Source organism: Canis lupus, chromosome 25, assembly GCF_048164855.1.
Source record: "Canis lupus baileyi chromosome 25, mCanLup2.hap1, whole genome shotgun sequence".
NCBI classification, from domain to species: Eukaryota; Metazoa; Chordata; class Mammalia; order Carnivora; family Canidae; genus Canis; species Canis lupus.
This window is the reverse complement of record NC_132862.1, coordinates 7,566,618-7,638,706: the sequence shown is the minus strand read 5'-3', so window position 1 is coordinate 7,638,706 and position 72,089 is coordinate 7,566,618. Positions and strand designations below refer to the sequence as shown.

Here is a 72,089-nt window from a genome sequence, read left to right as displayed (position 1 = left end):
AATAACCAAAAGGAAATTGTAGGGCTACCATTTGTTGTTCTCCCTATATTCACCCCTAACCCCTCTCTACTTTTCCCATCCAATGGCACCACAGCATGCTCAGGGGGTGGCTGAGAGCTCTTCCCCTCCAAGAGAGTAGGCTCCTACCCCAATGCCACAGATGAATCATTGCTAGTCTAAATCTGTTTTAGTAATCTCATTCTTCTCTGTCTGGAAGTGACCAATGTGACAGATTTTGGTCAATGAGATGGAAATGGAAATTTTTGAATGGAGCACCAGGGAAATCTTTTGTCTTCCTGATTAACTCCAATAACCTTGACGAACATAGCCGTTCACCTTCCCCATTCTTCTGCCCTGGATGCAGATATGATGCCTGGAAGCACAGCAGATGTGTGTGACCATGAGATGACTAGCATGAGAACAAAAATCCATTTTATAAGGGGATTAGAGCAGAAATATAGCAAGACCCTTGGTCTCTGACAGCATCATTAAACAGTCATATCATCCCAGGGCTGCTGTAGACTTTTTGTTACACCAGAGAAATTTTATTTTTTTAAGTTACCATTTATTGGGCTTTCTGTTACCTGCAGCCTATGTATTTGGTTGAGGCATATGCAATTTCGTTTTTGTAGTTTAAAAATTGTTGAAGATCAAATGTTTCATAAGGTTCAATCAATATTATACATTGACGTAGAATTCAAGATCATTTCACTTCAGTAGTCAGAACCTCTCCTTTTCTTCTCTCCTACCAGCTGAAAGTACATCTTTTTTTCAAGATCTCTGGCATTTAACCTGTGGTTTTCTGGCGAACTAGTTTGCTGAGGGATGGAGGGAGAAAAGCCCGGATGTGTAGCATTTACTGATTTCTGTGATGTAAACGCTCCCTCCACAGTCTTACCAACTTGAGATCCATGAACGAGGAAAGAGATACACACAATCATCTCCCGGGAGCTGGACCCCAGTCAGTGCCAGCACCACCTCCCCTCCACCCTGGCTCCAGATCTCCACTATAGTGTGCAAAGGACTATGCTAATGTTGTTAGGAAGAGATTGATCATTCCTATTGTCGTTTTTCTTTGTAGGATTGAGACAAAAGTATGAGGAAGAGGATATAATTACGACTTGGGAAAATTGGACAGTGGAAATAAATGTCTTTACCCTTTGATTCATTTATATCTTATGAGAAAGAATAAAGAAAATATGTAGCCAAAGAAGACAGGAGCCACCAGGAAAACATCAAATAATGCTTAATTAACTCATTTTTTTTTCTTACCAAGTACTGTTTCTATTGCCTAAGTCTATTAGTTGTGTCTAAAAGAATAGGTAAGAAAGTGAAACAAGACATCTCCCATTTTGTTATTCACCTTTTTTAAACAGCAGTATTTTTGTTGCTGTGAAAGAAGATGAAGCATTTGGCTTCCATTTGGGGCAGTGACCTTTATAAAGCTACAATAAAACTCATCTGCTCTAGCTGTGAAATGCCAAATAATCATCTGGTTTTCAAACATTGACTTTTTCGTTGGTTTCAGGTAACCTATCCAAGCAATGATTAAAATTTTTCCCAGTTTAAGTCCAATTACAACCTATGGTGCTCGAACAGACCACCAGTATCAAATGGAAAGTCTCTGAATTCTTTGTTATGCGTGTCTTTGTCCTAGACTGAGAAACTATCTCCAGAACTGCATACAGAATTATTTTATTACCTTGGCTTTCTGCAAGAAGCCCACCTTTGAGGGATGAGGGAAACAGAAGCTTTGTTCCTGTGTGGGCACATGAAACAGAAAAATGATGCCACAAAGGGCCCCTCTTAGTTAACTCGCATGGCCCTTCAGATGTTGCAGGTGGAATATTCTATCTGGGCAGAAACCAAAATGCCTTCCAGTCCTGAAAGTGTTTTGTTTTGTTTTGTTTTTTAATATGTTTACTTTTATGTTAAAGCTAAACATATTCGTGCTGTAAATCAAATGACTTGTTTTCTTTAGAAAAACATCTGATACCAATTGATATGATCAGACATACTTATAAAAGAAGAAAGGTAATAAATTAGAGGATAGCAGAATGAACACGGTTTGTGGCTGAGAAGTCTGTAGAGAAGGGATCTGACCAAGGCCCTGAAGTATGGAGAGAGACTTATTTATTTATTATTTAAAGATTTTATTCATTTATTCATGAGAGACACAGGCAGAGGGAGAAGCAGGCTCCATACTGGGAACCCGATGCGGGACTCGATTCCAGGTCTCCAGGATCACGCCCTGAGCCAAAGGCAGATGCTCAACAACTGAGCCACCCAGGGATCCCAGATGGGGAGAGATTTAAAGACTGAAGAAGCAAAGGGGTGTAAGGAAAGGAGAAGGGGAGGTAACAGAGAATCCATGGTGTCTCCCCATGGATTTCCGTGTCTCATGAGCATCATCAGGTTCAAGAATGTTACACCAAACAACTTCTAAAACCCATCCATCTTTCCTGTTGTTTGTAGCCATGACTTAGGATTCTAATGTCTGAAACCATTTGTTGTGCTGATGACCTTGAGAAAGAGGAGCCATTGGGTGTGGTGCCTATTACAGGAAGGCTGTGGATCCATGGGCCTGTCAGGTGTCTTTCTCCAAATTGCCTTTCACATATTAAGTGTCTCTTTTTCTTCTGCTTAAATGCTGTTTATAAACAGGAACAACCTTTGATTTTCTGTCTTTTGACATAATGTGTAATTCAAAGTATAATCATGTACATTCTCTTTCAAAAAGTTAGCAAGGGATGCCTGGGTGGCTCAGTGGTTGAACACCTGCCTTTGGCTCAGGGAGTGATCCCAGAGTCCCAGGATCGAGTCCCACATCGGGTTCCCTACATGGAGCCTGCTTCTCCCTCTGCCTGTGTCTCTGCCTCTCTCTGTGTGTCTCTCATGAATAAATAATTAAAAATCGTTAACAAAAAAAAGTTAGCAAAATTCCCAACTCTTACATGATGGTAATATCAAGCCTACAAATCTTACATAGAGATTGAGATTCTGAAGTCACTATACAGACCAGTGTTTTGTTATGTCTCCTCGTGGTTCAAGGGGGGGGATACACCCATCCTTAACACTCAACACTCTTGGTCATAGAGTCTCCAGTTCTAGAAGAGTGAAAGGAGTGAAAAAGTTATGGGGCTAAGTGTGCTTCAGTATTATTTTATTAAAGCCCCACAATATTCCAGGTTGGGAAGTTACCATCCTCACTTTGCAGAGTAGCAAATTCAGAGAAGTTAAGCCACTTGCCAAAGTCCTGCCGTAGTAGCAGAACCTGGAGAATGTGAACCCTGGCAGTCAATCTTCAGTGCCTACCATCATTACTGCCACCCTCTCCAGTGTTGATAGAGTTAGAAAAGATTCTCCTGCTTATTTACCTCCCAAAGGCATTTTTTCCCTTCTTTGACATACCTACTAACTTAATGCTAGTTTATTTCATCAGCAGTTCCTGCCTAGATTCACTGTAACAACCTCCTGATTCCCCTGTCTCTGATCTTTTCCCCACTCCTTCGTGCATTCTCTATCCAGCCAGCTAAGCAACTCTTTGCTTTTGAGCATACTTTGCTTTCTGCCTGGAATGTGCTGATTCTCTTTTTTCCCTGTGGCTAATTTCTACTAGTCCTTCCCATCTCTGGTAAGAGAGCATTTCTCTATCACAGTATCCTGGGCATGGCCCCCAGGGCAGCTGTCCAAGGAGCTCCAAGTCAGTTTAGGAGGTGCTCAACTAAACCAAATAATAGGCCATTTCTGTTCTTAAATCACAACACTTAATATCCCACAATGCACAGTCTTATGGTATTCACAAAGAAAAATACCCTCCTTTGGATTGTCATGCTTTAAATGTGAACAGTACTTGACTAGTCAAGGATTCTTCACATGACACATGTCCCTAGGTGCACCTGTGTACCTCTCCTCATTTGCCAAGCAAGTCTACTGGGAGGAGAACTCTAAAGTTTTTTTCAACAGAATTAATTTTATGCCTTTATTTCCCTTGGCAATTGTGGCTTTTGGTTTATTTATCTCTTGGTGTTCTTCCTTGAATTTCCTAAAAAGGCTGAAGATACAAAAATGATTTAAAAAGGAAATCTCAAAAGACATTTTATTTTTGAAATGAATTAAGCCACTACCTATTGCTCGACTTTATAAGTTTTATTGATCTTTGGCCCTGGAGAAGAAGTAGGAAGAGGAGGTTGGCTAATGTAGAAGAGGCAAGTGCATTTCATGGGTTGGCAGTGCTGAAATAAGATTAATCAATAAATAAATGAGAAGTAAGAGATTAACCTGGAATTAATGACATTGTGTTTCTTATGATCATTATTAGTTCTCTCCTTCTCATCTTCATCATCTCTGTTGAGTTCTCCTTTTCCAGACCTCTGAATATTGAAGGCCCACTCCTTGAACTCCTGCCTGTACCTATACTCATTCCTTAAGTGATCTCATCTGGCCATACGGCTTTAAATGCCATCTTTATGATGATGGCTTTAAGTCTTCAGGTCAAACTCTTTCCAGTTTAGCACATGGTTAGTTTGTTCATTGATGGGTTGGGGAGAGAGTTGTAGGGAGGGGTAGGTAATTGACTATTACTCAGATTCTTTGAAAATCCATGATTGATTAACAAAGTCTTCTAGAAATCATCCACAAAAGGCCTTTCTGAGATTAAGAGGTTCATCACAACTAGACTCCCTACAGCCATCCACTTGTCCCAGTGTTATCTTCAAATATTCCCATCTTTGACAAGGACCATCACCTTGACCAAATTGTAATCAGGCACTTCTGATCACTCTTCTTAACTGGCCTCATCCTTGATCTACTAGGCCAGTTTGACCACAGGCCTTCCCCTACTACAGGATCCCAGAAATGCAAATATTTATGAAGACAATCCCCCAATTTGTGATATCTAATCATGTTCCTCTTCCTCCACCTTTGATGTCTAATCAAGTCTCATTAATTTGCCACCCACGAGCTCCTCTCCCAGCTCCTGGGCTATAAATCCCCAGCAATCCTTGCTGTCTCTGGAATTGAGCTTAGTATATACTCTATTCTGTCTCCTCTACTGCAGTGGCTTGAATAAATCTCTCGCCAGTTTTAACAAGTGCTGATGCAATTTCTCTTTGACACCTTTCTTTTTTTCTCTTTTAAAACCGTGGCCTACTTAAGATTAGAAAAGGCATGCTAACCTCAGAAATGGGGTTGATAGACCAGAATGAAGTCATCATGGTAGAGTTAGTGGAGAGTCCTTCCACTTCCACCACCATGGACTTGAGAGTGGACACTGGACTCTGAATTGGTGAGAGGGTGAGGATAAACCCTCAGCAACACTGGAGTCAATATTTTGTCTTCTGCTTTACTGCCCCTTTCTTAATATTGTTGACTATGCACAAAATATCAGGGTTGGGAATCCATTTGTCTGCACGGCAACCCCGTAATCCTTAACTGTGGCATCCACCTACCTGCCAATTTTCTGTTTAAGATTTTCTTTCTAGCTGACACCACAGTCAAAGTTTATCAGAACTGTGTCTGCTCCTTCAGAGAACTGTTTCCATTTAAATGTGCTGATAGAAAACAATGGTAGGGGAGGAAAAATTTTCCTCTTTTCCCTTCTAGGTTCTTTGGCTGGTCTAATAGTTAAATTGACATAAAACAGATTAACAGGAGAAAAACAAATTTCATATGTATGAGAGCCCCTTAAAAAATATGAGGTTTAAAGAAGTGACAAAGGCAGGAAGCGTTTATACCTGTTAGGCAAGGAAACAATAAATTTGTAAAGAATTGACAAGACAAAGGGGTTTGGGTTCAGGGTAGTAAATTAGTGAAGGAGGAACTTCGTTTATACAGCTTTCTTTGCCCTAAATTCCGTTTCTGGTGATAAGGATACCTTCTACGCTCTGGGTGCAGGGAGGGTAACTTCCACAGGGAAGATTGATCTCTTGCTTTCAGCGAGGCAGAGGAAGGTCAGTCTTTTTTTTTTTTTTGTCAAGTAACTTTACTTCAGACTACTCAATATTCAGCTATGTATGCATGGTGACAGATGGTAACTAGACCTATTGTGGGGATCATCCCACAATACATACAAATATCTAATCATTAGGTTCTATGCCTGAAACATACCAGTTTCATATTAGTTTCATATAACATGTCCACGCGATGACATGTTATATGTTCATGATACCTCAACAAAACCAAAACAGAATAAAAACTAGAATAATCAATATGCCAAAGTGGTGTATTTTAGCGTAGCATATTTTGCTTTCCCTCAACATCCTAAAATATAGTCATTCTAGAGTGAAACACTCTGAATTTATATATTCTTCTTCTCTGTATTTGCATGTTTAACAGGAAATATTGCCTTGACACCATAAAGACTTCTTAATTGCGGAAAGCTGCTAAAAACTGGAACCCTCTACTCTCATACTCAGCCTGGACACCAGGAATCAAAATCTACATCAGCATAACTTTGCTATTCCCCTCTCTTCATCAGCATGACTTTATTTTTCTGGGAGAGTTTTGATCAAATGACTTGATTGTTTATCACAGGAACTTCCAAGAAACCCGTCATCTCTTCAATAAAAAAAATCAACAGATTCTTTGAACCCCTTGCCTTGATGTCTCCACCAATCCTATACTGTTGTATCATGATCTATACCCAGTTCTGAGCCCCATTTTGAAAGACTTGCCTTAAATTGCACTTCCAAGTCTTAATAAATTCTGTCCTAGCCTTCCCCCACTCCAAAACATCAGTTTTGCAAGGTGGTGTTCATCCTAACTAGAGTAAGTGATAAACTCAAAAGGGGCTTATCACCAGTGTGTGCTGGTGATATTTGGGAATCCAGCTTTTCACAACTCAGGAATTTTGCAGAGAGGAGTCAGTAGCAACACTATGAAATCATCAACACCATTTAAATGTGAGGATGGCCCGAGGCTGATTTCTTTCCAAATGGGTATTATAGAAAAGCATAGAGGTTGGTGCCAGCAAATTATTTTAGTTGTCAAGATAGATTAAAACCCAGTAACCGGTCCTCAGGAGGCCACAATTTTGTCATTCCTCGAAAATCCAAGAACTCACATGGGTCATCACCGTGTCCAGATTATTTGAATGAGCCAATTAAAAAGGTAAGATAGGTCTTACAAAATGCTGTTGCCCTAGTGAAACATGCTAATTCTAAATATAAACACGTTAAAAAAATAAAAATAAATAAATATAGACCTGTTAAATCTTGACACTGTAACTCTTAAACGAGGGATGAATTTCATATGTAGCTATCACAGGAACGCAGATATAATGACATAGTTCATTTTGGGAGAAGAAAAAGGATATACATGAGCTACTGCAGGTTTTCCAATATCTGTCTTTAAAGCTTCTAAGAGCGAATATGGAATAAACTTAAGGGGAGGATTTTCTTTCTCTTATTCAGCTTAAGAGTAATGTTTAGGATTTAATATTCAAGATGCCACTAGAGGGCCCTAAAGCCCACCTTAAATCCACAAGATGTCTGGTTCCAAGGAAGTGATCAACACACACAATTACATATAAGCTGGCAAGAAACAGAAGAAGAAAACAAAAAAACAAAACAAAACAAAAAAACAAGTCATTTGCTCATGAGGAAAAATGGGGAAAAGATAATAATTCATACAAAGGCATAAGATCTGCCCTGTGTTAACTAATCAAGAGAATCAAGTTGCTTTTTTTTTTTTTTTTAAGATTTTATTTATTTATTCATGAGAGACACAGAGAGAGGCAGAGACATCGGAGAGGGAGAAGCAAGCTCCCCGCGGGGAACCTGATGCGAGATTCAATCCCAGGACCCTGGGACCACGACCTGAACCGAAGGCAGACGCTCAACCACTGAGCCACCCAGGGGTCCCAAGAGAACCAAGTTTTATTTCTTTAGCAGAGTAGCATTCTTTCTTCCTGGTAACATGTAGGTCCATTCCATAATAAACTTGTCTTCAGGGTAAGCAGTTTTCACAGGTACTAGTATATGAAGGGCTTATTTTCCAGTGTTGGCCTGATTTTTAGAACTTCTAAAGAGGAGTTTTATAGCAAAGCAATTCAATGTATAAGAAATAGCAAATATAAGTGAGACTGCAACTCAGTGGATCAACACAAGAGATAAGAAACAACACTAGACAGGATGTTTTACAAAGTGTCTGCACAGTGTACACAGAGTGTTCCCGGCTCTCCTGTCCCATATATACTACTCTGCGCCCATTATTGCTATTCCTGCTGGCCTGTCGGCCACTCGGCAGGGCCAGGGGCGGGGCCTGTGGCTCTTGGTCCCCATACCTCTCAATAACCTACTTTAATCAGTCTGTCACTCAGGTGTCCCTGGTGGTGCCAGGCATAGAATAGGTACTTAATATAGAGTCGCTGAAGGAGTTCTATGTGTTACTTAGAAAGAAGAAGTCACATTTGGTGCTATAAATGTGTTGGCTTATTCAAAACAGAAATACAAATTAAGTGAACATCCCCACTCCCACTATGTGTGGACGCCAATGTAGGGATAAGGGATTAGCACCAGTGCAGGGTGGGAGGCACCCATTCCTCAGGGCCAGAAAGGGGGAGCCCAAGCTGGCAGGGAGGCCGGCCAGGAGCCTCCAGGGAAGGAGGAGAAGTCTTGGAGAAGAGAGCAGATTTTCCACAGGGCCTGCCATGGGCATTCAAGCTCATCTGATTAAAATCTTCAAGAATCAGAAGACCCCAGCAGACCCAAAGCTGTTACACAAGCATCCGAAAATAGAAACTACACTGAGAAGTGGGCACCCAAAATACAAACGATGGAAAGGTTCTGGGGAAATTGGCTCTGGGAGCTTCACGATGCTGAAGGAAGTGAGATCAGCCTCAAGCAAAGGAGAAGACAGAAGGAAAAAGGTAGAGCCCCGAAAATAACCTTTCGGGGAGCACATCTGGGTGGTGGTGAGGCAGCCGCTGGATGGTCCCTGAAACAGGTCGATAAGGTCAACAGTGGGCATGTCTTTCATCAGTCATGGCTCTAGAGTCTTTAAAACACAAATGCTTAGATTTTTTCCTGACAAAATAAAGGTTAGTTTCATGAGTAAGCAGCCACATTAATAGGGGGAGATAAATTATTTTGCCCTTTTCTCTGTTTGGTTATCCCTGTCACTCCTTCTCCCGCTAAGGTTAATTCTGCATCTGAGAAGAGCATGTTTTCATTATCCGGGAAGAAATGTCTGAATTTTTCTATTTATTAGCATACTTTATTTGTTTTTGTCATAATGCATCCAGAAATGAAGGAAACTGCAGAAGTTTTTGGTTTTTGTTTTGATGGCTCATGAGCCTTCTATCGTCTCAAGGGACCCTTGGTTTCTTTATACAAGCGCCACTCGGTTCCTGGCTGGACCAGAAACCTGGGGAAATCCTTCCACAGCACCAGTGCCTGATTAGCAAGCTCACTAATTATAATACAGCAAATGAAATTAATTCACTCATTAAACATCTACTGAGTCTGCAGATAAAGAAATAAATAAGCCCAGATCCCTGCCCTCAAGGAACTCAGGTCTAGTCGAAGTGAAAGAGAACTAGTGATCGTAAGATACTGTGAGTAAGTATTGAAATGGAGGTTCTCATGGTCTAAAGCTTTGGGCTGCAGGTAATTTATTAGTTAGGGGTACATTCAAAGGTAAGGAAACCCACTCAACACTCACCTGAACAGAAAGGAGTTTATTTGTCTCGGATAATGAGGTCAGAGGTAGGCAGTCCGGGGCAGGAACAAGAGTCCAGGATCCCATCAGGGACCCAGCCTCTTCTGTCTTTCCCTCTACCATCCTTAGCTTGGAGGCAATTGCCTTCAAGGAAAAGAGAAGGGGGAAGAACAAAGGGCAAAACGAGGCATGCTAGTCCACTCTGTCCCTTTTATCAGGAAAGTGTTGAGGAGGAAAAATTCTATTTTACCCTTCAAGGCTCTTCTAGCTGGTCTAAGAATCAAACTGCCAGACAGGTTAACAGGAATAAAAATAAAGTTTTGATTACATATGCAGGGAAGCCTAATAATGAAATTGAGACTTGAAGAAATGACCAAGGCAGGCATATTTTGGTACATTTTAGGGAAGACACAATAAATCTGTGAGGAATTGACAGGACAGCAAAAACTCATTTGGGGGAGCCCTCAGTTAGTCTGGAATTCTAAGCAGATTTTAGACTGTGGTGGTTAATTTGTAAAAGGACAAGACTTGTTTATATAGCCTTCTTGGCTCTGAACTTCCTATCTCAGGTGGTAAGGATGTCTCTTTATCTCATGGTACAGGGAGGGTACCTTTCAAATGGGAGATTTATGTCCTGCTTTCTGGTGACAGAGGTGAGGATGGGATCAGAATGTTCTTGCATTGGCTGTTTCTTAAGTAACTTTCAATTCAAAATAATCAATATGCCAAAGTGGCACATTTTGCAGTGGCCTGTCCCTGGTCCCTACAAAAGCAAAAACAAAAAACAAAACAAAAACTTTTCCAGAGGCCCCAGCACATAAACATTCTCTTATATCTCATCCATCAGAGCTATACCACAGGTCCACCCTTTGCTGGAAGGTGGCTGATGAGAACGGAGCTTGGGATAGGAATTAGGCTAGGCAACCCATGGTATGGAACACACTAATGCCTTTGAAAACTCTCCATTGTTTTTTCTCACCCACTCAAGCAACCACTCTTTTCTTGTTAATCTGAACATTGGTAGGGGATTAGCTGATGATCCCCAAATATGCTTATGGTTATTGCTTTTCCAAAACATTCCCCTGGAATAAGATGATGGACAAAGAAGCTCACCTTTTTGAGAATGTCTTCTTTACATTTAGTCAGTCAGGGCTGAACTGCTAATTTAAAGAAAAGTCATGTGTCTCCCTACTAGGTTTACCCTTCCCCCCTTTGGAGCTCAGTATCTTTAGACTACAGAGGACTCAGCCGCCCCAACTCCATTTTCAGTTGAGGTGACTGAAACTTCATCCTTTCACTGGTATCCCCACCATCTCTTTACAAGAGAACTGAATGTTCCCTCCCAAAGGGATCCTCTTTCCCAGCTTCCTGGGAATGCCAGGCACTCCAAATATCCCCTAACCTACTGTCAAATATGGGAATGGCATTCATTAGGCATTCATTGTGACCAGGCACTGTATTAAGTTCCTTTAATCCTTCAACCACCACCTTATGAGAAGTATTAAGGTACACAAAAATTAAGTCACTTTTCCAAGGTCACAAGGATAGTGAGTAGTAGAGTGGGAATTCAAACCCAAGCAGTCTGCTTTGCAGCAGGCACCAGGGCACCTCTCTTCATCTATATTGAATTTTTAGTCTATATTATGCCTTAGGGAAAATTATGTTCTTAGGAACTCTTCAGACTACAGACACTAGGACCTTGTAACCAGCTCTAAGTCACCTTAGAAAGACCCATAGTTAGCACTAGTAATTCAATAATGTAAGAAAGCTTAAGATTGCAATTGTTCATTCCTTTATTCAATCTACTGAACCCTGGATATACGCTAGGTACTATTCCTGGGCTGAGGATTCAACCATGAGCAAGATAACATGGTTCTTCCTCTAAGAGTTTACAGTCTCTAGGGAAGACAAGCAAATAAATGAAATTTGATGAGTGATATGATAGGATAAATTCAAGGTGCTATAAAAGTACATTATGGGCATGGTTCCTATTTTGGGAATGGAGGAGGGGAGCTGTCACTTCTAGGAGGAAGGTGAGCTGTCACTTCTAGGAGGAAGTGATACTTTACCTCTCTGGATTAAAGTTAGCCAGGCAAAGAACTTGATGAGAAAGAGTGTTCCAGGTAGAGGGTGCATGTGTGTGTGTGTGTGTGTGTGTGTGTGTGTGTTGGTGTACATCTAGAGTCACAGAAACCTGACTTATTGGAAAATTGGAATGAATCAGAAACCCCCAGGGCAAAAGTACAAAGGGAAGACCGGAGTGGGCAGATATCGAGTCATGAAGAGCTCTATAACCTTCTAAACCAACTTAAGATCAAGTGTTTTATTTTTGGAGTTAGTTTTTTACAATTAGAATCACAATGTCACCAGTAAAGAAACCATAATACAGCTCATATCATTTTTGTTCCAAATCAGCTTGTTGACTTCATGGTATAGTGATCTTTTAAATATGAGATTTTTTTTCTCATTAAGTTTAAGATGTTTGGAAATGAACTGCTTAACATTTGAAAACATTTCTTATGCTTTTGATGAAGGAAACAGGTATCTATGTATTTGTGTTATCTGACAACACATTCTGATTTTGGTTCTTCTTGTTTTATGATTCCTGATGAAAAACATATGCTTCAGCTCTTCCAATGTATTCAGAGGCCACTTTCAAGGACGAGTTTCACAAAATAGATTAGAGTTCTTCCCAGAGTATAGGATTTTCAGCATTAGCTTGTTATCAGCTTATCAGGGAGATAGCCAAGATTGGGCACATTCTCTTCACCTCTTCTCCTTGTCCTTTGTCTGGCCCTGAGATGTCTGTGTCAATTGTGAGTGTTGAGTTGGAGGCCAGTGAGCAGTGATTCATAGATCTGCTATATCCTAAATTTAGAATGTAAGGAATCCCAATACTACACAGGTGTAGTGAGGAGATGGATAAGGAGGAGTTACCTTTGTGAGAAACCAAGAGAGAAGGAGATATGAGTTGTTTGGTATCAGCTCTTTAAAAAAGTGGGGCGAATATGGTGCCCAGTCCTGGGGAGTGTGGCCCTTATGCAGCCAGGAGAAATGGCCCCAGTTCAGGTAACCAGGGGCTTACAGTTCTCTATTAACAGGCAGACTAAAGAGTATCAGAATTCTAAGGGATTCATTCATTCATTCAACAAATATGCCATGGGAACACAGCAGTGGATAAAACTTATCTGTGTTCATGGAGCTTATATTCTAGTGTTAAAGATAGAATTCAGTAATATTTTAAAAATAACAGTTAATGACTAAAGTGGGTTGATTCCAAAAATGCAATTTTGAATTTTGGTCTTACATGGAAAAAAAATCAATCAATATAATTCACCACATTAACAGAATGAAAGAGAAAAATCACATGTCATCTTAACAGTTGCAGAAAAAAACATTTGGAAAATTCATATCCATTCATAACTTTAAAAAACAAACACTACAAGGACTACAAAGGACCTTTCTTAACCTAATACAGGGTATTTGCAAAACAACCTCTGATGAATGTCATACTTAATGATAGAATGTTGAAAGTTTTCTTTCTGAGATTCATAACAAGACAAGGATTTTATTACCACTTTTATTCACCATATACCATTGAAGCACCTGAAGGCCCTAGCCAGTGCATTTTGAAAAGAAAAAGTTTTAAATTGCTTAATTATTGGAAATGAAGAAATAAAACATCATTATTCACAGATGATATGCTTATGTAAGTGGAACATGAAAAGAGCCTACAATTAAAATAAAAAATGAGTGAGTTAAGTAAAGTTACTAGAAACCATATTTTAAAATCCATTTAAACTTCTGTATACAAGCCAGAAAATAAAGTGATATCATTTAAAATTACTTCAAAAAATAAAATTAATTTCAAAAATATTAAATATCACAAAATATATCTAACAAATGAAAGATATGTAAGAGCTCAATGCAAAAGCTATAACACATTATTAATAAAAATAAATAAGATAAAAATGAAATGATAGCTAAATAATTGATGAGAAATACCATATTCATGGATTAGAGGAATCAAAGTTATAAGAATAATTCTTCCCAGATGGATCAATATACTCAATGCAAACTCCTTCCAACTGGCTTTTTAAATGAAACTTGACAAGCTGATTTTAAATTTAGTTAGAAATTCAAGGACCAAGAATAGTCAAGACAACTTTTTTTAAAGAAAAGAAAAGCTGGTTTTCTGATGAGCAAAACTATGAAGCTATACCTATATGACATTGGCACAAGTTAGGAGAATGGTGTAGGAGAGAAAAATAGAACAATGGGCTAGGAAGAGTCAAAAAAGACACCACATGTGGACACTTGATTTATGATAAAAGTAGTATTATAGAATTGTGGGGGAAAGGAGAATCTCTACAAGTAATATTAGAACAATTAAATATTCACAGAAAAAAGAAACTTAATTCTTACCTTACACCATAAACAGATATTAATTCCAAATTTGTTTTTAGTCAAAAATGTGAAGAAAAGAAAAAACTTCAAAAAGATATGATAGGAGAATATTTCCACGATTTTAGAGTAGGGAAAGGCTTTTAAAATAGGACATAAAAAAAATGCGAACCATAAAGAAATCGTAAAAACACAAATCACATATTTTATTACATTAAAATGAGTAACTTCTATTCACCAAAAGACACCTTTAAGAGTGAAAAGGGAAGCCTAGAACAGAAGAAAATATTTACAACCCAAACAACAGCTCACAGGTCATCACAAGTACGTAAATAATGTCTATAAATTAATAAGAAAAATAGATAATCCAATACAAAAATGAATAAGAGCAAATCACAGAAGAGGCTATTCTAATGGCCAGTAAACTCTTCTATGACATTAAAATTCCTGAAGAAACAGCCAAAAAGTGAAAGGTAAACAACTACAGAAAGGTGGAGGTCACGTGGCCGATTGGCAGGTAGGGAGTGCGGAGGGAAGGGAGCAAGGTATGTGAACCCTTAGCTAAATAAAGACTTGCTAAAAGTCAATAAAGCAACATCATTTTTAACTGGGATTCTTGGGGCCAGCCTCTGTCGTTGGAAAGCTTATCAGTTTTCTGTGGGTCTTTGGATTTTCAGTAAGTTTTTCCCTATTCCCTTACACCAACTCTGCCCTCAGTCATAGAACCCTATTTTTCTCCGTTGGGTGCTAACTGTGATCATCCTGAGGGAGGCTTAAGGCTGTTTCTTTTTTCATTAGAAGTGTCTTTGGAGGCTGAACTGAGATCTACAGTTGATTTGTTAGCTGGCAGAAAGGGAGTATAGGAAATGTAAATTGCAAATTGAATTTTTCTTGAAGGGACAGCTATTGGCTCGCATTTTCAGATAATCGGTTATGATGCTGTCAAACAAAATCACTCACAACAGGGGCCATCACAGATGACCTCACACACTCTTAACGCCTTAAAAACATTTGCTTGTGGCTCCAGATACATCTCCAGTGAGAAAAACTTGCAATAAGATTTGACCTGAAATCAAAGGATTTAATGGTGAAATCTGTAGCCTTTTAAGAACTGTGTAAAAAGAAAGCAATGAGAATTATTAATTTAATCACTACTCTGAAAGTGAGCTCAATTTTTCATTTGAGATGAAATTTTACTGCGCAGTAGATTTTACCCCAGATGTCCCCAGAAGCACTATCTGGTCATAACAAACTACCACACACGTACAAATATTTTCACTCCAACTATAGCATTATATAGAGAGCCTATTTTTTTTTTTTTTTAAAGAAACTCTAAACTCTTTTTTTTTTTTATTTACTTATGATAGTCACAGAGAGAGAGAGAGAGGCAGAGACACAGGCAGAGGGAGAAGCAGGCTCCATGCACCGGGAGCCCGACGTGGGATTCGATCCCGTGTCTCCAGGATCGCGCCCTGGGCCAAAGGCAGGCGCCAAACCGCTGCGCCACCCAGGGATCCCTAGAGAGCCTATTGATAAAGTGGAAGCATTATATTAAATACAAATGCAACCAATCTTTGGAAGATTTAAATAATGTAGTGAATTTCTATACATTTATATAGATATTTTAAAATATTTTCTAAAAGTAGATCAGATTTTTTTTTTACTTATAAAGACTAATTTTGAGTATGGTTCAACTATATTCCATTCTAGAAAATCAATTTTTATGCATTACCAATTATTCATATTAATATATCACCATCTCCATAACTTTAGACACTGATTTATTCATTTTATATGACAGTAAAAAATAGAGCAACCTAAAATAAAATCAGCAATGCCTCGGTGAAATGTTCTAGCAATCTTTCAAGTTTGAAAATGAATGCCACAGGAAAATGTCACAAACAATAGCAAGTTTATTAGGATAATGGAAGAAAATTTAAAGTACTTTCCTAAATGCTCAGAACTAGGCTATTCCTCTGCAACTGTCTTTGAGTAAAAAGTTTAGGTGAGATACTGAGTTATAAGCGTGTTTGAGTTAACGTAACTGGAGAACACGTAGAAAACTCTTTGCCACTAATTCCAGAGAGTAATGTGTATAGCTGTAAGTGAAAACTCTGACATGATACCATTTTCCTTCACATTAGTTGACACCCAAAAAGTTGATAGCAACATATATGTGGTTCGGAATACCCCATCATCCAGAACTTGTACTACAGAGAGACCTGGACTTCCTGGGCATGTGACATGTGCAGTCGCACGAGAGCCCAAGCCTAGAAGGGCCTTGCACTTGGTTTAATATTCTGGACACTTTCTTGAAATTATTAATAATTTTTTGACAAATGACCTGCAATTTCATTTTGTAGTGGGCCCCCCATATTATGTAACTGATCCTCTTCTTTGGTGTGAAAACTGAATTGTGACTCAGACCACACTTGATGTCCCCTGTCCCTTAAATATTAAAGAAAATAGTTTTGGCTTTGTTAAGAGGTATATAGAGATCATTATTTCTCCAATGGTCCTTCAACCATTTCCCCATCGTTTCTCTCTCTCATCCTTGGATCTTCTCTCCTTAACACTGACTGTTATCTACATCTATGTAGATCTATTGTTGCTGGACTCTAGTCTATTCCGTTGATCTATCCCTGTGCTATAGCACAATGTTTTAACTGTTACAGCTTTATGATAAATCTTGATATTTGGTTATACAAGACCCCATCTTCTTCATAAGTGTCTTGGTTATTCTTGGTCCTTCACTATTCTATCTAAATTTTAAAATGAGCTTGTTATACTGTTGGGATTTCAGAAGAACTAAAATTATTTGATTGAGCTGATGATTTTAGGATAGGTTAAAATTAGTCAGGGAGAGAAGTGCACAGAGCAAAGTTCAGGAGATACCAAACACATGGAGCTTCTGTTATTCACTTCCCATGGAACCAAGGATGTGTTTCTCTTCCAGTTTCAATGTGTGACAACATGGACAAAGTAATTGTCAACCAAGGAAGCTCACCTGAGCCTGGCATCCAGAGTTTTTACAGAGGCTCCATTACACAGGCGTGATGGATTGCCTATGTGGATGATTTTAATCTCTAACCATCAATTCTTCCAAGAATGACCCACTCTAAATCATATTGTTGTTCTTTCTGATGTAGCCAGCCACCACCCTAAATCATACTGTTAGACTATCCAGTTATCCAAAGCTCCAGGGCTAGCAAAGACATTCTTATCAGGCATGATGTGCAAAGGCTGAGAAGCCTTTTCCCAGAAGCCAAGGACAAAGGCCAGACCTCTTTTGAGGTAAGTGTAAAATCTTTACTACATATGAAGCGAATAATATAATTTTACCTTCTTTTTTTCTAAGATTTGTTTATTTATTTGAGAGAGAGAGAGAGAGAGAATGGGCAGGAGGGGCAGAGGGAGACAGAGAGAGAATCTCAAACAGACTGCACTTAGCATGGAGCCTGACTCGGGGCTCCATCTCACGACCCTGAGATCACGACCTGAGCTGAAACCAAGAGTTGGGCACTTAACTGACTGAGCCATCCAGGTGCCCCATAATTTTACCTTCTAACCTTAAATCAGCTTTGTATTCCTAGAATGAATTTAATCTGATCATAAATTATTTGATTTTTTTTATAGATTATGGGATTTGGTTTTATAAGATTGTTTAGAATGTTTATACCTATGTTTACGAATGAGATTACACTGTAAATTTTCTATTTATTGTTGCTATTGGGGATGCAGAACTTTACCCTCTTAGGGTCTGAGGCTGGGGTGAGAATTAAATTGACATGAAACAGATGAAAAAGCACACACCAGTTAACCCCCCGGGAAAATGAAAACCCAAAGAAGTGACTAGGCCCAAGTGTTCAGATACTTGGTTGAAAAAAGAGTAGCCATTGTGCAAAAGTAACTAAAATTGCCAAGAGACTAAAGAAAGATAAAAGTTACTTAACAATGTGCAGCTTTCTCTCTGCCTTGACTCTTCATCTCTGATGATAGAAATCCTTCTTCCTCTTGGATCCGTGAGAGCACCTTTCACACGGGAATTTTTATCTCTTGCTTTTAGGAAGAAAAAGAAAGGTCAGAGTATCCTTTTGCATTTACTGTTTTTAAGTGTCTTTAGCTCAGAAAAATCCTTGAGGCAAAGTAACATATTTTGGGGTGGCATATTCTGCTGCCCTTTACTATTCTTGTCTAGTTTTGGTATCAAGAATATGCTAACATCATTAGAAATGACAAATACTCACCATTTGCTTCGACGTGGATAGAACTGGAGGGTATTATGCTGAGTGAAATAAGTCAATCAGAGAAGGACAAACATTATATGGTCTCATTCATTTGGGGAATATAAACAATAGTGAAGGGGAATAGAGGGGAATAGAGGGGAAGGGAGAAGAAATGGGTGGGAAGTGTCAGAAAGGGAGACAGAACATGGAAGACTCCTAACTCTGAGAAATGGTGGTGGAAGGGGAGGGGGGCCAGGGGTGGGGGTGACTGGGTGGCGGGCACTTAGGGGGGCACTTGATGGGATGAGCACTGGGTATTCTGTATGTTGGCAAATTGAACACCAATAAAAAATAAATTTATTATTAAAAAAAAGAATATGCTAACATCATAAAATGAATTGGAGGACATTCCCTCTTTTTGTAGATTCAAGAAGAGTATTTATAAAATTGAAATTATTATTTGATAAATATTTGGTAGCATGTGTGAAGATTTTTTTAAGCTAACAAGTGTTGAATTTTAATTAATGCTTTTTTCTTACATCTATTAACATATAATTTTTCTCTATGATGTGAATGTTGTAAACTGTAATGATAGACTTCTATCTTTTTTAAAAAGATTTTATTTATTTATTCATGAGAGACAGAGGGAGAGGCAGAGACATAGGCAGAGGGAGAAGCAGGCTCCTCACAGGGAGCCTGGTGTGGGACTCGATCCCCAGACCCCGGATCACGCCTTGGGCCAAAGGCAGACGTTCAACCACTGAGCTACCCAGGTGTCCAGGCTTCTGATGTTAAATATTTAATATTTTTTTGGTTTTGTATGTTGCTAGATTTGATTTGCAAACATTTGTATAAAATAATTTTCGTAAGTAGAATTGGCCTACAATTTTTATCTTGAATTTCTCTTATGTTTTTATCAAGTATGTTTTACTCTTATACGTGTATAACAGAAGTTATTTTCTCTCTTTTTCTATAAAAGTTTATATAGAATAGAGATGGTTTGTTCTTAAACTTTTGGTATAATTCACTTATAAAGCCTTCTGGATCCGATACTTTGGGGGGAAGGAAAGGTTGGAGCACTAACCTATCATTAATAACTGCTAGTATTTTTGCATTTAAAAAACATCTTTCTAAAAAAAATACTTTTCTTGAGTTATATATTGGTTATTTAGATTTTTCTTAAATACTATTTCATCCATGTTTTCAAAAATTATTTTCATGACTTACTTATTTTATTCTCTATAAACTAAAAATCCCTGGGATTCCTGGTTGGCTGAGTCGGTGAAGCATGCAGCTCTTGATCTCAGGGTTGTGAGTTCAAGTCCCACATTGGGTGTAGAGATTACTTAAAAATAAAATCTCTCAAAAAAATCCCTAGTACAGCTTACTCTTCTTCATGCCTAATATTATTTACTTATACCATCTGTCTTTTTTCTTTATCAAAATTGCCAGAATTTTTAGTCTTCTCAAATAACTACTATTGTGTTGATCTTTATAGGATTTATTTCATTAATTTATTAATTTATTAATTTATTGTTATTTCCTTTATTTTACTGTCTTTGGGATGATTTGGGGTTTTATTCCTGATGAATTTTAATCTTAGGTCAGTAATTTTCTATCTTCTTATTTCTATTATAGATATTTTTGGGTGTATTCTTGCCCTAATACTGCCTTAGTTATATTCCACAAATTTTGACATGTTTATCAGCAACGATTGCAAATCCCCTAATTCAGAAACATATGCATGTGTTTTTGTATCCACAAGGAGGACAGTTGGACTAGACCTCAGGCAATGGATCAGGGAGGAAATGGGTCAGACCATCTGGCTCTTATTCTGAGTAAGATGGGGAGGCATGAAAGGATTTTGAGCAGTGGAAACACATGATCTGACTTGCTTTAATATGATCACTATGGATGCGTACATTACAAACATGAATTTTACAATAAAAACCAGTAAAGATAAGGAAAAAATTAGCTCTGCTATTTTGTCGAATAGACTGATAACAGAATTTTCAAAATTATCTGCTCCATATACGTAATAAGCATCTATTGATAGGATGACCATGTAGCTTTTTGTCCAAATGGGACACTTCTGAAAATAGAGGACACTACTAATAATTGTGCAAGAAAAACAGGAGCACACAAAGACTGTGCGAGAGTGACCATGTATCCAGGATTGACTGTCTGTTAAGCACTTACTGCGACTTATCATGTACCAGTGGTTCTGCTAGACCACAGAGCCTCATCTGAGAATAAGAAAGGATCCTTGAGGGCACCTGGGTGGCTCAGTCAGTTAAGCATCTGCCTTCCACTTAGGTCTTGATCCCAGGGATCAAGCCCCATGTCAGGCTCCCTACTCAAGGGGAGAGTGTGCTTCTCCTTCTTCCTCTGCCTGCTGCTCCCCCTGCTTGTGCTCACTTGCTCTCTCTCTCTCTCTCTCTTTCTCTCTGTCAAATAAATAAATAAAACCTTAAAGAAAAAAAAAAAGGATCCTTGAGAAAGACAAATCACTTCAATATCATGTGATCAGAGCTGTGACGGATAACCGAGAACAAGCCGAGCAGTCCCTTTGTCTTCACAGGCTCCTTATGAAGAATAGTGTTTTAAAATTAAAGCAATACTAGCAGCAGCATATTTCCAGATTTGTAACATCTTACATCCAATCTTTTTTACTTTTCTTAATGTATCTCATTTGATTAGCACACCACTTACCAATAAACACGCCTTTTCAGTATTAAACTGTCGTTCTAGTGTTGTCTCAGTTTCCTAAGACTGCTGTAGCAAAGTACTACACACTTGGTGGTTTAAAATAATAGATATTTATTCTTTCATAGTTCTGGAGGCTAGAAGTCTGAAATTGAGGTGTCAGCAAGGTTGTTGTTGAGGGAAAAATTATTCCGTGCTTCTCTACTAGTTTCTGGTGATTGCTGGCAATCCTTGATGTTTCTTTGGTTGTAGACACATTATCTCCAATCTCTGCCTCTGTCTTCACATGTCCTTTTCTCTGTCTCTCTGTGTCGTCTCTTCTCTTTATAAAAATACCAGTCACAGGATTCAGGGTGATTTCATTTTGAGATCCTTAACTAATTACATCTACAAATTTCCCAAAAGTTCACATCCTGAGATTCTGGGTGAACGTGAATTTTTAGGGGACACTATTCAATCCACTTCAACTGCCTGAAATACTAAACCAAAACAACAAAAATACCTGATATAATTCTGAAGCAGAAAAGAAAAAAACAGTTTTCCTAAATGAGACTTTTAAATGTCTTAATACTTTGTCCTGGATCTGAGGAAATGAAGCATATTTTAGGTGGAATTGCCTTAAAAAAACACTGAGTTGGAAAGAGTAGATATGGGTCAGAGGCTAAAGGCCACAAAAAGAAAGAATGTTAACAGCTATTGAGGGTGTCTTGAGGGGAGAACAATCACCAGATTATCTATCAAGCCTGCAAGATAGTTTAATGCATAAATGAAAATAAGAACAGCAGTGTCTCCATGAAGTATTTTAAAATGCTTATCTAACATTTGTTCAATATTGAGTTTCTGCTGAAACTACTAACTTTAACTTTGTGAGATGCATAATAGAAAATGGATTAGCACCAATAAGCATTTCATTAAGTTGTCTCCAAGTCCTTCCAGTGGCAAATGATTTAGAGTGATTTATTGGCGTGATTTAGCCTTAATCAGTGCTTGAGAAATAAGTGACTATATCCTAATATTTAACAATGTATTTAAAGCTATAACTAAATAAGCCTTCTAGATTATCGCCCTCCTAGATTATTGCCTCTTAGATTATTAATGCTTCTCTGGAAACATGTTTCTTGAAATTCATCAGAGGTCATTCTAGAAGAGGAAGTAGACTGAAGAGCAGACTTAGAACAATGTGTTCAAAATACAAAGTGACAAAATAGGGTGAAATTTGTAGAATTTCTGATTATAAGTGCTTCCAATAAAGGAAGCACTGAAGCAGAAAACAGACGGGCATCCATTGGGGATGCTACAGAACGGAGACTCTTGGGATCCCTTCCACCTCTAAGAGTCCATGATATTCCTGAGTTGTGGAGAAGCGAGCACGGCTGAGAATGCCAACATGCCCAAGTGAAGGGGACCACGGCAAGTGACTTAGCAACAGGGAGGGCACTGCTTCAAGGTCTCCTTGGAAATCCATACCCCAGGCCAAGCGGTGGCCTAGCTAATAGTAACGCAGAGTAATATTACAGAGATATAACTGCTTTCCGAGCAGGTGAATCTGAATCCTGGCTCCTCTATCTGTAGCTGTGTGTGTCTCTGTTCATTCATATACCTCAATTAAAATTCAAATGAGATAAAATATGCAAAGTATCTAAATATTAGGAACATGACAAATGGTATCTGGTATTACTCATAACTAGGAAAGAGAAAAGAAATTGTGGCATACATGGCAACAATTCTAGTCATAAAACCATTTACATTACTTATGATAGTATCTTTTATCATAAAGAAAAATTGTACCAACATAAACAAGCTTTACAATGGGGGTTATTTGCACATTTTGGCACTTTTAATAGTCTTAAATTGTTAGCTATTAAATATAAGTAAATGTGCATCATCAGAAAAGGTATTCTAGGTAAAATTTATATATTTATCTGGACATGTTCTTAAAATTTAGAATATACATGCCAGCCTTTAAACAGAATACTGACTCTACTATTAAGTCATGTCTGTTAAGACAGGATAGTTATGTACAATTAAGTCTTCTCTCCACACATAAATATCACGTGTAAAATTGCCTTATAAGTCTCCAAACTATCCTCTATCAATTCTACAGTTTCAAAGAGTCAGTAGTTTCAAAACTGTGTAATATAAATGTGTTTGAAAATCCTAAAAAAAAAAAAAAAAAACACCAGCGCCATACTGTATATAAAAATACATGCTGTTCATGCTGCAGCTAAGAAATTGGGTTATCACTGGCCCATCCTCCTCCATTTCACTTCCAAACAAGAAAATATTTCATGTACACTTATGCACAGAAGAAAATATTTTTTCTTTCTTCGAAAGAATGAGATACTTACCTACCTCACATAAAGCAATAACAACAGGGCTTGGTAAAAGGAAATGCCGAGCCAGCATCGGTTGTTTTCATGAGATCATGTCACAGGAGATATTAGTCCTAAAATGCTTAGAGAAACAAGGGTTCAAATCAATAACCCTACTACGGTAGGCTATTGCTTTCTCAAAACCTGATTCACATAAGGGGAGGAAGAAATAAGCACTTTCTGCAGCCCCATGTGTAGCTGGGGGTGAGGAGATTGGCAGGAAGATGAGTGAGACCCTGATCCTACCCAAATCTGACCTCTTCCTTTTCCACCTTCTCAGCGACTTTACAAAAGTAATAGCAAGGTTAAATCTGAGGAATCTGACAGCGTACCAAGAACAAAACCTTTTAAAGAGCTTTAGATGGATTGAGAGATTCAGCAGGAGCCCTTCTTTCCCACCTAAGACATATCCACCAAGAGGTTTTTCAGGAGAGCAGAGTGGGGCTCCTACCTCTCATGGTTCCTCAGCAATGATGCCCTAGGGTCACATGGGGCATAACCACTGCATAGCACTGGGAGTGATGACTAGCATGGCAGTGTGCAAAACTCTTTCACGTTTCTCATTTGAGCCTCACAACGCTGCAAGAGTATGAGGTAGGAAGAACACGTGATTTGAAGTCAGAGTTCACTTGTTGCGTAATTTACCAAAAATATACTAATTGCCTACTATGTGCCAAGCACTGCCCTGATTTCCCAGTGGCCTCAGCATTTTGGCTCTTAGTTAAGCCTCATCACAAGCAAGCCCATTCTTATTCCTAACCTTTTTGGGGGGAGTCAAATAGCTTTGATTGAGAGGTAAATGAGGATTGGATGGCTATAAGCATGGGTCCGACAGGGAACAGATAAACATTCTGATTATCATGCTTTCCTGCTGGACATTTATATTAGCAATCTGAGTGGATAAAGATGCATAAGTCAGTGACTCATATTTTATCATGCCTAGAGCAGACTAGTAAAGCGTAAGTGTGACAATTTGTAAAGTCCTGCCTGTGTATAATCAATTATGTATTTTTAGAAACTAGAGGAGTGCTTAACACTTCCTAGAATGTGCAATTTTCCTGAAACAAAGTATCAGGTGAAGTGACATTTCATATCAACTCATAAATTCAAAGAAATCAAAACCGTACTAAATGATATTTAGGCTAATGATAAACAAAATGTTATACCTGCAAGCACACAAGAGACAATAATAGCTATAAGCAAATAAATAACATAGATTGGCTCTAAAATAAGCTTGTAAAGTGAAAATCACATATAGTGAAAATATGTCTTAAAAATACCTATAATTGCCCAGAGAGTATACTGATCATACTGACTTTTTGAAGCAAATCATTAATTTCCTGCCTTTGTCAATGGCTGAGAGACCTTTAAAATCACTCACGTGTTCTATCTTTGGGTTCTGGAACTCCTGAAGATGGTTTTCTGACTTGACTGCATCCACTATGTAAGTCATGGGTTTGGTAGTATTGAGGAATGCCCACTTAAGAATATTTAAGTTGGGATCCCTGGGTGGTGCAGTGGTTTGGCGCCTGCCTTTGGCCCAGGGCGCGATCCTGGAGACCCGGGATCGAATCCCACGTCGGGCTCCCGGTGCATGGAGCCTGCTTCTCCCTCTGCCTGTGTCTCTGCCTCTCTCTCTCTCTCTGTGACTATCATAAATAAATAAAAAAAAATTAAAAAAAAAAGAATATTTAAGTTAAGTTAACAAACTTTAAGTGTATGTATGGCATGAATTCATTGTATCTTTAAATATGTTCATCATTAAACAAGAGAAAATGGGAAATAAGCCAATGTATGGAATTTTAAAAAGTGACAAACTTTTTTTTCATTTGTTTTTATTGAAGTTCGATTTGCCAACATACAGTATTAGACTCACTGCTCAGCCCATCAGTACCCTCCTCAGTGCCCATCACTCAGTTACCCCAATCCCCCTCCCACCTCCCCTTCCACAACCTTTTTTTTTTTTTTTTTTTTCATTTCCCAGGGTTAGGAGTCTCTCATGGTTTGTCTCCCGTAATATTTTCCCACTCAGTTCCCCTCCTTTCCCTTACAATCCCTTTCACTATTTCTTATATTCCCTGTGTGTGTGAGACCATATGATGATTGTCCTGCTCCAATTGACTTACTTCACCAGCATAATACCCTCCAGCTCCATCCATGTCGAAGCAAATGGTGGGTATTCGTTTTTTCTGATGGCTGAGTAATATTCCATTGCATATATAGACCACATCTTCTTTATCCATTCATCTGTCGAAGGACATCGTGGCTCCTTCCGCAGTTTGGCCATTGTGGACATTGCTGCCATGAACATTGGGGTGCAAGTGTCCTGGCGTTTCACTGCATCTGTATCTTTGGGGTAAATAACTGGTAGTGCAATTGCTGGGTCATAGAGTAGCTCTATTTTTAGCTTTTTGAGGAACCTCCACACTGTTTTCCAGAGTGGCTGCACCAATTTGCATTCCCACCAACAGTGTAAGAGGGTTCCCCTTTCTCCACATCCTCTCCAACATTTGTTGTTTCCAGTCTTGTTAATTTTCACCATTCCCACTGGTGTGAGGTGGTATCTCATTGTGGTTTTCATTAGTATTTCTCTGATGGCAAGTGATGCAGAACATTTTCTCATGTGCTTGTTGGCCATGTGTGTGTCTTCTTTGGTGAAATTTCTGTTCACGCCTTGCCCATTTCATGATTGGATTTTTTCTTGGGTGTTGAGTTTGGTAAGTTCTTTCTAGATCTTGGATACTAGCCCTTTATCTGATATGTCATTTGCAAATATCTTCTTCCATTCTGTAGGTTGTCTTTTAGACAAACTTTAAAAGAAGAACAAGAAAACAGCAAGACTAAAGAGAGATAGTAATGAATTCAAAAACAGAAAATTGGTTAAATTAATAAATCTAACAGGTACTTTTGAAATAATAAAACAAAACGATCCATGCTCATGGATTGGGAGGACAAATATGATTAAAATGTTCTTACTGCCCAAAGCAATCCCTACCAAAATACCGACAGCATTTTTCATGGAACTAGAACAAATAATCCTAAAATTTGTATGGAACCACAAAAGACTCCAAGTAGCCAAAGCAATCCTGAAAAAGAGTTAAAAAACTGGAGGCCCTACACTGTCAGATTTCAAGATATGCTACAAAACTATGGTAATCAAAAACAGTATGGTACTGGAACAAAAATAGACACATAGATCAATAGAACAGAAAAGATAACTTAGAAATAAACCCATGATTATACGGTCAGTTAATCTTTGACAAAGGAGGCAAGACTATGCAATGGGAAAAAGATAATCTCTTCAACAGATTGTGTTGGGCAGACCGGACAGCAATATGCAAAAGAATGGAACAGGACCTCTTTTTTTATACCATACACAAAAATAAACTCAAAATGATAAAAGACCTAAATGCAAGACAGTAAATCATAAAAAATCCTAGGAGAGAGGAAAGGCAATAATCTCTCTGACATTAGCCAAGCAAACTTTTTCCAGCTATATCCCATGAAGCAAGGGAAATAAAAGCAAACATAAACTGCTGGAACTACATCAAAACAGAAGTCTTCTGCACAGCAAAGGAAACAGTCAACAAAACAAAAAGATAACCTACTGAATGGGAGAGGATATTTGCAAATGGCATATCCAATAAGGGGTTAGTATCTAAAATATATAAAGAATTTCTATAACTCAACACCAAAAAAAGCAAATAATCCCAATTAAAAAATGAGAAGGCATGAACACCATATCTCCAAAGAAGACCTAAGATGGCTGACAGACACACGAAAAGGTGCTCAACATCACTCATCATCAGGGAAATGCAAATCAAAACCACAATGAGATATCACCTCACACCTGTCAGAATGGCTAAAATCAATAACACAAGAAACAATAAGTTTGGTGAGGATGTAGGAAAAAGGAACCCTCATGCATTATTGGTGGAAATACAAACTGGTACGGGCAATGTGGAAAATAATATGGAGGCTCCTCAAAAAATTAAAAACAGAATTGCCATGTTACCATAAAAAGGGATGAAATCGGGGATCCCTGGATGGCTCAGCGGTTTGGCACCTCCCTTTGGCCCAGGGTGTGATCCTGGAGTCCTGGGATCAAGTCCCACGTCGGGCTCCCAGCATGGAGCCTGCTTCTCCCTCCTCCTGTCTCTGCCCCCCTCTCTCTCTATGTCTATCATAAATAAATAAATAAATTTAAAAAATAAATAAATAAACAAGTGCTAAATGAAAGGACTAAAAAAAGCAATTATCTAAAAAAAAAAAAGGAATGAAATCTTGCCATGTGCAAGACATGGATGAAGCTAGAAAGTATAAGGTGAAGTGAAAGTATAATATTAAGTGAAATAAGTCAGAGAAGACAAATGCCATATTATTTCACTCATATGTGGAATTTAAGAAACAAAACAGGGCCGCCTGGGTGGCTCAGTGGTTGAGCGTCTGCCTTTGGCTCAGGGTGTGATCCCAGGGTCCCTGGATCAAGTCCCACACTGGGCTTCCTGCATGGAGCTTGCTTCTCCCTCTGCCTATGTCTCTGCCTCTATCTCTGTCTCTCATGAATAAATAAATATTTTAAAATATGTATATATATAGAACATATATATAAAAAACTGGTGGTTATAAGAGGACAGGTGGAGGATGGGTGAAATAGTTGAAAGGGATTAAGAGTACATTTATGGGGCAGCTCGGGTGGCTCAGCGGTTTAGCGCTGCCTTCAGCCCAGGGCATGATCCTGGAGTCCCAGGATCGAGTCCCAGGTCGGGCTCCCTGCATGGAGCCTTCTTCTCCCTCTGCCTGTGTCTCTGCCTCTCTTTCTCTCTGTGTCTCTCATGAATAAATAAATAAAATCTTTTTTTTTAAAAAAGGGGGTATATTTATGGTGATGAGCGCTGAGAAATGGATAGAATTGTTGAATCACTATATTGTACACCTGAAACTAATGTAACTGTATGCTAATTATGCTGGAATTAAAATTTTTAAAAATGTATGGTTGAATAAGAAGGGTTTGAACTGACGAATCTGAATACCATACTGTAAATTCTTTAAAAAAGGAAAAATTCCTATAGTTCACCAATCAACTAGAATGTAGAAAGCTCCACGAGGACTCAATGCTTTGCATATAAATGGGTGCATAATAAATATTGTTTAAATGAATGAATAGATTTTAAAAACAGGAGATTATAAAACTGATTCTTCTGCTTATTCTTTTCATGAATAAGGAAACAGAGAGAATGGAAACCAGTAAGATATTCAAGGCCAAGACTAATGGTGGCATCCATTACTTCTACCCATATTCTAGGAGCCAAAACTGTTACCTGACTCTTCTTAGAAACAGGCCGTGCTAGGAAAGGCATTTTTCCTGGGCCTAGGAGAAAAATGAAATGATTTGGTTTCTCTGCAACGGACAATGCCTGGAGATTATCTTATCTCCTCAACTCTAAACATAGTCTGTCCATCTTTTAGGCTTTTATCATGTGATTTGTGTGCATCTTTTCATGGCTTATCTTTCCCAATCGGTTGGTAAGATCCAGGAGAAGAAAAATCATGCCTTAAACCTCTTGTCCTAAACAGCACCCAGCCTGGGGCCCTATGTGCTCAAAAAATTCCTCACTCCTACAGAGTGCATTTCAATTTACAGAGTGTCTTCACAGATTTATCTCACTGTTGATTGCTGAAGTGGAGGACCAGTATTTCTGACTTTATGATATACGAATGTTTGGATGAGCTGCAGAAGGTTGAGCAAAGCAAATGTTTCCATTCCACCCAGTTCAGCCAGGCCCACATAGACATAACCTCTCTCTTTCATTCCTAAAATAAACTCTACTGGGTCATGCTGTATATTTCTTTTATTACTGCTGGCATTTTATTTGAAAATTTTGTATCCATATTCATAAATGAGATGGTAGTAGTCCTTTCTCATGCTATCATTTTTATGTTTCGTATTAGCGTTATACTGGTTGGAAATGAATAACCCAAGATGGCAGAGCCACACATAATAGTCCCAATCCCTAAGTAACTACTTGGAAGATAGCTCCCAGGACAACTGCCTGGACAAATAGACCGTGACGTGAGAGAGAAAGAAAATTTTATTTTGGTAAGCCACAAAAATTGGGGATGGGGGGTGGGTAGGGGATTTCTTGTTACAGCAGCCAGCATTGCTTTTCCTGACTCATACATCCTTCTCATCTCAGATCCTCACCTTAGATGACTCCTATGTCCACGTGGATGACCCTTCAAAAGCCTTAGCCACACAGTTCCCCTTAAGCCCATTACCCTTCATAACTGTGTTCCCTTTAGTGACAATGACAATCCTAGAGCTTGTCATCCCCTAGCGCATCTATTCTTTGGCAATCACAAATTCCAACAGTCACTCTGGCCCACAGCTTTCTTCCGCTGCAGTGCAGCCACTTCCTTGTTCTTTAACATGATCGCAATCTCTTACCACCTTTCTCTTATACTCTATCCAACTGTACTCCCTTCTCTGTTCATCTGCATTAGTCAGCCTAAGCTGCCATAACAAAATACCATGGACCAGGTGGCTTAGACAACAGAAGTTTATGTCTCACATTTTAGGGGCTAGAAGTCCAAGATCAAGGTTCTGGCTGATTCAGTTGCTGGGGAGAGCTCTCATATTGGCTTGTGGACAGTTACCTTCCCACTATGTCCTCATATGGCCTTTCCTTAGTGTGTGTGCCTGGAGAAAGAGAGAGAGAGAGAGAGAGCTTTCTGGTGTCTTTTCCTAGAAGGACACTAATCCTATTAGATAGCGGCCCCACTCTTATGATCTCATTACACCTCACTTGCTTCCTTAGAAGCCCCATCTCCAAATACAGGGCTAGGGCTTCAACATATGGATTTTAGGGACACACAAACATTCAGTCCATAACACCATCTTGTTCTCAATGATCCCTATGCTCAGTCGTTTGCTAGTTCCCTGACTCCTTGACCACTGTCTTTCCATCACACGAGTTTGAAGAAACTAAACATGAATCAATCCTAGGGTCCACTTTGTCTACTCCTACACCTACCCTCCTGGGTACTGCTGGGGGAAAAAATATTGCACAAATATATACATATGTCATTGTCTTCAACTTGAAAACCCTTTACATTTCCTTAATCATTTCTGTCTCTTGTTTCCTGTGAAGGGATCCAGAATGTACCACTGTGACATAAAATTATTTTGAGCTGAAGGCATTCAAGAATCACCAGATACCAGGAGAAGGGGTTTTTTCCTGAACTCTCCTCTCTGCCTGAAAGCAGAGTCTCCCAGAAGAACTCAGCTGTCATAAATCCTCTTCCTGGGGGCAGGATGGACTCCTATCACTGAAGATAAGAAGTCAGCACCAGGGTAACAGATCACCTAAACAAACATTGTCACAAAACTATCATCTCTTCCATCTGTTCTCCTGGGGGCCCATTTATCTTTCTTACATGTCTTTGTTTTCCCAAGTGCCCTTCTCCCACTTTTCTTCCCCTATTAAGCCCCAAATTCTAGCCATCTCCTTAAGTCACATTTTCTGTAAACTTCTGTGTACAGAAGACCCTCTTTTCTATAGGAGACACACTCCAAGACCTCCATTAGGTGCCTGAAACCATGATAGTGCCAAATACTATAGACGCTACGTTCTTCCCCTACAGACATACTTATGCTAAAGTTATCTTATAAATTAGCCACAGTAAGTGATTCACAACAACAATAGCAAAACAGACAATTATGCTACAGTAAAGGTCATGGGAATGTGATCTTTCTCTTATTTTTTTTTAAAGATTTTATTTGTTTATTCATTAGAGAGAGAGAGAGAGAGAGGCAGAGACACAAGCAGGCTCCATGTAGGGAGCCCGACATGGGACTCGATCCTGGGTCTCCAGGATCAGGCCTGGGGCCAAAGATGACACTGAACCGCTGAGCCACCCGGGGTGCCCTGATCTTTCTCTTAAAACCTTATTGTACCACACTCATCCTTCTTGTGATGTGAGGCAATAAAATGCCTAAATGCCAACCTGAAGTGAGGGGAATGACATTGGTGCTGTGATGCAGCGTTAGGCTGCTATTGGCCTTCTGACGATATGTCAGAAGGAGGATTATCTGCTTCTGGACTGTGGTTGACTATGGGGAACTAAAACCTTGGAAAGCAAAACTTTGAATAAGAGGTACTAGTGTGTGTAGTTGCGTTAAAATCTTTTTTTTTTTTTCCTGCATATCTGTTGTCTGTCAGTTTAATCTTTAGGACCCAATAGTCAGAACCTAAGAGGACAGAGGAAAAGATTTTCCTCCCTGACACCCAGGACAATTATTTCAAATTTTCAATGTCTTTAAGTCACTCCCTACTAGATTGTTTCCTCTCAATCTCATCAAATGACCTCTTCTATTTACAGAGAACTTGAGATCCTCAGGCGAAGAGTCCTTCAACTTCCTACCCAGTCCTACAAATCCTGTTTCTGTTCACACCCATGTCCTTCTTCCCTTTTCTCCGTCTCCCCCCATGCACTCTTTGCCTGCCTTCCTTCCTTCCTTCCTTCCTTCCTTCCTTCCTTCCTTCCATCTCATGCCTTTGTTTCATCCCTTATGCCCTGTCTTAGCTGGATCTTCTTACTCTCCTCTACCAACTTTTCCATACCAACATTTAAAAACTCCCACACCTTCTGAATTTCAACAGCCCTGTCTTAATTCTGTACTCCCCCTCCATAGTTCAGCCTCTATCTTTTGTTTTCCTTCCCTCATATCTATACTTCTTGAAAGAGATGTCTGCACTTACTCATTTCTTATGTATTCCTCAACCCACTGCCATATGTCTCCTTTTCCACTTAGCTACTCATGCCAAGGTCACCTGTTTCTAAATCCAGTGAACATTTCCAGGCTTTCTCTTCCTAGATCTCTATGATGTGTTTGGCCCTGCTGGACCATAGAAGGACCATCTCTTCCTTCTCGTTTGGCTTCAGTGATTCTATCCTCCTTTCTTTACCTTGGCTCTTCTCTTGGTTCCCGTTTTTCCAACTACTGAAATGTTGCTGTCTCCACTGTTCCATCCTCACCTCTTCTCTTGCTACATAGTCTCTGATTTGTTCTGTCTGCTTCCATGGTTTGAACTACCGACTAAATGCAGACTGACCACAAAAATGTAAATCTCTGGCTCAGCTCTTCCTTCTGAGCTCCAGTCATCTTCATCGGTCTTTGAATTGAACATTTCTTCTACGATGCCCCACAAGCTACTCAAACTCAATACGTCCAAAATAAAACTCATTTTCTTCTACTCCAACGTATTCCCCCATCATGGAGAATGATACCACCCTTAACTGCACCACCCAAGCTATATGCCAAAAAGTAAGTCTTGATGTTCTCTCTTCCAACCCACCCCCCGTCGAACCAGGCACCAGTCTTGCCAATCCCAGCATCCTAACATCTCCCAACTGCATCTCTTTCACCAGCTTCATTACTATATCTCAATTCATGCCTTCATCATCTCTTTCTGGATTACTCTTACAGTACCCTAACTCCTCTGTCACTCCCTCCTCACTGCAGTCAAAAGTTTCTTTCTAATTAAGTCGGGGAAGAAAAATTACTTTCTTTCTATGTATCTTAGGTTCATTCCTGAGATCCTGCAAATTAAAGTGACAAAAGACAGATGAACGAGAGAAAAACGAAAGTGTATTAACAAGTGCATTGTGCATACCCTGGGGAGTGCTCGGTGATGACTAACTCAAAGGAGTAATTAGAACTTGAGCTAATGTAGCATCTTCACAGAACAATAATTTTTAGAGAAGTAACAAGATTAAGGAAAAAGGCTGAGTTTATAGGGCAGCAAATGGTGGGAAGGTAAATGTATGGGAGAACTAATGGAAGGTAAAGGCTGGTTAGTGAAATTTGTTAGGTAAAGTTAAAGTTTGCTAGTACCATCTCTAGGCTGATAAGACTCTAGAGTTGTCTCTTGTTAATTAACTTTTGTCCTTCTTGGTAGAGAGAGGAAGGCAGCCATCTTTATGAATGTATGTCCTGTATTTAGGCAAATAAGAAAGCATAGAATTTTCCTCATATCTGTGTCTCCTTAATTGCCTTCAGCTCAAAATAATTCTTATGCCAAAGTGGCATTTTGGGATGGCATATGTTGCTACCCTTCAATTACAAATCTATCACTATAGCTACTAAATTCATTCACAGGCTGACCTCCTTCCTAGCTTTCGGAATAACAGCGAAATGACTTGGAGTGGTACACAGGACCCTTCATAATTTCACTTCCCCCTACCTTCTCACCTTCCCTTCTGTAGAGTTCCTACTTCTACCCATTCCTAACTGGAGTTCTGGCAAAACCAAACCACTGTACTTGCAACTCACTGGATGCATCACATTCTCTCTTGTCTCTCAGCCTTTACCCATGCTACTCCCTCCAAACGGATAGGATCTCCTGCCTCCCTTTCCACTTCATGTACAAACTCATTCTTCAAGGCTTGTCTTTGGGTATTCTAAACTTAGAAAAGCTTTTCTGGACACTTAGTTCCACCACCCTTCTTCGTTCTTCTATAATGCTTTGTGTATATCTTCATTATTACCTTTATGTGAGCCTGAAATGATTTGTCTACTTTCAATCAATGAAGTCCAAAAAATTGTACATCTTTAATCTCTCTACAAACCTCTCCTACTCTTGCTCCTGGGCCACTGCAAAGGACTCCATTTGGTTTCCCTCCTTCCATCCCTGCCTTCTCTATACCCTGCCAATCTCAACATCACTACCAAAAGGTTGTTTTTTTTTGTTTTTTGGGGGGGTTTCTTTTTAGATGCAAATTGAATATCCTTTCCCTACTCCAAAGGGGTATTTTAAGGAAGGCTGAAATCAGAACTGATTCAGAAAATAGTACTTTCTTTTTTTTTTTTTAAGATTTTATTTATTTATTCATGAGAGACACACAGAGAGGGCAGAGACACAGGCAGAGGGAGAAGCAGGCTCCCTGTGGGGAGCCCGATGTGGGACTCGATTCTGGGACCCCGGGATCCCGACCTGAGCCCAAGGCAGATGCTCAACCACTGAGCCACCCAGGCGTCCCAGAAAGTAGTACTTTCATCTATGAATAAATCAATGAGGTCAAAGATGGCTTTATAGAAGTGGGATTTTTGCCAGGTCTTTTAGGACCACTAGACTATTAATCAGTGGAACATGCTAGGGAGTAGATTCTAGGTGCCTCTTTAAGGACCATAAGCAGGCCACATTAGAATGCATTGTTCAGATAGAAGAATTCTGGGGGGTGAGCACTTGAAAAATTGCCTGGAGCCAATCTAAGGAGAATTTTAAATGCAGTACTAAAGAGTTGCACCATTAAATGTGTTTTATGCAAGACAAAAATTGAGTTCTGCTTCTAATTTCCCTACTTCAGACTAACACAGTTTAGTGAAGTTAAATGTGAAGTGGAAGGAATAATTTTAATTATTGTTATTAGGTGACAGGTCATACGCAAGATCCCAGATGGCTGAAATGTCATAGCAATGCCTGAAGAGAAGCCAGGAGAGATGCTGAGAGGGAAAGAGCTGAAAGGGCAGACAGAAATCACTTAAAGGCTGCAATTTGAATATCCTGATATGAAAATCACTGAGATATAGATTGATGTGGAAAAAATATTTTAGAAGGGAAACCATTAGCACTATAATATTTTACTAAAGCCTGTCCCTGTTTAAATGTTTAATTTTAGAATGTATATCCATCTAAGATATCTAAGATCATCTTATTCTTTAAAAAATGACTTAACCATTAAGGATATGAAAGAAATTAGGGAAAAGAGTACCATTATTTAAAAAGAAAAAACAAAGGTCTACAAAAATTTGTCTCCAGAGAAAGTGATAGACTGTTTAAGATGATGATCTGTTATGTAAAAATGTATTTATCAAATTCAAATACTTAAGGGAAAGACTCCTATTCTGTGTGCCACAAAATAAATAGTTCTCTATAGGTTCTCCTTAATGAAGTGAATTATCTTTGACTCGATAAAAATTAAGCCAGTGATCTTTAATTTTTTAAACTACGTTAAGACTGAGACAGGTTGAATTAATGTAGTTTCTGTTATAGTTTTTCAAGGCTTTTTTAAACAATCGACTGAAAATGGGAACACCTGGATTAAATTCCCAGACCTACAATGATTGAAGAACTCCATGCTGCTACATTCTGTCAATCAGTCAACAAATGTCTTGCAAAACAACAACAACAACAACAACAACAACAACAACAATAATAATAATAATAGTTGAGTAGCAATACACTGATGATCTGCAAAGTTTGCAAACCTAGATTAAGGTCATATCATTATTTCTCAGGAAAATATTAAATATTAACTATCATGATTCTGAATGTGAGTTCTGGCGATATGGGATATTTTACGGCACCTAAAGGAACACAGGTAAAATGGAGGTCCAGTGAATTGAGTGTGATTATCTCTGTTCTCTCCTCCATTAGAATGACATTTACTGAAATGGCAGCAATCTTAGGTGTAACGCAGAAAGGTAATCTCTACTAGTTACATACCATTTAAGAAAGACTGCTGATAGCAATGATTTAAATTTAATGCCAGAAATTGTGCTGAATGATAAAGCATAATGTGTTTTCAGAATATAAATAGCCATATATTAACAGACTCCCAACTGTGGGAGTCTAAAGAATGTAATAGTCTAGGAGGGTAGTACAAAATCTTTCCTAGAACTAAAATTATTGTGAAATGAGTAGTGATTTAATAAAAAAGAAAGAGAAAAAACAGAGAGGTGGGGGGAGAGAGAGGAAGAAAGGAAGAAAGGCCAAAATGACAAAGGAAAAGACAAAATTAAAAAGAATTGACTTCAAGTCAATTGGTGCCCAAGTCAGTGGGTTTTCTTTTCCCATGAGACAAAACCAAACGCAAGACTAGAAACATGAATAATACGTATGAACACAAATTCTACACTTGCTGTCAAAATGATAATGCCATTCCTATTTTCAGAAATGTTTTTGCTGGACACATTCAGTTAATTTTATCCAGCTGTCAGTAAATACTTTCTGAAAGTTGCCAGAAAATGAATTGAATGTGAACATTTAAAATGATGAACAAATAATCATAATACATTTATGAGCATAAGGAAGAGCATGTGGGCCAAATGGCTTTGATGTCTAGTTTTTGGCATAGCTATCAAGATGCTGCTGGACCATGTGTAAGCTATCCTCTCAGAATTATTTTTCCAACAGAAACGTTATGTTTATGATGAATATCTTCAATCTTAAATGGTCTTCCTAGTGGCCAGTACTAGCATCTCTTCCTGAGATCGCTGGCTGGCACTAGAGAGCCAGTCTGCTGCTTATGATAAATGGATTCAGACCAGCTCAGGTAGGGATCTGGCCCTTGATCACAAACTCAAAAATTTCCCAATACAATGACAAGCATATTGATTGATTGATTGACTGAGAGAGCATGCACCCAAGCCTGAGTGGGGTTTCCTGGGCCCGGGGGAGGGGGGGGGGCAGAGGGAGAGGAAGATACAGAATCTCAAGCAGGCTCCACACTCAGGATAGAGGTGGGTGTGGGGCTCCATCTCAGAACCCTGAGATCATGACCTGAGCCAAAATCAAGAGTCAGATGCTTAACTAGTTGAGCCACCCAGGCACCCCACACCTTTTGCATTTTTCTATTACAAAGGAGGGGAAATAATGTGACTAAGTCTTCAGGTACCTGGAAGCACGTGACCTTTGCGCTGACTACCGGCAGAGGACTGTGGGCCAAGCACAGGCTTTGGAGTCAAGGGACATGGGATCACATCCCATCTCAGCTACCTACTAGCTGTGGTATGTAACCTCAGGCAAGTTTTCCCATTTAAAAATGGATCTATTGATGCCTACCTCAAAGGGATGACATACCTCTTTGCAATTATGTAAGCCAGAACCGAGAACACAGATCACACCTGAGGCGCCCCAGCAGTAACTTTCTGCCACTCTAATATGCTGCTGCTCAGATTTTGATGATTGGTTGTTTAAAAAAATGAAGCTAGAAATTATAGCTTTGCTTCCAGCAAGGTTTATGGTAATACCAAATTTAGAATATTAAAACTAATCAAAAAGAGTGGGCTCTCCAAAAAAGCCAATTAAAGCACAGGCAGGGCTTTGACAGCAGATAAACTTGGGTTCTGATCTTCCTACTACTTAATAACCACATGGCCTTAGGTGAGTAATTTCTTGCCGTTTCCTCCTACGTAAACTGGAGTAGCCATACTTCAACATGGTGTCCACATTAAATGCAATGTGTATCAATGCTGGCTCTGTCATTGACCAGCTGAATGACCTTGGGCAAATTTCTAAATGTCTGTGCTTCAGTTTGCTCACAGGTCAGGTGGCTTTCACAATAATGCCTAATTCAGAGGCTGTTACAGGCATTATATGGTTTAGCTCATGGAAAGCACTTAAAGCAGTGGCTGACACATGGCAAGTGCTCAATAAATGTTAGCTATTCATTTTTCATTGTCACTTCTTATTTGTTGATGTTATTGTAAAAGCCAGAAGGGTCATCTATGTTGATGAGATGACAATGGTATAGACCACTGTCTATACACACGAGTGTGTTTACAATATAGAACATAATATGGCAAGAGGAGTGACCTACCGAAAGCAGTACATGGACCCCTGTTCTCTTGGGTTTAGTAATACACGGACTCGCAATGGAACAGAAAGAAGGCCCAGGTGGAGAAGAATAATAGCTGTTCTAGAAAACACTGGTGGAGGAGAGAGGGCCACTCAGCAGTGGTAATCCCCCTATGAGCTACTGAAACTGGACTCGCTGCCATCTTTGATAATCATTATCATCTTGCATTTCATAGTTCACAAAGCACTCCACATCCGCTATCACATACTTGACTCTCATTTAGAATAGGTGGATATTTTGAGTGGCCAACACTCATGTTACGCGCCCCACCTTCTTCAGGTTTCTTTTTTTGCCTGGCTTTCTCTGTGGTAATGTAGCTTTTTCCTAACACCAGAAACTAATTCAGAAAATACATTACCACGGAAGTTGCTGGGAGTCCCTACGTATTGACAAGGAGGACAGTTCATTGGGCTGTCAGACCACATGACCTCCATAGAAGTCATCTTTGACTACTTTCAACATCACCGAGCAAACACAGCATCTCTGCTGTTCAGTCACTAAAGGAGTCAGAATTCCTCTTGGCAGAAATGGATTCCAAAAAATCCTGCTCTAAAGGTAGGAGACAGCTTATTAAATTTGTGTCAGGCCCACTGCCTGGTGCCTTCAAGCCCAATCTGATTCCTTTCAGGCCCTTGCCCTATGTTAATCAGCGTTACTCCGATGAGCAGATCCTGAGAGGATCTGTGTACTCAGCATGATATCTTCTCATAAATACCAAATGGGGTGCCTTAAAAAAGTGGGAAATATGTGCAAAATGGGTATTAAGCTGTATTTAGACAGTTTACTCATCACTGCATATGGCAAAACCCCCCTCGTGCTCTTTTAGGGGGTGAAGAAGAGCATCACAAACTGGGACAGAGTAGAAAATGTACCACATGGAAACAATCATGTTGTCAACGGTAGTGACTATGGTGACCATCCTTGAGTTCATCACAGGGGCAGCCCTGCTGCTCCTTTCCTAGGCCTGGTTTGTTCACTAGCTGAATATGTATTTGCAAATATTTATTTGTTCTGTTTTTGGCGTGGGGAACACACCACCCAACAAAACTCATAAAAATTCCTGCCCTCGTGGAACTCACATAGTAAGTAAAATATAGGCCGTCAGATGCTGAGGAAGGCCATGGAGAAAAATAAAACAGGAATGGGACGAGGGAGGCTGGATTGGGGTGGGGTGGGTGGGGTGGGGGAATTTAGCAGTAAATAACACCGCCCCTCTGTGAGAGACCTCATTACAGAGACATTTGAGGGTGTCTGGGGGGCTCAGTGGTTGAGCAGCTGCCTTTGGCTCAGGTCATGATCCTGGGGTCCTGGGATGGAGTTCCACATTGGGCTCCCTCTGCCTATGTCTCTGCCTCTCTGTGTCTCTTGTGAATAAATAAAAATAAAATCTTAAAAAGGGGGGGGGGGACATTTGGGCAAAGACCTGAAAGAGGCAAAGGCAAAGCCAGTCAGGCAGGAATTGGGAAGAGAATTCCAGGCAGAGGGGCAGTAGGACGCAGGAGTGTGACTGATGCATACAGAGGCCAATGGGGCCAGAGCAGAGCATGGGAAGTGGGGAATGAGGCCAGAGAACTGAGGGGGTGGTAAGGGCCTACAGACCCCACGGAAGGACTCAGCCATGGTTACACTTTAGAATTACCTGTGGACTGTGAAAATCAAGTGAATCAAAGTCTCTGGAGAGGGAGCCAGGCCTGGGAAAGTTTTTGGTATCTCACGTGTGCCTCTAGGGAATAATCGGGGGTTGAGAGACAGTGAATCCTAAGGTTCTGAGCAGAAAGGCCATGAACTAGCCTTCTTTTCGGAAGGGTCATGGTGGCTACAGTTCTAAGAACAGACCCTAGGAGGGCAAAGGTGGAACAAGGGGAGCAGCCAGCCCGACTGCAAAAATCCAGAGAATACTGGTGGCTTAGATGGGGATGGGATGGAGGTGAGGAGAAGAGGTCAGACTCCAGATGTATTTTGAAGGTAGAGCCAAGAGAATTTTCCCACAGATCAGATACAGGGTGAGAGCAGAAGAAGAGTCAGAGAGGACACCAATGTTTTGGGCCTGAGCAATTGGAAGGATGGGGTTACCATTTGATGGAAATGAGAAAGACCATGAGAGGGATCATGTTTATGCAACAACCCCACAGGCATTTCTAGATCAAATATAAACACGTTGCATGGGAATGCCCATAGATAGTAAAGCGCTCAGTGCCTGGCTCTTACCCATGGTCAACAACGCCTTCAAGAGAGGGAGCGTGGGGTGGGGCTAGAGGGCCAGTGGATAGAGCTGCATGGCTTTAAGGTGGTTCAGAGCAAATAATAAGCACATGTTCCAAGCATTTTCCAGAAATAAGTAGAGGAGATGAAGACATAGTCAGGAGACACCTCCTCTAAATGCCTCTGCCTCCATCTCCTCTAAATCTTTAGACGCTGTGGGAAGAGGCTTCGCTGCCTGGCAGGAATCCTGGCAACGGCCAGGATTCGAGAGATGTATGGGATGTGTGCCACTGGTAGATGACTCTCCTCTGTCTCCCCGAGTGTGCTGCACTTAAAACTGAAGCAGACCTCGAGAATACCTGAGTGACAGATAGCAGGGGAGTTAGCCAGCCGTCTCATCATTAGACAGAGAAAAGTCCCGAAAGAGCAATGTCTGAGTCTACTTCTTCGGGAAAATCTCAGATCCCATACAAGGCTGCTTAGGATTTCGTTTTCAAATCCCCTGCCAGATTCCTAAGATGCTTAATGTTGACCAACTAAATAAGACTCCCCAAAATGTAATAACATATTTGTCAGTCAAATCACTATATCCTATATAGCTCATGAAGGTCGCTGTTCTGGTCCTTATTTCAAATTAGATATAATAATTAGTGATGTGATTTTCAATGGAATCCTTCTGTGAATAAGATTTATTAATATAAATAGCTCCTGACAAACTTGGCCCGGAACCAAGAACTACATTTCCTCTGGGTTTTAGGAAAAAGTCAAAGTTATTATAAATGGTCGCTTAGGGGAGATATTTGTTATTTCTCCACCGATTTGAAGTAGGTCATATCAAGAGCTGAAGGTTGCCCTCGGGTTGTAATTAAGTATGAATATTTTTTTAAAACTGAGAACCAATAAAAAAGCAAGCAACTTCTTTTAAGCTTTCACATCACAGGTCTTTCATTGTGTTTCCACCTCAGGCAAGATGCTTTTCTTTGCAAAAGGAATATAGTTGAAAAAAGAAATTAAACAAAACAAAGCAAAACAAACAAACAAAAAAAAAAAACAAGACAACGGCACAGTGGCTCTACAAGTCTAGACTTCGAGAAAGATTCGCTCAAGCATGAAGGCGTTCAAGAAGTATTTAACCAGGCAGGGCTGGGCAAAAATGCACATGAATGCTCAACAAGAAGCCTGAATTATTGTAATTTAATTCTGCAGGTCAGTCTGATGTGTTTTTTTTTTTTCTTTCTTTTCCCCTGTCTCTTCCCACCCAAATCATTCACTTTTATAAAACCAGCTTAGTCAAATCAATATCCAGGCTAGCAGTGTAAATTTAATTACAGCAAAGCTTGGATAAACATTAGCTCTAAGACATTCCTTGGTCTATAGAGTGATAACTGAATTAAGTAGGATTATTTCATCATTACCGTGTTAAGCCTACATTGTTACACAAAAGAAGCTAATATTTCTAACTCTTTGGCCTCGCAAAATATGCTATCAGCATTTACAACGGGGCCAATTTAGTGAGTTTTCTCCTTGAAGAGCTAGGAGAAAGGACTAACTTGCAGCTACATTTTCAGCGCAGACTGGAAGGGGAAATGAGGAAGGTTCGTGCTGGACCCCGTCCTGAAGGCCTTGGGATCAAGGCGCTGGGGGCCCCATCATAAGGCAGCTCGGAGGGCACTGGTGTCCTTGTTTCCGACAGCCAATTTAGTCGGATCCCCAGGGACCAGGGTACGCTCACATGTCCTTCCTCCATGTCCACATGTCCAACACACTAGACTTCTCTAAACATACAAATATCTTTGAAGCCTCCGCTCAGGCATTATTTCTCCTGGGAAACTCGCCCTGACCTCCCTGTCTTTGGGTGTTTCTAGATCAGTATGTTTGCCTGACGACAAAACTATACTTCTGCCTCTCTTCGAAACTTGGGAGCAGCTTGGGATTCCGGGGTGGCTCCATGGTTGAGAGTCTGCCTTTGGGTCAGGGCCTGATCCTGGGGTCCCTGGATCGAGTCCCACATCGGGCTCCCTGCAGGGCACCTGCTTCTCCCCCTGCCTGTGTCTCTGCCTCTCTCTCTTTGTGTCTCTCATGAATAAATAAATAAATCTTTAAAACAGCAACAACCTGGAAGCAGCTGATTATAGTTGATCTCCAGGTGGAGCTCAGGGACTGGCACATATTAGCTCTTCTATATTGTGCATTGAATGAATGAATGTAATCGAAAAGCTGAGACATGCAAACACCTACTATGTGCTAGGTGCTGGATAAAGAGACAGGAGACACATCCTCCAGTAGCTGAGGATCTGGTCAGGGACACAGGGAACATAAAGAGAGGCAGAAAGTGAAAGCCAGCATTGGTGAAGGGCCAACGCAGTGAGCTGCCAGGGTTGGGGTGGGAGGGGGTCACTAGAGGACAAGGGTCCAGAGCAGAATCCTGAAAGCAAAGCCATATCATTAAAGGAAAGGCCTCCTGAAGCCAGATAATAAGGACACAGGAGGGCAAAAGGGGCTTGATGAGCCAGGCCCTGCCTCACAGCTGAAAAGTATTGCAGTGTAGCAAGGTAGGCATGTAGTACAGTGTAGATATTAAGAGACTGGGCTCTGGATGGACCCAGACAAAACTGAATTCAAATCCTGACTTCTTTACTGTATGTTCTGAAAGCAAATCACTTAATGTGCCTAAGTCTCAGTTCTCCCATCTGTAGAATGGACGTGAAAATAGTAACTTCCCCATAGGAGCGAGAAAAAATGTGCAAAGCCCTCGGCATGGAGCTTACACATAAAAATGTCACTGTTGGGGATGCCTGGGTGGCTCAGTGGTTGAGCGTCTGCCTGGGCTCAGGTCTTGGGATCAAGTCGTGCAACAGCCTGCTTCTCCCTCTGCTCATGTCTCTACCTCTCTCTGTGTGTCTCTGGTGAATAAATAATCTTTTATTTAAAAAAAATGTTACTGTCGTTGCTCTTATCATTGTCACTGTTACTGTTTTCATTCCTCCTGTAGTAGCTAGGATACATTCACCCTAACTGCCATGGGGGTGAGGTTTGGAGTTGTGAGTGCAGAGAGAGGACCAGTGTGAAATGCCTAGGTCTCTTTCTCCTCTAAATCTGATGAAAAATCATAATAGATTGGCATTAGAATCTTAACTAGAATCCCCGACATTCCTTACAGAGCTCTATGAGCCAGCTAGCTGCACCTCCTCACTATGCAGGCTTTTGGAAGACAAGGGTCCCTGCAGCATAGGGTTCAGGGCATCCATGGGACGGCTGCCTAGTGCTCACACCTGTGCTGCATTAGTCCAGTTGGTCAGAGCAAGCTCTCTGCCAATCATCTTCCTTCTCTCACGTCCTATTTGCCAGAATAGTCGTGAACAGACAAATCAACTTTTTTACTCTTGTGTTCGTTTAATAGTGATTCCTCGGCCAGGCGTACCATCATCTCCTTGAAGGGGAGAGAGTAGTTAATCTTACATCATTTATGGCCTCCACAGTATCTAGCAATGCTCAGTCACCTCTTGGCGGTAACCGGCCATTCGTCACCAAGGATTTGTTCCTTGATCCCATTATATTTGATTCTATGGACACTGCAAAATTCTCTGAGACTATATTTGATGCTCTGCTGACATATTACCTCATAGAGATGTTTCATCAGATAAGCTACTGAGGCAGCCTTGTGAAATAACTGTAAAATTATTTTGAGAAATCTAATTTAAAAATTAGTTGAAAAAGTACTCCTGGCTCTGAATTGTCCCACTCTCCTAGAAATTTTTTTTTTATTTATTTTTAATTAATTTATTTTTTCTGCTAGAAATTTGAAACAAACTCTCAGGGGCACCTGGGTGGCTCGGTGGTTGAGCCTCCGCCTTTGGCTCAGGTCGTGATGCCGGGGTCCTGGGATCAAGTCCTGCACTGGGGTCCCCACAGGGAGCCTGTTTCTCCCCCTCCCTGTGTCTGCTTCTCTCTCTCTGTACCTCCCATGAATAAATAAATAAAATCTTAGAAAGAAAGAAAGAAAGAAAGAAAGAAAGAAAGAAAGAAAGAAAACAAACTCTCAGATATTCTCTCCAACAGAACTATTTACTCTGTAAATTTGGATCATTTTTAATAAAATTTTTTTAGTTGAATCATTTATTCATTTAAATAAATTGAATGTCACTGATAATGATAACCAGATATTTTTCTTTTCTTTTTTTTTTTTTTTTTTTGCATATTAAGAAATTTCAGGTGTGACGGGCAGCCAGACCAAAAAGCGGCAGCAGACTGGAGGAGGCCTTGTCTGGTAAACCTAGAGATTTCCAGTTTGTGTGAAATGTGACACATCGTGTTTTACGGGGACCAAAAAAGAAATTCCTGCCTTTCTTATGTCTGAATGACTTAACGATCCCGCCTGACGTTCTAGTCCTCTTCTCCCAGGTTTGTTGTGCACACTAATCCATTCACTTTTACATTTATGGAAATTTTTTTTTTTTTTTTGGAAAATTTACTTATGATCCAGGCTTTCCAAAGTCATTCTATCGGTAGAACACCTGTAAGACCATTGTGCAGAGGTGTCCTTCAAATGACTCTCATGGCAAAAACAGCTGATTAGCCGAGTTAGCTGGGGAAATTATTTACCCCTTTTGAGCCTCCTTTTCCTATCTGTAACAGGATGGAATATCTCCCATCTTTGAGAGCTTCTATGAGAAAGAGTGACAGTATCACCACCTCTCACAGTGTGCCTGGCACTTAGCAGGTACTTAAAAAATTAAACCCGGTATATTTACCATTTATATGCGTACCACATTTTATAATTTACAAAGCGCTGTGTGTCCATGCTCTGCCCTCATCCTCACTATAGAAGGGCTCTCTCTTCCCTGGAATCTATCCATAAGCAACAATGGTCCTTTACAGTCTCCTTGAAATTATTCAGGATGTTTTTACATGAGTTTTTAGTTCTTCTCCTTAATATATTACCATGCAATAATGCTTGCAAGGGCAAACTAATCATCATCTTTCCACACTAACGATCTTATTATAAAATATAAAAATAGGGCTTTGGGGGTTGGCTTTTGGGCAGGGAGACTTGAGAGAACCATGAAAGGAATCTTAACGTTCTCTTTAAAAACTATTGTTCTATTATACTGAAAAAAAACAAAGGAGTTGGGTTTTCTGTAGATGAACTCTATACTCAAACATGCCCTCACTTTAGTGTGATATAATCAAATCTGAAAGCTCCAAAGCCTTTTGTTACAGATCAGATCTGTTGTAGCTCTGCTTTCAAACCAAAAATAGTTTTAAAGATGAGAGGATCTGAGATTTAGTCATCTCAAAGTAATTATTCCATATTTATAATTTGGAAAAATATAAATCATGAATTACAGCCAATAATTCACTCTAGAGCTCATTTAGTATCAGGGAATCAACTCCTTTATTTCTCCAATACATTAGAATTTTTTTAAAGAGAGTTAAAATTCTTCTTTTTATGAATAAACCCATTAGCAAGGAATAATAATGTATTTTGACGTAGCCCTAACCACCACATTTGCTGGGACCAAGCTTAGGATATATTTTGTGAAAATAGGAAAAATCAGAATTATGAGAAAAAAATGTTTAAAATATGATGGGCGGGCCTTACCCCCAAACCTCCTCAGTCAGGATCTCTGGTTGGGGAGTGTGCAGAGGGTAGCTGCTAGAAACCTTTGTTTATCAACCTTTCCCCTGCAATTCGATCGAGAAGCCTCGTGTCAGACCTATCACTAGATCACTTGGTAAACACTCGATGATACCCCAAAGGGGACAAAAATCAAGCAGCAGTTATGGCAAAGGAAAAGCCAATGGTGTTAGAGGATGTTTGGGCTGTATCCTGTTTTAACAGTGCTTAGCAGGATAATCCCAAATAGGATGTATTTTTAAAATTTGGACTGACAAGGGATCTTCCTTTCTCTTGTTTCCACTCCCATAAGTTTCACCTACATCCTTTGTGACAAACATTGAGAAAAGCGTTTATTTGGAAAAATTTAAGAAAAAAAACACATTTTTTTTTTCTGGGCACATAATTCATGCAATTAAAACCAAAAATAAGTATATTTACACCTTTTTAGGCCAAACAGTGAGGATGAATGCAGAGCTGATTCTAAATAAGAAACTGACTTAGGGGGCAGCCTGGGTGGCTCAGCAGTTTAGCGCCTACCTTTGGCCCAAGGCGTGAACCTGGAGTCCCGGGATGGAGTCCCTCGTCGCGGTCCCTCCTGGAAGCCTGCTTCTCCCTCTGCCTGTGTCTCTGCCTGTCTCTCTCTCTCTGTGTCTGTCATGAATAAATAAGTAAATAAAAATCTTTAAAAAAAAACTGACTTAGGTCATTCTTTCATATTATAAATCTTTTTTAAAAACATTTTATTTATTTATTTGAGAGAGAGAGCATGCAGACAGCAGGAGAGCAGGAGGTGGAGGGAGGGGCAAAAGGAGAGGGAGAAGCAGACTCCCTGCTGAGCAGGGACTGCCCCACCACCACAACCTCCTGGGGCTCAATCCCAGGACCCTGGGGTCATGACCTGAGTGGAAAGCAGATGCTTAACTGACCAACCCAGCCAGTCAGGAGCCCCTCAGATTATAAATCTTAAGAAAAACTCTAGTTAAGAAATTTAACTCATGATTACCTATAGACTCCATTGCCAGAAAACTAGCATAGTCTAATGTAGTGAAAAAATACTCTAAGCCCAGGAAAATTTCACGTCTTTGATCTTTGCTTGATTTCTCCCATGTGCATCCACTCTGTCATAACTCTGTAATAAAAAATACCTAAGTATCTTAAAGAATAGCCTAGTTACATAATCCAGATTATTACTTGGAAGGAAAATTATATAAAATTTTCGAGTGGGACAAATTTAAGACACAAATTGGTTCTGTTCCTATATTTAAAATACATGTGATCAGACTGCTACCAAAAAAAAAAAAAAAAAAAGATAAAAGATATACCTAAGAACTTAGAATTCGACATCGTAACATGCAGCTCCATGCTTTTTCACCACCATGTCATCCTACTTTTGTTCAAAATACAGCTTTGTTTCTCGGTATTCAGGATTTTGTTTTCTTTTTCTCTCTTTTTAAAAGATTTTATTTATTTATTTATTCATGAGAGACACAGAGAGAGAGGCAGAGACACAGGCAGAGGGAGAAGCAGGCTCCCTGCAGGGAGCCCGATGCGGGACTCGATCCCAGGACCCTGGGATCACAGTCGGAGCCAGAGATGAATGCTCAATCCCTGAGCCATCAAGGCGACCCTGTTTTCATTGTGATTTTGTGTATGTTGGTTTGGATCTCAGCTCAGTCTGTCACTTACCTGAAGCGTGGTACTAGGACCAGCCACGATCGGGCTCCAGACTCCCTGCTGCAGGCACTGCCCGTGTTATTCTGCTAAATGCACCACACGTTTCCTAGGATCAAGGGTTTTAAGGGCTGAAGGACCCTGGGGACCCTGTCCAGAAAAGGTGCAATTCAGAGCTCCTCTCTGTAACTTCCCTGCCAGTGTATGGCCCTGCTCCTTGGGACACTCAAAGTCAGGGTAACACGGCCCCTGGAGCAGCCCTGCCCATTGCTGGAGAGCGTCAGTGGTTCAAGAGTTTTTCCTTGTGTCCAGACGAGCTGTGTGAAGCTGAACAAATCACAGAATCTTTGAGTGAGTTTCTCCAAATAGAAGAGTGAGAAGAGTGAGGACCTCAAAGGTCATACAAATCACAGCATTCTTCCTAATTAATTGAGTGGCAGGAACGGGAATAAAATGTTTGCCTGTAACAGCTTTGGGTCTCAAGGATCTTATCTAACTGGTGACATTTAGGTTTTCAAGGAGAAGCGGCAATTTTTTCAAACCATGCAACAGAATTTTCAGGGCTACTGAGTAGTGGCTCTGCATCCTATTCCAGGGGGTACAAATCCTGGCCACTCACTCCTCAACCCCCTCCTGACCAGTGTCCCCACCACCAGGAGCCTGGCTTGGCACTTACAGAGCTGTCCCCAAATGTCTGTTTCCCCAAAGCCACCATTGTTGGTCGGTCTTGCCTCTTCATCTCCTTCTCTGTGTTTTTGTCACTGTCCCCCATTTCCATCTTTCGCAAGTTCTCTTCTCTCAGCCCCAAGGGCCATGCAGCCCTGATTCTCCTTTGCCACTTCCTGACCACTCTTTGGTCTCATTCTTTGGCTCTTTCTCCGTGCCCACCATTAAAAATAACCATTCTTTTTTGACTCCCTGGTCTTTGCCAGGAAGAATCCTGTACCTGAGTTCTTCTTCCGTCCTGGTCACTAATTCACTGTGTGGTCTTAGATAACCCACGGTCTTTTCTGGGCTTCATTTGTCCCTGAGAAAGAGAAGGAGCTGGACTTGATGGTCGAAATGCTAGTCTATCCTAATCCCACTCTCCCGTATCCCCTCGGGATGTGGGGGAGTTTCCAGGAGCCCATACAAGTCCAGGTGGAGTCAAGGCCACCCAGAAATCATCACTTCCAGTATGGGAAGGAACCTAAAACATCACCTGCTGAAATCTTCTTTTTATGGCTGAGGAGATCTAGGCCCAGAAAGAGTACTCGATCACCTGGCAGCAGAGAAGGGAACAAGGAGGAGGTCGCCTGTGCCCTCCGTGCGCTGCAGAATCAGGGCGTTAAGTGCCTTCCACACCTGGCTCAAGTGCATAATGATATCTGAGTGAATATAGAAGGTATAGAAGGTATAAATTCGGGAGAACGCTTCAGAGCCTTTCCCCCCTTTGACAAAATGAAACTCTATATTGTAACTCCAAAAAATCTGGGGAGAGATTTGTTGGAGAAGGTACTTCAGACAAAGTAGAACAATCTGACCACATAAAACATCTTAGATTTATGTTTTCAAATAGCCAAATAAAACAGAACATCAAGTCACAGAATACATATATTTCCATTAATTCAAATGTCCAAAGCACAATACAGTAGGATCTATTCAATAGTTCATATCACTTGATTTACATATACACGAGCATATGAACAAATATTAGCTAGAACGAAGGTTTAAGAAGTTACTCAGACATTTTGGTATTGACATCTACGTATTTATGGCAACAAATAATGGTGACTTTCAGTAAGATCTTTTGTACCAGGATAAGAAATGTACAGAACGAAGACAAACAAATGTACCTTTATTGCACTATTTATCTAACACCATATGGGAAGTGGCATTACCCGGCAAATTTTCTCAGTGTAGTCTGTTTACTGTGGTCTCAAGTGATGAAATTAGCCAAATTATTCCCAAATCTAACCTTACTTTGTGCTTTAGAAGTGCTGCTTGGTTCTTCCTTCTACGTCTTTTATTTTTTTATTTTATTTTTTTATCTTTTTATTTTTTTCCTTTTACGTCTTTTAAAAACGAAATAGGACCCTAACGCTTTTCTTGAAGAGAACTTTGGACCTAAGAAGTTAGTAAGGTCTCTTTTTAAGGAAGACCAATACATAAAGCTCATGTTTTCTTTCAAGAATCCTGAATACCAAGGACAATGTCCCCTCCAGGCCAGCTTCGAAATGATCAGTGGTGCTAAAGACTAAGATACTGTGGCCTAGAACTGAAACTCTGGAAGACAAGCCCATCGTCCTCCGTCCGGCGTTCGCCTGGTGAGGAACCAAAGTGCCCCTTACCACATTGCCTATTAACCAGCCAAAGAGGCCACTTGGTTGCATTTCCAGAAACAAAGCCACGCCATGTGTGTCCTGCTGTTGGTTTTGCAGGCGGCACAGAAAGTGAAGCATGGAGTGATGAAACTACTAGGCCACGCAGGTGACAGGCACAGGCTTAAGTGGTGGCCACGAAGGGTGTGTCCGAGAAGACGGAATTGACCGAATCGGAGTCGGATTTCACCCGGGTGGACTTGAGGATGCCCTCAGCTATGACCGGCTCACTGGGAAAGAGCCTGACTTTCCCATTCTGCCCCGCTGCGGTATCCTTCAGGGGTTCCAAAAACACCACCCTTTTACCGGCCCCTGCCTTCCGGTCGTCAGCGGGGGCATCGCTGGCCGGGCCGGGGTTGAGAATAGATGAATGGGCGTCGCTTTGGTGGAGAATGTTTTTCTGTCTCTTGGTTTTACACTTGCAGGGACACGGCGTCAGATAGAGGTACAAAAGGACCAAGACGATGCTGGCCACGCAGGCCGCAAGGGTGGTAAAGGCTGTGTTAAAGGCCTCGTGGGCGTGGGACCTGTTCACGGTGAAATTGCTCACGTTGATTGTGACATCCACGGTCTCGTTTAGCAGGCGCTGCCTGTTCATCGCGATGCAGGAATACACTCCGGCGTCCTCAAAACGAGGGTTTTCTATAACCAGGCTTCCGTTGCGAAACACGTGGAAGTTCTCCAGCTCTTTCTCGGGTTCCAGCAGTCGGTTGTCTGGACCCACCCAGACGAAATCGGTATTTCCATCACCAGTCTTGCTGTCACAGGGGACAATCAGCCTTTCCCCGACTTGAGCCTCATGAATAAAGCCGAGGGCCCGGAAGGAGCCATTGATGACACTGTCCGAGCAATTCAGAAAGCCATCCTGGAGCAGAGGCACCTGATGGGAGTGCCTGGGGTCGGACCACAGGCGACAGGTATAATCGTTCTTAAAATCCATCACCGGGCTAAAGTGCCTTCGGTACCAAAAGATCAGCAATGAAGAAAGGGAACAGTCACAGACAAACGGGTTTCCATGAAGGTAGATGCCCCTCATCTGTTTCCCCGGCACTAGATTAATGTGGTGCATGGGCAGGGAGAGGATCCGGTTATAGGAAACATCTAGAAACATCAGTTCTGCCAGCTTGAACCTCCCAACATACAAATCCATGGGAAACTGCGTAAGAAAGTTTCCACTTAAGTAGAGTTTTTGCAACTGGGAGAGTCCTCCAAACGCTGAGGGATCCAGATAGGAAATGTGGTTGTTGTACAGCAGGAGCACTTCCAGGACCTTCAGCTCTTGGAACACGGCGCTTTTCACCGTCTTCAGCTTATTGGAGGATAAGTCAAGACACTTCAAATTTGGAGTCGTGGAAAAACTGCCCGCGGAAATGCTGGTGATGTTGTTATGACGAATAATGAGGGTGTTCAGCTTGGCCAACGACACCGGGATCCACTCCGAATCCAGAAGCCCGATCCGGTTGTAGCTCAGATCCAGTCTCTTGATCAGTCTGAAAAGGTTCCCGGGTACCTTGGACAGGTTTCTGTTGGTGCAGCTCACGATGTCCGTGGCACAGATGCAAGCGGTGGGGCACACCCCGGAGGCGCCGCGGCTCACGGTCGCCGTGATCACCAACAAACACAGCAGCTCCCTGCAGCCCGGGGTGACAACTCCAGGCGGGGTGGGCCGCGTGTGTAGACGCAAAGACATTATGGTCGCCTCCGAGGCTCTTCCCGGCGCCTCTCCACCAGCTCAGCCTCCCACCAGGGAACCTGGTAAACAACGGATATTTGAAAAGGAGGAGGGGGGAGGGGGGAGGGAGGGGGTGCAAAAAGCAAAGTTAGCACCAGTTCACCTTTCCGCGCCGCACCTTGCTTGCTCTCCGGTAACTTTTGAAATGCAGGTTCTGTTGCACGCTGGGGAACCCAGGATGGTTGATGCATTTATTTATTTATTTATTTTTAGGGGTGGGGGGAGGGTTTGTTTGTTTTGTTTTTACTGTTCAATGCGATTTCTTTTTTTTTTTTTTTTTTCCGGGGGATACTCCCGCTTACAGACATCTACGCCCACAACCTACCATTATAACCGACTCACCGTAAGCAATTCAGTGATTTTTATTATTTTTTTTTTACCGGGCAGGCTGCGTCGTTTCTTTTTCTTTCTTTTTTTTTTTTTTTAAACTCCCTCCAACAGACACAAAAATATGCAAACGCATCCTACAGACAATTCAACGGGAACGCACAGGAGGCCACCCATGCAGAGAACTCACGGGGCTGAGAAGCCTCGGGGAGAGGCCGAGACGGGGGTGTCCTCCGAGGGTCCGGCGTCTGTCCGCGTCTGCCCGTCACTCCCGCATCTCCCGAGCTCCTTTCCCTCCGGCTCCCGGCGGGCGGCAGCCTCTCGCTGGCTCTCAACTTTGGGGAGTTGGCGGCGGCGGCGGCGGCGGCGCCCCCGGGGCGCAGGGACCTCTCGGGCGGCTCCGTGGGTCCTCGCCGGCTCGGCGACAGGTGCCGCCGCGGCGCCCCGGCCCTCGCGTGTCCGCGTGGGGTGCCGCACTCCCGGAGCCCGGGCCGAGGGGCGGGGGCGCGGCGGGGCGGGGCGGGGCGGGGGCGCGGCGGCGGGTCGCTCCCGGGCCCCCTCCCCGCGCTCCGGAGCCTGCAGGACCCCGGCTCCCCGCGCGCCGCCGCCCGCTTTTATCCCCGCGCGCGGGGTCCCGCCCCTGCGCGTCCTGCCTCGGGCTGCGGGCGGCGGGCGGCGGGCGGCGGGCGGCGCGGGGGGCGGCGCGGGGGGCGCGGGGCGGGCGCGGGGCGGGCGGCGCAGCCAATCGGAGCGGCGGCCGGCGGCCCCGCCGCCCCCCCGCCCGCACCCCGCCTCCCGCCTCCCGCCGCCGGGGCCGCGGGACGCCTGGCAGAGCGGGGTGCACGCCCCAAGCTCGCCGGTTCCCGCCCGCCGTGGCCGGGTGTGCAGCCCCGAGCCGGGGGCGCTGCGGGGAGGGGGTCCCGGGGAGCGCGGGGGGCGCGGGGGTCCCGGGGGCGCTGGGGGCGCGGGGATCCCGGGGGCACTGGGGGCGCGGGGGTCCAGGGGGGCACGGGGGTCCCGGCGGCGCTGGGGGCGCGGGGGTCCAGGGGGGCACGGGGGTCCCGGCGGCGCTGGGGGCGCGGGGGTCCAGGGGGGCGCAAGGGGCGCGGGGGGCGCGGGGGTCCCTGGGGCGCGGGGGGCACGGGAGTCCCGGGGGTCGCGTGGGGCGCGGGGGCAGGCCCCTCCGGGGAGGCACAGGCGTCTCCCTCCCGTAGACCCCGCTTGTCCGCCCGGCTCCCCGACCGGCCTCCGGTAGCTCGATCTGGGCCAGGGCCCGGGGGTCCCGCGGGGCCGCGGGAGGCCTGTTTACTAAAGAACCACCGCCCCCACTCGAGGAGGAGGGAGAGGGGCCCCTGCCCTGCGGTGCGACCCGGACGGCGCAGCACGTCCCTGCTGGGAAAGTTCTGTGCCTTTCCTAACTCTGAAGGCAGCATCAGGGACAGGGCCCCATCGGCAAGGGAGAGACCCAGGAAAGGAGGTTTGGGCCCGACCTGGCTTGCAAAGATAGGGTATTAAGTTTAAAAAAAAAGAAAAAATCTGGATCCAGACTTTTTTTTTTCCTTTTGGGTGGGTGGGTAGGGGGCTGGAATGGGGATGGGGGCGGGGGCAAATGTATTCATGCAGGATAGGGTCTGATCCCAGAAGGGGTGCCTGCCTGCACAGGGGTCCTTCATACCTCCCAAGAGGCAGGGCCTGGGCCCAACTCCAGCGTGCTTTGATCTAGCAGGTGCAACCCCGAGTACACCGCCCCCTCCCCGAAAAAAAAAAAAAAAGCACAGGTGGACAAATATGAGGTGGAGGGCTTGGGGCTGATGAGCTTTTCGATTTAAAAAAAAAATCCATTTTTGTTTAATTCTAAGATCAGTTTTAACGATGAGATTGGACTGAGCCAGATGGCCCATTCGTCCATTATATGTGGATTAAAGAAAATAAATTACTGCCCTGACAAGAGATCACTAAAGCGGGAGGGATAGGGAGACTGAAAAGCAGACCAAATTGAGAAAACAGGAGCAGGGCACATAACTTATAATGTTACTTAAAAAATAAAACTGATGTTAAGACAACCAACACCCCCCCACCCCCAGCCCTGGCACACACCCTTGAGCCACCTTGAATTTAGTGGGAGTTGGTCCCTACATTGTTCGTGAATGGATTCGTGTGGTGGCACGGATCTGTTAGGCCAGTGCCAAATTAAAATAGGTCTGTGTGCGCTGTTAATTTAGGCAGCCTGTTTGTAGAATAAATCTGGAATAGCTCTGGTAAATCAGGACTTTTTTTTTTCAGGTGAAAGCTTGAAATGCTATAGGAAACATTCTTCACTGTGAGCTTCCTGGAGAGGCTGAGGTTGAAAGTTTCCAGAGGTAGGCCACACTTCCTGGGGTTCTCCCAAAACCTGGGTCTCCAGGTCTTCATTTTTTACGGTTCCGATGGTTAACACAGAGAAATGGAATTGAAATCACTTAGAGGAACCCTTTCTAAATGACTCACAACTGACCAGGTTTTTGCAATGTTTTACTAAGGAACTAACATCCTATTGAAAGGAAACCCTGAAAGTGGAGGAAAGCCCTAAACTTCATCGGAGAATGAAAAGTGTGAAAAGAAAAGAGACTCAAACATGGAAGCAGATTATGTCAGTGTAGCTCCAGATGCATCATAGAAACACTGTGCAAAGATTGCGCAGCATAAATAAACCAAATGCGCTCAAAATCCACACATATTTGTCTATTTGAAGTCCTGATTGTTGAGATTCAGCCCATTTGGCAAGAATGACTGTTTTGAAAAAGGAGTTTTGAAAGGGGCGGCTTTACTTGGCTTTGAGAAGAAAAAGCTAAGCGTTTACCTTAATTATAGGCATAAGGTGTGACCTCATGTTTTGGAGGAAACTTTTTCTACATCCTTTCACCTCTCCTACCAGATCCTTCTTTCCATCCCACAAGGGCAAAAATGTTATGTCTTGGACGCTGCTCTATTCTTAGCTTCTAGAACTCTGCTTGACACTTGCTTGGCATTCAGCAAATTCTTGATAAATAAACTGAGGGATGGGGAACATATTCTAGGGTTATTTGAGCTGAGTCTGCTGCTTGATATTCTGCTCTCCATGCTTCAAAAAGCTTTTCAGAAAGAAGAGAAGAGAGGGAAAGAGGAGCCCTGCGAATACGACGTGAGTCCTAGATCCAGTAGTACCTGAAGGCCACTGCACACTTTTACTTCCTAATTACATTCTCCATCCCCCTCTTTTTTTTTTTTCTTAAGTTATTTTGAGTTGTGTCCATGTCCTTGTGACTGAAAGAGTCCTGGTGCATGTAATGATGGTAATATAATAATAAGCATGTCTTGGGCATTATTATGTGCTAGATACTGAGCTCTGTGTTTTACATGAATTATTTCATTTACTGCTCACCACAACGCTGCAACATTATATAATCCTATAATCCGGATGGTAAACAACTGTGTTCCAAATTATTTGAAAATGGAATGGGATGAAATTAGCTCGAGGCTCCTTTTGAAGGATTTAGATTAAACCGAAAAGAGATGTTTCTGACGGGGTGGCTCCAGCCTGGAATGGTTGCCAAGACAGATGGTTGAGTTGCCTTCTCAGGAGTTTAAAATAGGACAGATAGATATTCTTCTGGTCTTTTCCACATGGCACAATCTTTTGGTATTTTTGACCATTCAGTGAGTCCAATGGGTAGTAGAGGGTGGACTGATTCTGGGTCTAGTGTGCTGAGGCAGGGGTGAACATGTGAGTGTCTGGCAGGGTCTGGAAGGAACTCCAGGTAGGAAATCCCTACCTGGGGGCAGGGATATAGTTAGACTCTCAAGGCTTTCTCCTGTTGTAATCAAAGATTTAGGAACTGGGAGATCTGAAACAAGTTGTTACAGCGCTAGTTTATGAGTCTCAGAGTCATTTTTACTAAGAATGAACACTTCAGTGGCACTTTATGTCCTCTGAAGGGCTTGCCCATTCTGTGTCTCCTTTGATTCTAGCACTCATCCTGGTGTGGTTGGGCCACCAGCAGGTATCTAACTTTGCCTCCTTTTTTAACCTGGGGATGCATCCCTATTCTTCAGGGACAGGGACCCCCTGGAGTCTCTAGCTTGCAGGAGCCTGACTGTACACAGGAGCTTTCTGCTGAGGCCTCCTCACTTTGAGGGCAGCACTGTGCAGAGGGTTTTTACAGTGTGACTTGGAGCCTCGGCACACACACCTTTGCCCACCGGCTCTAGAAGTGTGCTCAGCCCCTATAAGAGCCCGTTTGCCTTTTGGCCTCATCCAATTGGTTTTGTAAATTGCCCAGAGCTTGTCATAGAACCAGATCTCTCACCCATTACTGTGTCACTCCCTGTACAGAGATTTGGGCTCCAGCCTCCTGCTCTCTGAACTCCAGGGTACATGTGTCAACTGGTGGCTCCGTTCTCTGGAAGCCTCCTTGGCTAATAATGTGGGCTAGTCAGTACCCAAGTGCCCTCTCTGCAGAGAGCCCAGAATGGGGCAACTCTTTAATCAATTGTCACTCACTCATCTGCTCTTTCTGTCTTCAAGGACATAGGCTGCATAGGTTTTGTTTTTTAGTTTAGTTGACATGAAATTCACATACACAAAATTCACCATTTTGAAGATCATCTGAAACAGTACACACTTATGTCATAACAGTAGGTTTTTAAAGGTTTCATTTTTCCTTATCTGCATTTTCCGGTTTTTTTTTTTTTTTTTTTACAATGTTTTTGTGATAAGAAAAAGCACAATGAGTCCTTGCAGTTGTTTCAAGTTACCAAAGTCCTGTGCATCAATGTTTCTGTTTTATTGTGATTCCTATTTAATATTCAGGGTCTCTAGTTTCCGAGAGCAAAATCTTCCCTCTGATTCCTCGGGTAGGAAGTGATTCTAGTTTCCCCTGATTTGAGATACAGTAATTGCTGATCTGCGTTAGCACTACAATCCTTTATTTGGCAAATATTTACTGAGCATCTACGATGTGCCAGGCACCATCGTTTAGTCTGAGAATTATACCCATATGTAAATGCTGCCAGAGCCAGGCAAGCCCAGCTAGAATGAGAGGCTATACTAGTTATTCATGTATTTCTTGTTGACCAGTATTCACACTCCCAGATTTGAGGCTCAACATCCCTGGTTGGGATCACCTCCAAACAGCTGTGAATCTTTCTCTTTCAGCACATTCTTAGACCAGCCTTTGTGAGGGTGGCCTGAACCTCTGCCCCGCACCACCATGTGTTTTTCCATGAGAATGAAAAACGAAAAGGACAACTAAAGCCCTTTTTGCTTGCTCCTAAAAGTACTACATGCTCATTGCAGAAAAATGGGAAATACAGAAAAGATGTAAGGACTCAGAGAGTGCCATTCATAATCTTACTGGTAAATTACCTTTCTGCTCAAAGAATAAATCCATTGTAGTGAGGAACCTGACATGTTGCAAAAGGATGGTTTGTCATAATTATGTAAAGAGAAAGGAAATAAACAGACTTTTTTTCTTTGATGCTCTGAAATTCTCAGCCTTAGAAATGAAGTAAGCAGATGAAAATTCACTTTATAAAATTCAGTGTGTCAAAGCCAGGCTCCTAGCATTATGGTTACCTCTTCCAATTTTGGTCATAAATGGTAGGTGCTCTAATGTCCATTTTGCTCATTATTAGCCTGAAGGGAATCACCTAATTGAATTCCTAAGTGCTATTACATCCCTCAAAACTGGGGCTAATTATATCTCTCTGATAAGCATGGATAATGTTTAACAAACCCAGTTTGAAGAATTATATGAAGTGTTCAGACTATTTTATGTTTTTTAAAAAAACATGATCTCCTGTAGCAGTAATTAATTGGTCACTTTTTATAAAGGTAGTATCTGATTATTCGAAGAAATACCTAATTTGGAGCAATACTTATTTGCTAGACAAAGTTAACACTAAATAAAGTAAAGTGGAATTGAGAGAAAAAATAATAAACGCTACCAGACAGCCAACACTATTGCAAATATTCATTCAATTATTTTTGGCAAATACAAGGCTCTCTGTGGTGGATGCTCTGTGCATAATTTGCTCTGGAACTCTGACCTTTCAGTTCGTGAGAGTGAAAAGCAATAGTGCATTCATATAGGGGAAGGCAGAGGACCTCTGGAAAGATCCAAGAAAGTGGGCTTGATAACAAGACCCAACATTTATTGCATTTTTACTTCAATACACCAGACTTCTCATTTAGTTCTTACAAGGGCCCTAAGAGATGGTCATTAACATCCCCATTGTCTAATGAGGGCAGTAGGGCCGAGTTGGTTTATGTAACTTGCCCAAGATTAGTGGTAGAACCAGGTCTCTCACCCCGCTGTCTCGCTCTGATCTCATGCTCTACCATTAGCTCTAATGCTTCCCATTAGGGAGTAGAGGGGTCAGCCCTAATTTAAATTCCATTCAGCAAATATTGTTCGTCCTGGCCACATTCCCAGAGCCATCATATGGTTGTTCTCCTCTAGGAATTTGTAGTGTTATTCGAAATAATTATAAGATATAAGACAGTAGATAATTCAATTTCGAATTGGATATAGCAAAGAGCCAAAATATTTGCAATGGAATAGGTATTTTGGGGCATCGAAAATTCCAACACAAGCAGATTTTTAGATCTTCCTCATGTCTTATTGCCCAAATAACTGAGTCAATAAAGAGAATTGTATGCAAATAAAAATATAATTTGGTAGAAACCACTTGAATGGTCAGGGATGACAATTATCTCTTAGAATTAAGCAACAATAATGTGGCTCATTTTATCCATGGCATTCATACTGGAGAATTATAAGCAAGGAAAAAAGTATCTCTCCTGGCACAGATGAAGAGTCTGAAACATCCCCTAATCACATGCCAAATGGCAATGTGATAAAGAGAAAAAGTGGGGGGGGGGGGTAAAACAGAGCATTGAGTGACAAATCAACTTTCTGGGTTGTGGTGGCAGAAATTCCATTTCTTAACTGTATATGTCTTAGGTCAGTGACCTGATCTTTCAGACTCAACTTCCTCATTTGTAAAATGGACATATAGGACTAGCATATGCACCATTTCACAAGGTTGACTGAGATGAGACCTGGAAAGTTCCTTTGGAAATGATAACGCTGGAAGAGTCTCATGATGAACCCCAATCATGTGCTATTCATCCTTGTTGCCCTTGCGCCTTGGACATGATCTGACCCAGCACAGATATTTGACAAATGTCTGTCGGACCTAATGGAACCAAAGCTAGGTTTATGTACAAAATAAACAGAGCTGGAGAGGTGCCTGGCCACGATGATGTTTGTACTAATTATGTGACTCCCCTGAGCCTGGCTGTACCAGAGTACAGCGGGTCCTCCAAATGAGGACCTGCTGTTGGCTCAGCCCTGCTGTATTCTCAGTGGCACTCTGCTGCAGAGTGGAATGAGCTGCCAGTCTGCAGGCCTGGGCTTCTCAAAGCCCCTTGGGACTTGAAGCTGGCTTGCTGTGGGGGGGACATATCCTGGGAGGAGACCTTTAAAAGCTAGGGGTGATGATTGGCGATCTCAAGACATACTGGAGAGTACTCAAAGGAGTTTTGAACCAGAGGGAAGAACAAAATTAAAAAAAAAAAAACAATAATAATAATAATCACTCTCTCCAGAGAGCAGTTTTAACATGCTGTCACTTGCATTGTGAAAGAAACACATGGTAGGAAACCAGAGAAGGTTTCCTTGGAAGCTGTTGTATAGACTAGGTCAGGGGCAAGTCTGAACAAGGTGCTGGAGGATGAGTCTGCTCATTGACATTTCCTGCTTTATAGAAACAGCAGGATGATGGGAAACATGCTATTGTGGCAGTTGTCCACATTTATCTAAAAGTAGAATTTTTTCATTTACTCAGTTATAGTTTTTGAAACAATTGGACATCTGAATTCCTCTCTTCCAAATCCCCTTTGCTGGAAAGGCCCTGAGGACCTGAGGTCCATTTGTACAAACAGAATATGGGTTTAGCCATTAAGTATCAAAGTGTGTTTGCTTGTTTGGTATGTGTGGGAGAAAGCTGGATGGTGGACTCTCCAGATGGGACCATTTCATAACCTCAACGTAGATTGACAGGTTCAGAAACCTGATATATTTTTTTTAAGATTTTATTTATTTATTCATGAGAGGCAGAGAGAGAGAGAGAGAGAAAGAGAGGGGCAGAGGCAGAGGAAGAAACAGACTCTCCGCAGAGCATAGAGCCCGATGCGGCACTTGATCCCAGGACCCCAGGATCAGGACTCCAGCAGAAGGTAGACGCTTACCTGATGGAGCCAGCCAGGTGCCCCTGAAACTTGATATTTTGGATGTCCCAGAGTTAATTGTGGAGAATGTGAATGATTTATAATGTAAACCAAAAGAATACCTACCTATGGATTTAAAGTAGAAATCAAGTGGATCAGACCTTGATAATGGGCTTTATCATACTCTCTGCCTGTAAGAAAGCTTTGGGGAGTCAAGTTTATATTCATAGGTATGTTTGACGAGTATGAAATGATGGAGAAGAGTAGGTTGTTTGATGAATTTATTTTATATTTTCTTAAAGATTTTATGTATTTATTTATGAGAGAGGCAGAGACACAGGCAGAGGGAGAAGCAGGCTCCATGCAGGGAGCTGGATGTGGGACTCAGTCCCAGGACTCCGGGATCACGCCCTGAGCCAAAGGCAGACATTCAACCACTGAGCCACCCAGGGATCCCCCGTTTGATGACGTTAATGTTTAGTGGTATCAAACTATTATGGCATGATAAATCCATTGCCTCAAAAGAGGTATGTATGTCTGCCAAGAAGACCACATGTACAGATTGCTTGAATGTGGCACCGTCATCTCTGTGCAGAAGATGCCAAGCAGTTAATCAATCAACTTTTAAGTTACACAGGAAAAATAATGGCATCATGATTATGCCCTAATAAGAAAATTACTCCTTTTATGACAATCTCTCTCTTTTTTCATCACTACAGTAACAACATACAAAGGCAGAGCATCATAAATAAGGCTGAATGGTGGTCACACAGAAGACAGGCAGTTGAACAAAGATCGCAACTCTTTATCGGAAAGATATCAGGGGGCGTCTGGGTGGTGTAGTCGGCTGAGCAACCGACTCTTGGTTTCAGCTCAGGGTCATGAGATCGAGCCTGGCATCGGGCTTTGTGCTCAGCTCAGAGTCTGCTTAAGACTCTCTCTGCCTCTCCCCCCTGCACTCTCTCTCAAATAAATAAATCTGTTAAAAAGAATTTTTAGAAAAAGAAAGAAAAAAGGTATCAGAAAGTAGCAGAGTTACCTGGAGAGGAAAAGCAGGTCTCCAGAGCTAAGTCCTGAGAAGCAGGCATTTTGCAGAACTTCAATAAAACATCAATGATAAATACGTACATTGAAAGTAAAATGAATAATTCCATAAACAGGAATTGAGTTCCGTCCAACCATTCTGATGAGAAAAATGACAAGTTCCCGTAAAGGCAGTCATGAGACAAGAATCATGGAGCATGCCTGGAAGAGAATAAGCCAAATTAGGGCAATGTCACCCAAATCAAGGAAAGGAACATTTACCAGCACTCTAAAGGTCCCATGTGCCCTTGTAGGCACTAACTCCCCAGGGGTAACCACTCTCCTGACTTCCACCAACATGGATTAGTTCTGTTTGTTTTTATGCTTTGTAGAGATGGAATATATACTCTTTGTGTCTGGCTCTGATTGTTCAACTTGCATTTGAGAGACCCATCCTTATTTTTGCATGTCGTCCTAGATCATTTTCGTAGCTGTATAGTATTCCACTATGGACTCTATCACAATTGATTGAGCCATTTTATTATTGATGGACATCTGAGTAATTTTCAGTGTTTTCTATTTCACGTACTATTGCCATGAACATTCTAATACACGTCTTTTGATGAGCATAACAGACATATTTCTATTGGGCGTCTACTTCAATATGTATTTGCTTGGTCACAGGTTGTTGTACCCATATTCAACTTGAGTAGTTAACTGTCATGCTCGCTTCGGCAGCAAGTATATTGAGTAGTTAACTGCCAGTTTTCCAGGGTGGATGTGCAAATTATTTCTACCACTCGTATGAGAGAATTCCTATTCCTCCACATTCTCATCAACACTCTTTACTTTCCATCTTTTTCATTGTGACCATTTTGGGGGGTAGGTAGTGGCATTCCATTGAACCTTTTTAAAAAAGAAAAAAAGAATTTATTTATTTATTTATTTATTTATTTATTTATTTATTTGAGAGAGAGAGAGAACACACAAGAAGAGGGGACGGGCAGAGGGAGAGGGAGAAGCAGGCTCCCTGCTGAGCAGGAAGCCTAACACAGGCCTCAATCCCAGGACCCAGGGATTATGACCTGAGCCGAAGGCAGAAGCTCAACAGACAGAGCCACCCAGGTGCCTCTCCATTGACCTTTTAGTGTGCATTTACCTGACAACTAATGAACTTGGCAATTTTTCATATGGTTATCATCCATTTACGTATCCCCCTATATGAGACTTTGGCCCATTCTGCTATGGAGCTGTCTTTTTCTTATTGATTCTTTACATATTCTGGATTTGTGGTTATTTATCATATATATTTGGTAAGTGTTCATAAATATACATATTTAATATTTTATGCCCCCCATGGGTTGCCATTTTGTTCACTTTGTTGAATAGAAATTCTTAGTTTTTTGTGTTTTTTTTTTAAAGATTTATTTATTTATTTACTCATGAGAGACACACACACACACACACAGAGAGAGAGGCAGAGACACAGGCAGAGGGAGAAGCAGGCTCCATGCAGGGAGCCTGACGTGGGACTCGATCCTGGGTCTCCAGGATCATGCCCTGGGCTGAAGGCAGTGCTAAACTGCTAAACCACTGGGGCTGCCCAGTTCTTAGTTTTAATATAACCAAGTTTATCATGATTTTTTCTTTCATGTTTCTTCTTTTTTATTTTCTATTTAGGAAAGCATTGCCTACTCCAAGATCAGGAAGATGTTTTCCTCTAAAAGCTTTATTATTTTAGCTTTCAGTTTATTTCTCCGATCTATCTTGCTATGATCTGAGCTTTCCCTGCCCCCCCTGCCCCAAATTCATATGTTGAAATCCTAACCCCTAAGGTGATGGGTTTAGAAGGTGGGGCATTTGGAGCATGATTAGTTCCAAAGAGCAGAGGCCTCATGAATGGAATTAGGCTACAGAGAGATCCCTCATCACCTCCTGCCATGGGAAGACATCAAAAAGATGCCATCTATGAATGAGAAAGCAGACCCTCACCAGACACCAGAGTTTATTGTATTTTTATTGTAGCAGCCTAAACAAAGACACACCTGGAGTTGATTCTTGTGTGTCATGTGAGGGAGAAGTCAATATACATTTTTTCCCATATGGATATTCAATTACCCCGTCATGAATGATTGAAAAGACCATCCTTTTCCCGACTGTCCTGCATGATCACTTTTGTCATAAATCATGTGATCATGTATGTATGTGTGGGTCTGTTCCATTGGACAGTTATCTGTTCTTGTACCAGTACCACACAATTTTGATTACCATAGCTTTAATATTATTTTGTTAATGTTATTTACTTATTGAAGTAATCTCAACACCTGATGTGGAACTCAAAGTCTCACGCTTCTCCAGCAGAGCCAGCCAGGTGCCCCAATTACCATGGCCTTATAAGAGTTTCTGATATCTCATAATGTTAGTACTTAATATTTGCTCTTCTTGGCCTTTTGTATTTCCATAAGAATTTTATTTTATTATTTTTTTAGAGAGCAAAGTGGGTAGAGGGGCAGAGTGACAGAGAGGATCTTAAGCAGTCTCCATACCCAACAGGGAGTCCAAGGCGATCTCACAACCCTGACATCATGACCTGAGCCAAAATCAAGAGTTGGATACTCCCTGTAAATTTTTAAATTGACTTATAAATTCTTGGGAAAAGAAACCCCCAGCTTGGATTTTGAGTGCGAGGGCATAGAAATATGTATTAATTTAGAAAGAACTCACATTTTACGGTATTGAATCACCCATTCCATAACAATATACATACATCCATTCATTTGGCTCTCCCTTATTTTTTCTCAATAATATTTTGTAATTTTCAGTTAGAGGTCTTGTATATTTTTAATAGATTTATTTCTCAGTGTTTGAGTTTCTGGATGCTATTGTAAATATGTTTTATGTTCTATTTGCTTATTGCTGCTATATACAAATATGACTCATGCCGTAGTCAGCTTGGGCTGCTATAACAAAATACCACAAACTGAATGGATTATAGACGACATTTATATATCACAGTTCTGGAGGCTGGGATCAGATCAGATCAAGGTGCTGGCAGGTTTGGTGTCCGGAGAGGACCTTTTTATTCATAGATAGTGGCTTTTGGCCACGTTCAACATGATGAAAGGAAGGGATGAGGGCTCTCTCTGGAGGCTCTTTTATAAGAACACTAATCCTGTTCATGAAAGCTCTGTTCTCATGATCTAATCATCTCCCAAATACCTCATCTCTTAATAACATCACTTTGGGGGTTAGGATTTGAAAATAGAAATTTTGGAGGGAAAACAAACATTCAATCCATAGCAAATTAATTTTAGTATTTTGGCTATATCCAGTGTCCTTTCTATATTCTTTTATTAATTCTGAGTTTGTCTATAGATTCTTTAGAAATTTTCCATGTGCATGATCTTATTGTTTGGAAATGACCGTTTATTTCTTCCTTTTCAATCTCCATGAGTTTTCTTTCTCTTGTCTTTTGCACAGACAAGACCTCCAGTTACAGTGTAGAATAGAAGTGGTCACAGTGGCTATTCTAGACTCAGTCCCAATATTTGAGGAAAGTTTTCAATACTCTACCATTGGGATCCCTGGGTGGCGCAGCGGTTTAGCGCCTGCCTTTGGCCCAGGGCGCGATCCTGGAGACCCGGGATCGAATCCCACGTCGGGCTCCCGGTGCATGGGGCCTGCTTCTCCCTCTGCCTATGTCTCTGCCTCTCTCTCTCACTGTGTGCCTATCATAAATAAAATAAAATAAAAAATTAAAAAAAAAGAAAAAAAAAAAACTCTACCATTGAAAATGATGTTTGCTGTGGGTATTGAGTAGATCCTCTTTATCATATTAAGGAAGTTTTATTCTTAGTTGGCTAAAAGTTTTTATCACAAATGAATATTGAATTTATCAAATATTCGTCCTGCATTCGAAATGATCATGTGATCTCATTCCTTTTTCTGTGAATGTGGTAAGCTAAGTTTATGATCTTTGAATGTTAAACCACACTTACACACCTAGACTGAACTGCACTTAATTTACTGTATCCCTGGATTTGATTTCCGAATATTTTGTTAAGAATATTAAAATAATGTTTACAAGAAAGGTTTGCATTTTTTTTTCCTTAGAATGTTAGAATTTCAAGGTCAAGTCTCTGCTGTTTTCATTTTTTGAGAAGTCTGGGAAACTTTGACACTATTTCCACCGTCTTGAAGAATTATATAAGACAAGTGTTCCTTTTCTTAAGTTGTTTTTTTGTTTTTAAGATTTTATTTATCTACTCATGAGAGACACAGAGAGAGAAGCAGAGACACAGGTAGCAGGAGAAGCAGGCCCCTGCAGGGAACCCAATAAGGTACTCGATCCCCAGACCCCGGATTACACCCTGAGCCCTAGGCAGACACTCAACCCCTGAGTCACCCAGGCGTCCCTGGTTTTTGGAAGAATTCATCGATAAACCCTCTAGGCCTGGGATTTTCTTTGGGAAAGGTTTCTAAATTATAGTTTCAAATTTTTCATACATACAAGATTGTTTATATTTTCTATTTCTTCTTCTATCAGCTTTGGTAAGTTGTGTTTTTCAAATAATTTGTCCATTTCATCTAAATTATCAAATTTATCTGCAGAGTCGTCTTCAGAATACCTTTATTGTGCGATCTATGTGATATCCTCTTTCTCACTGCTGTTGTTGCTAATTTGCATTTTATCTACTTTTTAAATATCAGTCTTGTTAGGGTTTTGTCAATTTTGCTAATCTTTTGGAAGAACCAACTTTTGAGTTTGTTGATTTTCTCAATTATATGTTTGATTTTTATTCCCTTGGTTTCAGCTTTTATCATTTATTTCCTTAGGTTTGGTTGCTGCTCTTTGTTCTAGCTTTTTGAGATTAATACTTCAATTGTTGATTTTTTTAGACCTTTATATATGCATTTAAAACTATATATTTCCTTTTAAGCATCATTTTAGCTTTTCCCATAAGTTTTGAAATGTACTTTTTTAATTATTCAGTTTAAAATATTTTCTAATTTCATTTTTCCTTTGTCTTATTGACTATTTCAAGTGTATTATTTAATTTTTAGGCAGCTGGTTTTTTTTTTTCTATTTTTATTTTTGACCTCTAGTTTGATTCCATGGTGGTCAGAGAAGATATTTTTCTTCTTCTTCTTCTTGTTAGTTTCAAATTTTTATGTAAATTATAGTTATTTGGGGGGACAGGGTGGCTCAGTTTAGGTTAAGCATCCAACTTTTGATTTCGGCTCAGTCATGATCTCAGGGTCCTGCAATCAAGCTCTGCATCATGCACCACACTCAGCAGGGAGTCTGCTTGAGATTCTCTCTCTCCCTCTGCCCATCCCCCCTCATTGACACACTCTATCAAATAAATAAATGAATCTTTAAAAATAAAATAAATTCCAAACAGCTGACATACAGTGGAATATTAGTTTCAGGAGTAGGATTTAGTGATTCATCACATATATAATACCCAGTGCTTATCACAAGTGCCCTCCTTAATACCCATAACCCATCTAGCCCATCCCCTGCCCACCTTGCTCCATCAACCCTCAGTTGCTAAGAGTCTCTTTATGGTTTGTCTCTTTTTTCTTTCCCCTATGTTCATCAGATTTGTTTTTTAAGTTCCACATATGAATGAAATCATATGGTATTTGCCCTTCTCTGATTGACTCATTTTGCTTAGCATAATACACTCTAGCTCCAACCATGTTGTTGCAAATGACAGGATTTCAATTTTTGTGGCTGAGTAATATTCCATTATATATATATATATATATATATCCATTCATCAGTTGATGGACATTTGGGCTCTTTCCATAATTTGGCTCTTGTTGATAATGCTGCTATAAACACCAGGGTGCATGTATCACCTTGAATCAGTATTTTCATATTTTCATATCCTTTGGGTAAATACCTAGCAGTACAATTGCTGGAGTATAGGGTGGTTCTATTTTTCACTTTTTAAAAAATATTTTATTTATTTGATAGGGAAAGAGCACAAGCAGGCAGAGCAGCATGCAGAAAGAGAGGAAGAAGTAGGCTCCCTGTTGAGCAGAGAGCCCAGTGTGGGGTTTGATCTCATGACCTGAGCTGAAGACAGATGCTTAACTAACTGAGCCACCCAGGTGCACTTATTTTTAACTTTTTGAGGAACCTCCATACTGTTTTCCACAGTGGCTGCACCAATTTGCAAGAGGGTTCCCCTTTCTCTACATCCTTATGAACATCTGTTGTTTCCTATGTTATTAATTTTAGCCATTCTGACAGGTATGAAGTGATATCTCGTTGCAGTTTTGCTTTGTATTTCCCTGATGATGAGTGATATTGAGCATCTTTTCATGTGTCTATGAGCCATCAGGATGTCTTCTTTGGAAATACACAGGAATATTCATGTCTTCTGACCATTTCTTAACTGTATTATTTGTTTTGGGGGTACTGAGTTTGATAAATCTTTTATAGATTTTGGAAACTAACCCTTTATCAGATATGTCATTAGCAAATATCTTCTCCCATTCCAATAGTTGCCTTTTAGTTTTGTTGATTGTTTCCTTGGCTGTGGAGAAGATTTTTATCTTAATGAAGTCCCAATAGTTCATTTTTGCTTTTGTTTCGCTTGCCTCTGGAGACGTATCTAGTAAGAAGTTGCTCAGGGAGATGTTGAAGAGTTTGCTGCCTATGTTCTTCTCTAGGATTTTGATTTTCCTGTCTCACATTTAGGTCTTTCATCCATTTTGAATTTATTTTTGTGTATGGTGCAAGAAAATGGCCCAGATTCATTCTTCTGCATGTGGCCGTCCAGTTTTCTCCAACACTATTTGTTGAAGAGACTGTCTTTTCCATTGGATATTCTTTCCTGTCTTGTCAAAGATTAGTTAACCATATAGTTGTGCGTACATTTCAGGGTTTTCCATTCCATTGATCATTCCATTCTATTGATCTATGTGCCTGTTTTTGCACCAGAACCGTACTGTCTTGATGATTGCAGCTTTGAAATATAGCTTGAAGTCTAGAATTGTGATGCCTCAAGCTCTGCTTTTCTTTTTCAAGATTTGGCTATTTAGGGTCTTTTGTGGTTCCATACAAGTTTCAGGATTGTTTGTTTTAGCTCTGAAAAATGCAGGTAGTATTTTGATAGGGACTGCATTGAATGAGTGGATTGCTTTGGGTAGTACATTTTAACAATATTTGTTTTTCCAGTTCATGAGCATGGAATGTTTTTCCATTTCTTTTTGTCCTCTTCAGTTTCTTTCATGAGTGTTCTACAGTTTTCAGAGTACAGATCTGTCACTTCTTTAAGTATATTCCTAGGTATCGTATGGATTTTTGTGATCTAATTGTAAACAGGATTGATTTCTTGATTTCTCTTTTTGCTACTTCATTATTGGTGTATGGAAATGCAACAGATTTCTGTACATTGATTTTGCATCCTGTGATTTTACTAAATTTGTTTATCAGTTCTAGCAAATTTCTTGGTGGGGGTCTTTCAGGTTTCCTATATAGAGTATCATGTCATCTGTGAGTAGTGAAAGTTTCATTTCTTCCTTGCCAATTTGGATGCCTTTGATTTCTTTTTGTTGTCTATTGCTGAGGTAGGACTTCCAGTACTATGTTAAATAACAATGATGAGAGAGGCTATCCCTGCTTTGTTCCTGACTACAGAGGAAAAACTAAGCGTTTTTCCTCATTGAGAATGATTATTAGCTGTGGGTCATTCATCCATGGTTTTTATGAGGTTGGGGTATGTTCTCTCGACCTCTACTTTGTTGAGGGTTTTTGTTTTTATCAAGAATGGATGCTGTACTCTGTCAAATGTGTTTTCTGCATTTATTGAGAGGATCATATGGTTCTTACCCTTTTATTAATGTGGTATATTATGTTGATTGATTTGTGAATACTGAAACTACACATGCAGCCTTGGAATAAATCCCCTTGATCATGGTGAATGGTTCTTTTAGTGTACTGTTGGAGTCAATTTGCTAGTATATTGTTGAAATTTTTTTCATCCCTATTCATCAGGGATATTGGCCTGTTATTCTCCTTTGTAGGGGTCTTTTGTTTCAGAATCAAGGTAATACTAGCTTCATAGAATGAGTTTGGAAGTTTTCCTTACATTTCTATTTTTTTGGAGCAGTTTGGGAAGAGTAGGTATTTATTCATTCTTCTTTAAATGTTTGGTAGAATTCCCCTGGGAAGCCATCTGGTCCTGGACTTCTGTTTATCGGGAGATTTTTGATTACTGATTCATTTCTTTGCTGGTTATTGGTTTGTTAAATTTTCTGTTTCTTCCTGTTTCAGTTTTGGTAGCTCATACGTCTCTAGGAATGCATCTCTTTCTTCCAGATTGCCCAATTTGTTGGCATATAATTTTTCATAATATTCTCTTATATTTATTTATATCTCTGTGGTCTTGGTTGAGATCTCTCATTTATGATTGTATGTATTTGAGTCTTTTCTCTTTTGTTTTTGATAAATCTGGCTAGGAGTTTATCAATTTTATTAACTCTTTCAAAGCACCAGCTCCTGGCTTCATTGATCAGTTCTACCATGTTGTTGTTGTTGCTTCTATATCTTCTATTTCTGCTCTAATCTTTATTATTTCCCTTTTTTCTTCTGGCTTTAGGCTTCATTTGTCGTTCTTTTTTCCATTTAGGTGTAAGGTTAGGTTGCCTATTTGAGATTTTTCTTGCTTCTTGAGGCAGGCCTGTGTTGCTTTATATTTCTCTCTTATGACTGCTTTTGCTGCATCCCAAATGTTGGACTACTGTGTTTTCATTATCATTTGTTTCCATGTATTCTTTTATTTCTTTCTTAATTTCCTGGTTGACCCATTCATTCTTTAGTAAGATGTTCTTTAACTTCCATGTATTTGTGGTCTTTCCAAACGTTTTCCTGTGGTTGACTTCAAGTTTCATAGTGTTATGACTGGAAAATATGCATGGTATGATCTCAATCTTTTTGTACTTGTTAAGGCCTGATTTGTGACCTAGTAAGTGATCTATTCTGGAGAATGTTCTATGTGCCCTTGAAAAGAATGTGTATTCTGCTGCTTTAGGATGAAATGTTCTGAATATATCTGTTAAGTTCATCTGGTCCAGTGTATCATTCAAAGGCATTGTTTCCTCGTTGATTTTCTGCTTAGGTGATCTGTTCATTATCGTAAGGGGTGTTAAATTCCCCTACTATTATTGTGTTATTATCAATGATAATATATGTTTGTTATGAATTGTTTTATATATTTGGGTGCTTACAAGTTGGAAGCATAAATATTTACAATTGTTAGATCTTGTTGAATAGTCCCCTTTATTATGAGATAGTGTCCTTCTTAATCTCATGTTATAGTCTTTGGTTTAAAATCTAGTTTGTCTGATATAAGTATGGCTACTCTGGCTTTCTTTTGATGTCCATTTGCATGATAGATGGTTCTCCATCCCCTCGCTTTCAGTCCTTAGGTCTGAAATTAGTCTCTTGTAGGCAGTATATAGATGGGTCTTGGTTTTTTAATCCATTTTGATAAACTATGTCTTTTGATTGGAGCATTTAGTCCACTTACTTTTAGAATAATTATTGATAAATATGATTTTAGTGCCATTTTATTACTTATTTTGTCATTATTTCTGGAGATTTTCTCAGTTGCTTTCTGGTCTATCACTTTTGGTCTTTCTTTCCCACTCAGAGAGGACCTTTTAATCTTTCTTGCAGGGCTGGTTTAGTGTTCATGATCTCCTTTAGTTTTCGTTTGTGTGGACAACTCTTTATCTCTCCTATTCTGAATGACAGACTTGCTCAATAGAATATTCTTGGCTGCTTATTTTTCCCATTTAGCACATTGAATATATCCTGCCACTTTCTTCTGGCCTGCCAAGTTTCTGTGGAGAGATCTGTTAACCTTATTTGTCTTCCCTTGTAAGTTTTTCTTGCTTCTTTTGGAATTTTTTTGCTTTATATCTATATTTTGCAAATTTAACTATGATATGTCTTGGTGTTGGCCTGCTTTTATTGATTTTGATGGGAGTCCTCTCTGCCTCTTCGATTTGGATGTATGTTCCCTTCCCCAGATGAAGGAAGTTTTCAGTGATAAATTACTCAAATAAATCTTCTGACCCCTTTTCTCTCTTTTCTTCATCTGGGACTCCAATGATATCAATGTTATTATGCTTTTGGAGTCATTGAGTTCCCTAAGTCTGCATTCGTGATCTGGTATTTTTCTTTGCTTCCTCTTTTCAGCTTCATTCTTTTCCATAATTTTACCTTCTATGTCATTTTGTCATTTATTCATTCCTCTGCTTCTTCCACTCTTGTGGTCATTACATCCAATCAGTTTTAAATCTTGGTTATAGCATTTTTTAAATTTTGGCCTGACTAGTTTTTAGGTCTTTTATCTTATGGTAAGGGATTCCTTGGTGTCTTCTATGCTTTTCCTAGGCCAAACTAATATCCTTATGATTGTTGCTTTAAATTCTGGATCAGTCATATTACTTCTATCTGTTTCAACTAGATCCCTGTTTGTAACCTTTTTTTGTTCTTCCTTTTGGGATGAATTCCTCTGTCTTGGCATTTTGTCTATGTCTCAGTCTTCTTCTCTGTATTAGGAAAGCCTGTTATGTTTCTTGCTCCTGAAAGTAATGGCTTTATAAAGAAGTCATATAGTGTTCAGGGCCTGACACTTCAGGAAGTGTCTCTGGTGTGTGCTACATACACTCTGCTGCTTTGTTTTGGCTGCTTTTCCCTTAAGTCAGTTGTCTAGAGAGGTTCTCTGCAATGGGGAGTGTTTGACCATTAGCCAGAGTGTGGAGAATGTTAACTAAGTGTGTTTTGCTCTGCTTGTTAAAAGAGACTTGCTGCTACTTCCCCTAGAACTGAGGCTTTACAGAACACTGTGGTCGGTAGTGGCGGT

General features: G+C 40.8%; 1 protein-coding gene and 1 long non-coding RNA gene across 3 annotated transcripts; one reads left to right on the top strand and one right to left on the bottom strand.

Annotated features, from left to right (window-relative positions):
- Positions 1 to 49,079: 49,079 nt before the first annotated feature.
- On the bottom strand, positions 49,080 to 52,356 carry AMIGO2 (adhesion molecule with Ig like domain 2). The gene is made up of 2 exons (XM_072798212.1): positions 52,114 to 52,356; positions 49,080 to 51,616 (listed from the first exon to the last, which is right to left on the bottom strand). Exon 2 carries the CDS (start codon positions 51,552 to 51,554, stop codon positions 49,989 to 49,991), a length of 1,566 nt encoding a protein of 521 aa, XP_072654313.1. The 5' UTR covers positions 51,555 to 51,616; positions 52,114 to 52,356; the 3' UTR covers positions 49,080 to 49,988.
- A 364-nt stretch (positions 52,357 to 52,720) lies between these two features.
- Positions 52,721 to 54,635, top strand: LOC140617209 (uncharacterized). 2 transcript variants are annotated; one of them, XR_012017413.1, is made up of 3 exons: positions 52,721 to 52,803; positions 54,207 to 54,283; positions 54,443 to 54,635. It is a non-coding gene; the product is annotated as an uncharacterized lncRNA (long non-coding RNA). The 2 variants fall into 2 exon arrangements; XR_012017414.1 differs by lacking the exon at positions 52,721 to 52,803 and adding an exon at positions 53,104 to 53,400.
- The last annotated feature ends 17,454 nt before the right edge of the window (positions 54,636 to 72,089 follow it).

Excerpts from the sequence above, each read along its gene's own strand:
- AMIGO2 (XM_072798212.1), bottom strand. The coding sequence starts at position 51,554 with ATGTCTTTGCGTCTACACACGCGGCCCACCCCGCCTGGAGTTGTCACC.